This window comes from Vulpes lagopus, chromosome 3, assembly GCF_018345385.1.
Source record: "Vulpes lagopus strain Blue_001 chromosome 3, ASM1834538v1, whole genome shotgun sequence".
NCBI classification, from domain to species: domain Eukaryota; kingdom Metazoa; phylum Chordata; class Mammalia; order Carnivora; family Canidae; genus Vulpes; species Vulpes lagopus.
Genome location: NC_054826.1, coordinates 132,312,986 through 132,385,074, shown reverse-complemented (window position 1 = coordinate 132,385,074; position 72,089 = coordinate 132,312,986). Strand labels below are relative to the sequence as shown.

The following is a 72,089-nucleotide window of genomic DNA, read 5'->3' as shown; positions in this document are numbered from 1 at the left end:
GCCCACTGTCTACTGGATTTCCTCTCTGCTGAAATGCTTGATTCACTTCCTCATATATGTTTAATGAAGTTGTCAGCAAAGCACTTTCTCATCAGACAGCCTGGCTTACATTTTATTTAAGGTCTTATTAGCATGCCTAATTCTACTTCCAGAAAACACAGTTAATTAAACTACCAAATCTGTGAGTGTAGCCTGGCATCACTCTTGGCATTCAGTAGCATTTACACACCAAGGGAAATTGAGGAACCCAACCCCTCTGCTGGGACTTGAGTAGCATGGCAAGAACTAGAAGAAGGAACTGAGGCAGTAGTTGGACCACTCACAAGCTTCGGCTCAGATACCAGCAGCAGCAGTGACAGGAGCCCATCCATTGCAGCCCCTGGCAACAAATACCTGAGGCTCAAGGCTCTGGGTTCAGTACCCACAAAAAGCTACCATTGCACAGTATTTCTCCCTAGGAGTTTAGCACATTTTTAAAAGGAGACTTATGGTACCCTCCATACTTCGCATGGGCTCATGTTCATAAGGGTTTTGGGATGGGATGTTGTCTGATGACCATGGCAGAGTAATCTCAAGCAAGTTTGGGGGATTTCTAGGCCTTTTGGGGATAAACTGGGGGTCTGGGGCAGATGAGGCAAGTTGACACACATACAGATTAGCCCACTCTCAGGCAGCCATGGAGACCTGACTCTATCAGAGGTTCCTCCTCCTACCATTCCTCCCCAAGCTTCCCTCAGGGGTCCAAGGCTACATATATAAATTGAGTTCCTGCAAGGCCCAAAACTCCCCAAAAAAGATATGCAGATTAAACTCTAAATGTGGTTCTGGGCTTTTTAGATATAGAAACATAACAAATTCATAATAGGAAAGTAAACTTCATAGAACTCTAGCCCTCGGGTCTCAGTTGCTTCCTGAGGTGGTTTATGCTGGAATCATGAAGTTGAGGCCCCTTCTTGCCTCCAATAACATGTCTTCCAAATAGCACCAGCAGTTTATGATCCTGGTGATGGAATTCAGGCATCTTTGTCTGGCACCTTTGTCTGGCATGTGTAGTTTTGAGTATGGTCACGCAACCCCTCTTAGATCACACGGATCACATGGCCCTCCTTATAGGCTTGTTGAGAGGTTAAGGTTATGACATATATGAGATGAGTTGCATGGAGTAGATACCCAAAAAGCCGAAGCTACCTGTATTAATATTATCATTATTATTCCATTACCCTCTCACCTTGTCATCTGGCCTTGCAGAGATCATCTCTTCCTTCCTTCCCATATGCGCTCAATGAGACTTAAGCATTGTCTTGACTCTCAAGTCAGAATATTCTGGGTTCCAATTATGCTCTGCTAATTAATAGGACTATGTCCTTAAGCAAGTCACTTACCTTCTTGAAATCTACAGGAATAATACTAGCACCAACCTCCAAAAATCCTCATCAGTTAATTCATGGAATCAGTTTGTTTAGTTCTCTGTAAACAATAATCATTATTATTATCTCCTCAATCCCTCAGCTCAAATTCCTAGTATCCCAATGCAGATAATTTATACTAAGAAACAAATTATGAACAGATTTAGGCCGAAGAGTAGATTATTTGTTAACCAATAAAAAACTCTTGTTAGTGGGAACACCAGAAAGACACTTTTGAACCGGAGGCTCTCCTGGCCTCCTAGGTCCCTCTCTCCATATCCATGTGCTTGAGAGCACAGCCTCGGAACTGCTCCTGATGTCCAAGAGGAGCCTGGTGCCTGCTCTGAATGCTTGGAGAGACCAAAAAAGACTGCTCCTGTTCATATTCTTAGATGAGTACAACAAGGGTTATTAAGCAATTATTTCCTTGATATGATACTCTCTTCACTTTTTTTTTTTTTTTTTTTTTTTGGCATTTGTTCCCTCTTTTCTTACTTTGGCAATTTAACATCTCTAATTAAAGATAATTCTGTAACCCAGAACCACTCTGAGTGTATCTTGCACATCTACCCTGGGGACACATAGGGTATTGCCAAGGCTCACTTTGCACAGTGCCCCTGAGCCTTGTGGGAACGGGATGTTGTGAGGAGTGAAAGGGGGTGTCTTTGACACTGTTTAAGGGCAGGCGGATCTGATTGAGCAGGAACAACAACTCTTACTGCACTTTTCTTTCACAGTAAAATTCCTTAACTTTTGTAATAAACTAATTGAGGGATCATCTGTTTATGGACTACACACACACACACACACACACACACACACACACGATATTGCCTCTATGGATTTAGTCGCCACAACATGTCCAGCACCTAGCACCATACTGCCCTCCAAGTATGTATTTAATAAAAATATATTGAGTAAATGAGCAAATTTAAAGTTTACAATGGAAGGATATTCTTTATGTCCCTCTTTTCTTTGTATAAATTCCATTGTTGGGTTAAGACTTTAGGGGCCAAGAATTCAGAACTATTGAACAGATGGAAAAAAATAATCAGACAGCGTTATTACTTACATAACTGGATTGAGGCATGTGGACTAGATGTGTAACTATGGTGACTTACCAGCACCCACCCCTCATCCCCAGCTGAGCCAACAGAGGCCTTCCTGATTGGCTCAAGGCGACTGGTATATAGCAGAACACTGATCAAAATAAGCCTGTTCGATAGACAAGTGGTTCCCAAAGAGACTGAAAAGTGGAGGGTGGCTGGCCGAGCCACAGATATTGAGTGCCGCCCAAAGGCTATCAGTAAATTGCCTCCTCCCACTCCCCATGCATGGGGAGAAATAATGGAGTGATGGATTAAGAACAAGGCTGGATGCATCATTTCAAACTGGAAAGACCTGCCTCCATCAGATCAGCAAACAGTCAGCATGGGTCCAGGTAGCCCCAGACCGCAGTCATGATGTTCAGCCTCCAAAGGGCCTGCAAACTCAGTGGGACGGGTGACCAAGAGAGGGTCATCCACACCTGGCCTGGGCTGTCCCATCAGGAGACAAGGAGGATGAGGCTTTCATGCTGTGAGCCATCAGTGCCATCAGACATGGGAACACACACATGCACACAAACACACGCACACACAGAGCACTACCACTTTTCCTAGAACTCTGTCTAGCCAGCTTGGGAAGTGTCCTCAGGTTTGCGTGTAAATAGCACTGGAGCAGTTGCGAGAATGGCCACAACCTGAAGGTCAATGACAGCTTAGGCTTGTCTGGAAATGGGACTCTTATCAAAGATCCCTGAAGGGGGGCAGGAAGCAGGGCAGGTCGTACATACTTCCAGAGGCATTACTCAGCCCATTTTTCCTGTACTTCTCTCTCATTTCCTCCCTTCCTCTGGCATGAGGCCTCCCCAACAAAGTTCCCAGTTCTCTCACATTTCCTCTAGCTTCCCAGAGCCCACTCAGATCTGATCTCCCTGAAGTGTCCCCCAAATCACAAAATTAAGTCACACTTTCCCCATCATTATTCTCATCCTAAAAACTCAGTCTCCCTCAGGAAAGCTAAACCAGGTATGGGGATTAAAAACCTCTCATTGAGTTTAATTCACACAAAAAGCCCCCATTTTTTGTCCAAACACAACTGAGTATCAAAGGTGTGTCCCTTCTTTGCCTCTGCACATAGTCACTTCTGAATGTAATTCCTAGAATGCCGTCACAATTTGCAAACCCATGGGAAACTAGCCTTGGGCTGAAGCTGATACGGAAGACAGCAGAACAGAAGACGAAAGGAATCTGGGTCCTGGAGGATACAACTGAGCCAATGACTGTCACATGCCTGGGGCCGGCCCTTTTCTTTCTATAGATTTCTCCTTATGTAATATAGGAATTTCTTATTGTTTAAGGGCCAGGATTAGGAGAAAGTGAGTAAATCAAGCAGATACAATTTTGTCCTGTCCTTATTAAAAATTTTAATATTTTGTTCATCATGGATTTTTTGCATTAATGCTGATATTTTTAAATACTACATTAAAATGGTATAAATCTGCATTACTGTTTTTTGGTGCCCCACCCCTTCCAACTGTGCACCAAGCCAAGTCCTCAGCTGCCTCACTCAAGTCCTGACCCTGCTACCTTCAGCTGCAATTTTTGTTACTTGCAGCCAAAAATCACTTTCAAGGTGGAAAAAAAAAAAATGAAGAGTTTGAGAAAAAGCTTTTAGGGAAATTGGTTATCCATATGGGAGAAATGCTAAAGATGCTAACCTCAGACAGACCCCAGGAAAAGCCCACAAGCTAACACTGCTTTGTAGGAGAGAGGGAGAGCATGGAGGGGAGTTACTCAGCTGGCTACAGCTTTGCAACCAACACAGCTCATTGCTTGCTCTCAGAGTGTCTCCAAAGGCTATCTTGGAACTTCACAGGAGGAGGACAGGCAAGCAAACTAAAGGTTGACTTTCCCCTAACCCTCTTCTCTTTCTTGACAGAAGTCTGCCTGCTAGGGCTTCACCTCTCTTACACTTCCTGGTCATGCTCCCTCTGGACAGCCACTGGAGAAATCTGAGCCTCTATGAGTCCCATCTACCCAAGGAGCAGATATGATAGACTCTCCTTGTCAGTCAGTGCTGCACGAGTGGCTCCTCAGGCTATGGCATGGTGGCCATGGCTTTATGACCATGAGAGTGAAGTGAGTCACTGCCAGCGTCCCTCTGGTCAGGAAGCAGGGCAGGTGGCCAGTATCCTGGCTGAGCCTGACAGAGCTGGGAAGCACAGAAACTGGCTCTGCCTCAGATCCCCACCTCCCCTTTTATGGAAAAATAATTTCCAGGGCATTAAAGACCTAAATACTTTTTTAAAGAACAATAGACTATGAAAGTACTAGAAGAAAATTTAAAAAGAATGCTTTTATTATTTGGGGGTAAGAAAAGTCTTCCTTAAACAAGACACACAAAAAAAGCAAAATCGTGAGAAAAAGCCTTATTGATATACTGTGAATTAAGCTTTGTGTAAACAACAGTTCTTGACTGGGGACAACTTTGCTCCCCAAGGGACATTTGGCAATACCTGGAGACATTTTTGCCTACCAAAACTGGGGAGAGGAGCTTGGACACTACCGGCATCTAACGTACTGAAGCCAGGGTCGCTGCTAAACATCCTGCAGTGCACAGCACAACCCCCACAACAAAGAATTCTCTAGCCCAATATGTCAACAGTACAGAGATTGAGAAAGCCACCCATCAACAAGGTTAACAGACAAGTGGAAGACCAAGAAAAGTTGTCTGGCATTTATACCCCCAATAAAAGATTAGAATCTAATATATAGAGAGAATTAGAAGTCAATACCCAAAAAAATTCAACAGAAAAAAAAAAGAGATAATTTCTCATCCTTGCAACTGGTTAAACATTTTAAAATCCAGTAAATACCAAGTGACAATGAGAATATAGGAAAAGAAGACTCCCATACACTGCTGACAACCATGTAAAGAAGTACAACTGCCCAAGTTATTCAACAGATTTTTTTTGTAATCTGGGATGCTCATATGCCACCAACTGAACATCAGCAAAAGTGAGGGGTGCCTCTTTTAGGTCTATTCCTTACAACACCAGGTGTGAGGTCCTCCATGCGTTTCCTCTTTTCCTGATGATGGAGTTCAGAGCTACCTTTGACCTAGCTTCAATCATGCCTAGAAGGCCAAAACAGAAGGAAGGTCTGTGATGGATTGTGTGGACAAAGCCATCTTTCTACCTGAACTGTTCACTTTGGGACCATTAGGTGAGAGAACATGAATGCCAGTTTTCTTTAATAAACTATATTTGGGGCCCCCTTTGCTGAAACAGCGTGCCTTTAGCAAATACATTGTAGAAGTGCAGTGTGTGTAAAAGCACAGGAAAGATCTAGAAGACTACACACACAACTCAGTAGTTTCCTCTTAGCTCAGGGATGAGTTTGGGCATCAGCAAAGAACTGTTTCTGGGATATTTTTCTTTTAAGTAAGAGAAGATACTCATACACAGTGCATTTTAAAAACCATGCATTTTTAAAAACAGTTGACCAAGATTATGTTGCCAAAGCACATTCAACAAATGGTAACAACTGGTAGTAAGAGGCAGGTGCAGGATAGTAAAACCCTATGTTTGCAGGTCTGCAGCTATGTTCCAATGTCTATTTGCTGCCAGACCTTGGCCAAGCTGCTTTATCTCGAGGCTAAGACTTTTCATGCATAAAGACAGTTATACCTCCCTCATGTGACCGTTGTGAGGAATATAGAGAAGAGTGTACATAAAAGTCTTAGAACAGTGCCTGGTATTTGGAAAACATTTAATAAATGAAATGTTTGTTATTATTATTATTATTAGAATATGTGTGAAAAGCTCTCTATTCTGCTTAAAACATATATGTGAAAACAAAAATTTAAAAGACATATATGTGAAAATAAAAATAAAAGCAAAAGCAGGAAGGAAAGAATGGAACAAAGCTGGCCTTGTTTAACGTGCCTACACTGAGCAGATGTCAGGTGCTGGGGTGTCAGGACGCGGCGGTGCAGCCCGGCAGGAGGCACGTGCAGACACGTGGAACAGGGAGCCGAAGCCGCTCGAGGACCCTAGACATGAGCAGGAGGGGTGAGAAGTGGAGAAGTGTGTGTGGGGGGGTGAGGGGCCAAAAGTGGAGGGGCCTTGAAGGCCGCTGTGGAGGGTGGATGTGGAGGGGGCAGGGCCGGGAGGTGGGAGAAACGGGGGAGGCGAGGGCTGAAGTCCCATCAGCGAGCAAGCAAGAACTAAGGGGGCCTGGCAGAAGGGCTTTGGGTGGCCAAAGCCAAAGCACAGATGACCCCTGGACATGGAGGAGGAGGCTGGGGATGGCTGGCGGCCTTGTAGCCCCAGTGACCGGCTGTGTCTCGGAAAGCCGGAGCTCAGGAGGCGGCCGCCTCCCCGGCTGCAGGAGAGGGCGGCCGGGCTCTGCTCCTAAGGCCAGGCCTGGCCGAGGTGTGGGTGCAGGCCGGGCGGGCGGACGTGCGGGTGGGGGTGGGGCCCTGCTGGCCTCTGGCCTCCACAGGCCCCGGAAACGGCACCCATCTCCTGGCCAGTGACCTAGTGCTGACCCGTGTTCCAGAACGGCCCCCCTCCGTGTCTCAGCTCAGCTCGGTCCTTCTCGGGCATGTCTATCCCCGTTTATACCTTATAAGCTGCAAGGGCTAAAGAAACAAAAGATGGAAATGTGTTATCCTGGAGTACACTCCCCGGTATCTGTGTGCTTAATCTTTCATATTTTCAATTAAATCATGAGGAAATAATTATGCAAGCCAGAATTTCACCATCCACAGGGAGATGATTAGTTTATTATCCTTGAGAGGTTTGTACCAGGGCATCTAAATCTTTAGATAAGGAGCTAATTTAATTTTGGTCCCCCTTCTGCTAAGATTTCATACTCTGGGGTAATATATCCAAAAAAGAGAAAACATGTGAGATCTCTGGGTCAAGAAAATTAACATGATTATTAATAAATAGAAAGTTGGCCATTTTACCTCAAAGGCCCACCAAGTTCTTTCTCACATATATTTACTCTTAAAGAATACACATTTATTCTTAAAGATGATATAAGGCAAAAAAAGTTCCAAAAACAAAACAACCAAGTTATACCTGAGGCCAACTGTTCTAGGAAAAGTCTTGTTTTTATATGTTTATGTTACCAAGCTTACAACACCTTGAATCATAGAGTTTTCGGCCTGAAGGAGACCACTGTACAGAACTCCACTGTTTCAGGGGTGAAATGAAGGCTCCAGGCAGAGCAATAGCTTGGTGAAGCTCACTCAGCTGGCTAGTGGCCCAGCCAGGGCGAGAACCGGATTTTCTGCTCTCGATCCAGCATTTTCTCCTCTACATTATACTGTCTCCCCTACTGACATCTAATCATTTGTTTAAAAATTAAATTTTAATTGAAATTTAGATTGGGGTGCCTGGATGGCTCGGTTGGTTACGCGTCTGCCTTCAGCTCTGGGCTCCCTCCTTAGTAGGAGCCTGCTTCTTCCTCTCCCTCTATGACTTGTGCTCTCTCTCTCTGTCAAGCAAATAAATAAAAGCTTAAAAAAGAAAAAAGAATAATCTAAAAATTAGGTTCTAGGGGCACCTGGGTGGCTCATTGAGTTAAGTGTCTGACTCTACATTGGGCTCCACACTGAACGTGGAGCCTTCTCAAAAAAAAACTTTAGTTTCTAGCATTTCTCCTGTTATATGGAAATGTTTGCATTTTCATGTCTTCCCAACAAAAAGTGCATATCATCTATTTTTTTTTACATACGCCTAGTGCCTCACAAAGGTTCTATCACGTGGTTAGCACACAACAACGAACACTTGCTGAATGGATTACTGTGTTCGGAGTGGTACCATGAACACTTGGTGCTGGTGCTTCCCATCAACATCTAGTATGTTCTGGTACGATTTCTTATGTCTTTACAATTGTCTACATCTCACTACTTCTTTTCATTCTATTTATGTACTTCAAATGGAAAAAGGCAAAACCTGACCTCTTTTCATATCCCTCAGGCTCTTCTTTATTAAGCTGAAACTGAAAATATTAAACCACAGAAAGATTTTTGCTTCACGCCCCTTCTCCTGTAGATAGCAATGAGGACAAATGTTCTTTCACTGGATTTGATTAATTCTTTCATAATGGAACAAAAATTAACTCCACAGCCACAGTACATACAGCCAGAGGTAATTCAATGCCTAATGAATGAAATATTACATAACCAAACAGCTTAAGTGGCTATTCTTGATTCAAAAGGCACAGCCTCCATATTTTACAACATTTAATTTCCTTCCATTCTTTCTAATTTTGTCATTGTGCAGTAATTACTAGTCTTTGAAAACCGTGCCTTCCGCTCCTCCCGCTCCCACCCTAGTGAATGAACCAGGCCCACCCGCACTAGACTTCGCAGCCTTGATCCAGAAAGAGCACGAACCAGCAGGTCCTCGCTCTGTGTCCGGGTCGCTCCTGGGCCCCCTCCTGCTGGCCCATCTCGCCGTTGCTCCCACTGCCTTCCCAGGTTCCCCTGCACCCTGACAAAGGGGGTTTGTGCCATGGCCCCATACCTTCTTAGTAACGTGGACTGATGATTCCGTTTGGACTTGCTGTCCCTCCAGGCTGGAATCCCTCCATCTGGCCACAGCACAAGCTCCAGGGGGAGCCCCCATCTCACTGGGGGAGGCTGGCAGGCATCAACACTGCTCACATTCCTATTTCCACTCATCCTCCTCTCGGGTCTTAAATTCTCCCCCTTGTCAGCCTCCCTAAAACCTTAGCCTGTATAGCTCTGTACCCCGTGCCCCACCTCTCTCATGCCCCCTCTTTCCTTCTAGAGCCTACCTCTCCCGTGAGGACACCCCTGGGCCTCTGCAGGGTAGGGGGTGGGGAGGGGTGCTCCTCACAGATCTCTTCAACTTTGAGACCATTGCCCACACGCACCCTCAATAAAGCTCTGCTCCTCCAAGGTGCTGCCTTCTGACCACTTATTCCTTTGCCACCAACACTTTTTGCCTCCTTCCTGGTTACTTCCTCTCATTCAGTAAAGACTTTCGGTAGTTAGCTCACCGGAAATTGTTCTCACCCCACACCGTCTCTCTGTCAGAGTTACTACTCAAAATCTCAGTGGGGCCCAAGCCCTCTCCTCCCAGGTAATCTGCAATCATTCCCACCACCTCTGTTCTTCAGGCCCTGTAGGACCTCTGGGCCATCGACCCACACCTTTCTCTATACAACAGTCTCCTGCCTTGTGCTACTCTGATTCCGGGGTCCTCGGGGGTTGCCACCGTCCCTTCCTCTCTGTGCTTTCATACCCTTGCCTGTTGAATCCTAGGTGTATCGAGCTATCTGACGTTTAGGACTGCGGGAGAAAATCCGATGTGGCGTGGTAGGCTTTGCTCTTGTGTCACACGCTTGTCTCCCTCTGGCCACCTCCATGGAGTGAAAACCAAGGGTCCTCTCTCAGCCTTCGCCTTACCTAAAGTGGCCTCCAACACACCCCCAAGTTCTGGCTTTCTCCCTACCTCGCCGCTGCTCCCGCCTCACCTCTCTGACCTCTCGCTGGAGGCTGCACTGGGCCTTGGGCCTCAGTGAGCAGCTCCTCCCCCTTATCTACTCTTGCTGCTTAGGTAACCATCAGATCTCCCGGGTTAAATACCATGTCCATGCTGAAGACTCCCAGACGTGTGTGTCTAGCCTGGCTTCCAGAACTGCCTTCTTGAACTTTTGCCTAGGCTACCTCATAGGCATCTTAAATTTCATGTGTCCCAAGCCCAGTTCTCCACGTCCCCACTCGGCCCCACCTCTTTTGGGATTCATGCAGTCTGCCCATCTCAACAAGAGGCAGCTTCATCATTCTCTCTCTCTCTCTCTCTCTCTCTCTTCTCTCCCTCTCTCTCTCTCTCTCATCAAAAACTTGACTCAACAATTTTTGTTAAACCTTGACCTCATCTGTCAGCTAATCCTGTCAGCAATCCCTCCCATCTCCTCTCCGTAGGAGGGCTCTGGAGAGCGTTGCCCTCCTCATGTCCTTTCATCTCAACCGTTCATAACATCATGTATATGCAGTGGTCACGAGGCAACCAGTTTTCAGTGGTTCCCAGCCTTGGCTGCACACTGGGATCACCCGGAGGGGCAAGGCCCTTACAAACTCTGGTATCCATGTCCCACCCCCAGAGATTCTTATTGAAATGGTCTGTGGTAAGGTAAGGCCCTCCTGGGAGAGGGGTGGGTGGTGGGCTAAATGGGGAGGGGCATTAAGAAAGGCACTTGTGATGAGCGGGTAAGAGATGAATCCCTAGATTCTAGGCCTGAAACCGTTACACTATATGTTAACTAACTAGTATTTAAATACAAATTTGAAAGAAAAAAAAAAACATAGAAAACAAATAGTTAAAAAGCCCCTCCTGGCCCCCACCCAGGTGGTTCTAATGTGGGGCTAAGTTTCCTAGCCCCTGTGTTAGGGCTTAAAAAAGAGAGATCTGGGGAAAACCATTAGTATTAAGCAGTGTTTATCAAGTAGATTTCAGAATCAGCATCACACGCTAAAAACAATATCCCCCATTAAAATAGACAATAATAAGAATTAAAACTGGGAAGCTTTATCACTATGCTCTATTCTTGTGAACAAAGACTTATCATCTTTACTTTTATTTTATTCTTTCTTCTTTTTATAAGAATCTTATCCGTTTTAAATAGTGATCATTTGGTGAGAAAAGCTTACCACTGGCTAAAAAACTGACTATGCCTAGATCTCAGCTCTGGATTCTCTGTTTTCTTTTTGAGCACAGCCATTTTTCTGTGACTTTTGAGGGAAATGCGCTGAAAAGCTCATCGCAGTTTTAGGCAGCCTCGATGTAGCTTAACAATTCGACAAGGTCGGTTTCACGACCTTGACTTTCTTTTTCAATTTTTTCTCACTTTTTTGGCAAAGGCATGCAGGCCGTGCTGGACCGGCTTCTCACAGGTGACCTGTCTGCAGTTTTTTAATGCTAAGTTCACGAACAAGAGGGAAGAGATAATTGGGGAGTCTAGAAGGATGCTAAGGGCACAGGAGGAGTGGTGGGCGGAGGAAGGAGAGAGGAAGAGGGAAGGAGGCCAGCACCCGGGCCTCTCCTCAGGTCCCCCCACCGGGGGGCAGGGGCAGGAGACCCTGGGAGAGGCGGCCTCCCCGACCAGTGGAATCTAACAGTTCTCTTCCCTAATTTCTATTTTTCTCTGATCGAAATTTGGAAATGTTTCCACCTGTTTAATGGAATTAATGAATACTCCAGGTTAACCCCAAAATACAGATTGAGTGGTCTGGTTTTCTTATTAAATTCTTCTTCTGACGCTCATTGTTCCAGGGATTCACCAGAGCATGTTTATCTCAATCTCAGTTTGAACCCTAAATTGTATTTCTTTCAAAACATGTCAAGCAGAGTATACCACGTGAATCCATGAAAACAACTTCTTGTAAAAAAAAAAAAAGAAAGAAAGAAAGAGAAAGAAAGAGAAAGAAAGAAGACAGAAAGAAAGAAAGAAAGAAGAAAGAAAGAAAGAAAGAAAGAAAGAAAGAAAGAAGAAAGGAAGGAAGAAAGAAAGAAAGAAGAAAGGAAGGAAGGAAGGAAGGAAGGAAGAAAAGAAAGAAAGAAAGAAAGAAAGAAAGAAAGAAAGAAAGAAAGAAAGAAAGAAAGAAAAAATCCTGAAAGAGTGAAAGAGAATGGAGCAAATTCAAGTCTGTGGTGCATTTTGCTTGTTTGTTTTGTTATTTTTACACTTATTTTACTGCCCTTGCACTTCAAGCTGGAATTATGAGGACACTTCTCAAATTATTTTAAGCAAATGAAAAAAAGATCCATCACACTCTGAAAACAAATATCTCAAAATACCTCTTATGGTTACAATGTTCATATCTGAACACCTGACTATGACCCTGGCTAGGACCCGTGATGTTTGTTTTTCAATCATTTGTAAGTTGATTCGCAAAGCAATTTTTGGAAAATTGTCTAAAACATGAGAATAAGCCTTTGTGTGCAGGGCTCCGTATGAAGGTCCTCCTTTGGTCACCTTCTGTCCCGGGATCGTGACGGGCCGACCCCCTTCCCTCCTCTAACCGAGGCGGAGGCTGCGCCGGAGGGAAACCGAGGGAGAGGCTGGGCCCGCGCGGAGGCGGCGGCTGAAGCCGCGGGGGGCGGCGGCGCCGGGGCCCGCGCGGGGCAAGGCCGCCGCCCGCTGGAGGACGCGCCGGCCGCCAGCCCGCCCGCTCGCATCGCCGCGCGCCAACAATCCGCAGACCCGAGACACAAACACTGCTTCCCACGGATCGGCGCGCGGTGGCGTCCCCCACAGAAGCGCTCCCACGGCGGCGCCCGCCGAGGCTTCTGCAGCAAACGCCGCACCACCAAGCCCCCGCGTGTCTTCCTACACGGTGCAGACCCGGGTGCGCAGCACTTCCCCCCGTTATCATGATTAAAGTCGAACTGTGGCTTTCCTGCGAGAACCACTTCCAGCGGCCCCTCCCCCGGCAATAATTGGTCCCGGCGGAGGAGCGCGGGGCTCGGGTGCCGCGGGCTGGGGAGCCGGCCCGCCCTAGGCCCGCCCTAGGCCGCGGATGCGCTTGCGCGCTCCTCTTCCCACTCCGTTTGCCACGGTGTTCCGGGTGGCTTTAGGCTTTATTTATTTTCCCTTTTTTTTTTTTTTTTTTTTTTTTTTTGCTTTATGTTTTAAATGCTTGTTTTAAGATTTTATTAAAATAGCACATGGGGGATCCCTGGGTGGCGCAGCGGTTTGGCGCCTGCCTTTGGCCCAGGGCGCGATGCTGGAGACCCGGGATCGAATCCCACGTCGGGCTCCTGGTGCATGGAGCCTGCTTCTCCCTCCGCCTGTGTCTCTGCCTCTCTCTCTCTCTCTCTCTCTCTCTCTCTCTCTCTCTGACTATCATAAATAAATAAGAATTAAAAAAAAATTAAAATAGCACATGGGGATGAGCACTGGGTGTTCTATGTTGGCAAATCAGATTTAAATTTTAAAAATAAAGTAGCACATAGACCGGTACCTATTTGAAGGCGTCGGCCCCCTGTTTCCCCTCCGACAGGAGCCCTGTCCCCTAGAAGTAACCACTTGTGGGCGTGTAGGGGCTTCTTGCTATGCAGCATCCCTGATCTCGCAGTACACCGCGTCCGCTGCTGTGCGGCTCTGTGGATGGTGGACTGTTGGGGTTTGGGTTCCCTCCAAAGCAGCCCAGGAGTACGGGGTCCTGGGCAGGAGGGGGACGTAAGATGAAACAGGGAAGGAGGCCAGGAAAGGGCACAGCCCCAACCAGCTGCCACTGCGGGCACCTGGAGCCAGACCCCGTGCAGAAGTGGGAGCCAGCGGAAAAGCGAGCCCGGCCTCGGTAGTTTAGGGCTGCTCTTGTCACCGGGGCAGCCGAGTGAGCTCCAGCAGCAGGAGAAACTGAGGCATAGAAATGCAGAAGCTGCCTAGTTGGACCCAGAGCCACTGTGCAGTCGTGGTCAGGGTCAGGCCCCCCGAAGGCCATCTTACCTAGATGAGCAGGTCCCTAGCACACGGCCACCCCCCCTTCCCGTCTTCCCGATTCATCATTTTTAGTCCTTCCTTGGAAACCTACTTCACTTTAAGGATAAACTAACAGCTTTCTTTTTTGTTCCGTCCACAATAAGCAGTATGTTCATCCTCTAACATGAAGACCTTAGAGCCCCCATACCTCCCTGGGGCCCCTCCTCCTCTCTCCTACCTCTCTTCTGCTTATGTTTGCCTTCTCCTTTACCTCATTCTAGAGCTATTTTTAAGTCCCAGATGCTCAGCCTAGAGTTTGACTCTAAAAGCACACTGATGGGACAGCACAGGATTTTCCACCACAGAGTTAGTGTTCACTATCATTACTTTTCTTTTGTATTTGAGCTTTTTAATGTTTCCTGAGATTTCTAACTACCTTTTAATGCTTTCGAATTTTTGGCCTGTATATTATATTTACATTTCCCCCTAACCTCTTGTGCCAATCAGGGATGGAGTGGTTTTTTGAGCCCCTTGCTCTCCCTAGAGTTTCTGTGCGTGTCCTACAACCTCCTGCTCCTTTCTGGAGTCCTTCTCTGCACCTACTGTCATCCTGAGACCTCCTGGCACTGCTTCCCCAGGCTGGAGCTGCTGTTGCCTGTATCCTGTTCCCTCTTTTTTCTTGTATGTTTACTCTTCATTTTGCTTGAATATATCCTAAGAAGCTGTGCACGAAGTAAATTTCCTTTCACTTTGGACATTTATTTTTCTTATCTTTCACTTAGCAAATTAATGCTTTTACGTCTAAATTGAAAATCACTTTTCTACCTTCTAGGGATATAGTTGCAAAATCTGATGTATTTTCTTACTCCTTTGCAGATGATTTATGTTTCCGCTTGCACCTCAGAGGCTTTTAAGATCTCTTTATCCTTGGTGTTCTGAGTTTTCCAATCATGGGTGTAGACATGTGTGTCTTTTGTTATTTATTGTGCTGGGCAGCAGGGGAAAAAAATATCCTGGCTTCTCCCTTCCTCTGCCCTTCATCTCCTGCTAGTGCCTCCTATTGACCAGCTCCAGCTGCAGGCAGCAGACCAGGAGCTGGAAAATATAGTTTGGAGAGTTGGCCTCAGGATACAGAGCAGGGTATGGGACAGGTAAGGAATGAATCTGGGAGCAGACATGCCCAGGACCAGCACAGTTAAGAGGACAAAATGTCATATAGAATATAATCTAATACTGCTTTTTACAGTTGTAAAGATTATAAAAGTAAAACATATGTAAAAACATATTGCTTTTTATAGTTTTAATGACTATAAAAATAAAAAGATTTAAAAAATAAAACATGTAGAAATATGAACAATATGTAAGTCTGTATTTAAAAGTGTAAGTACTTGGGGCACTGGGGTAGCTCAGTGGTTGAGCATCTGTCTTTGGCTCACGGCATGATCCCGGGGTCCTGGGATCGAGTCCCACATCGGGCTCCCTGCATGGAGCCTGCTTCTCCCTCTGCCTGTGTCTCTGCCTCTCTGTGTGTCTCTTATGAATAAATAAATAAAAATATTTTAAATAAATAAATAAAATACAAGTGAAGGTTCTCATGCACACCTTACCTATGGCTACGTCCTGCCCCAAACAATGATGCTGCTCTGAGTTTTTCACCAGAGATTCTTATCTAGGCATTTACAAACTTTAGAAATACATGGATATGCAATAGCTATACATAATATGTTCTCGTTGTTTCTTTTACATCCTCTTTGCTCAATTTTGTTAGGATGGTTAAATTCCCATGTTTGTGCTCTTTTCTTTGAAAAGATTAGAAATTATACAGCTATTTCCAGCCTTATGGTTTTGATTCTTAAATATTTCAGTGAAATATTCTATATGAAAAAATATACGTATCTTTAAAATCTGACTGGGTCTCCATTACCCAGCCTGAGATATCACAGTATTACTGAATATTCAGAATGCCCCCTAAACTATAATCCCCTCCCACTCAGCAGTACTCAGTAATCTGAATGTTGCTTTTCTTAAAATTGTATTTTCAATTATTTTAAATGCTATATTTGTAACTGATTGTGGTGGGAGTTCTTTACAGTTTTTAAGATTATAAAAGGAAAACATACATAAAAACAGTTTTTAACATACGTTTTTTTACAGTTTAAAGATTATAAAAATAAGGTTAAAAAAGTAAAACATGGGGAAGCCTGGGTGGCTCCATTGGTTAAGCATCTGCTTTCAGCTCAGGTCATAATTTCAGGGTCCTGGGATCGAGCTTCATATTGGGCTCTGCTCAGTGGGTCTGCTTCTTCCTCTCCCTCTGCTCCTCCCCACGCTTGTGCTCTCACATTCTCTCTCAAATAAATATATAAAATCCTTTAAAAAAAAGTAAAACATACAGAAATTGGAACAATATATAAATCAACATTTAAAAGTGGAAGTTCTCATGCACACTCCACCTATGGCTATACCTTGCCCCAGAGAATGACCCTGCTCTGAATGTCATATTATAAGCATTCTTCTGCAACTTGCTTTTTTCACTCAATGTTATGGGCCTTTGTTGGCTTCCTACATATTGCTATCAAACTATCAAACACTACTGGGGGAGAAACATTTTAAATTAATACATGGAAAGGTATGCATTCTTCATGGGTCAAAATGTCATATAGAATATAATCTAATGGGTCAAAAAATGTTATTTCTCTCCAAATTTATCTATAGAGTCAATGTAATCCCCAACCAAAGTTTTCCACAAGCTTTATTGTAAAGACTGAGAAGCTAATTCCAAAATTCATATGAAAATGCAAAGGACCTAAAATAGCTAAGCCAACCTTGAAAAAGAAGAACAAAGTTGGATGATTTACAGTACTTGATTTCAAGACTTACAAAACCACAGTAACAAAGACTGTCAAGCTGACTTAAAATACATAAATAGATCAACAGAACAGAGTAGACTCCAACAATAGAAGCACATTTCTATGGACAAATAATTTTCAACAAGGTACAAAGGTTATTCAATAAAGAAAAAACATCTCTTTCAACAAATGGTATGAGAACAATTGAATGTCCATTTTCAAAAGCATAAACTTTAATCCACACCTTGGACCGTATACAAAAATTAACTCAAAACAGATCAGACTTGGGATCCCTGGGTGGCGCAGCGGTTTGGCGCCTGCCTTTGGCCCAGGGCGCGATCCTGGAGACCCGGGATCGAATCCCACATCGGGCTCCCGGTGCATGGAGCCTGCTTCTCCCTCTGCCTATGTCTCTGCCTCTCTCTCTCTCTGTGACTATCATAAATAAATAAAAATTAAAAAAAAAAAAACAAAAACAGATCAGACTTAAAGGCCTTTAAACTGCAAAGCTTCTAGAGGCAAACAGTAGGAAATTTTTGTGACCTTAGCTTTAGCAAAGCTTTCTTAGATGCAATACTATTATTCATAAAGAACAAATTAATAAGTTGGATTACATCAAAATTTAAAACTGAACAAATTGATAAATTGGACTACATCAAAATTAGAAACTGTTCTTCAAAGACATAGCTATGAAAAGACAAGCACCAGACTGGGAGAAAATACTCGCAAACATGTATATCTGATAAAGGATTTTTATACAGAATAAATAAATAAATAAATAAATAAATAAATAAATAAAATTCTCAACATCGTTAGTCATTAGGGAAATATAAATTAAAACCACAAGAAGATGGCACTACTCCTATTAGAATGATTAAAATTTTAAAAGACTGGCCACAAATCAAGAATGTGAAATAACGAGGACTCTCACTGATGGGAATAGAAAATAGTATGAAAACTTTGGTAAACAGTTTGGCAATTTATTAAGAAGCTAAACATACACTACAAGATGATCCAGCCAGGCCACTCCTAGGTATTCACCCAAGAGAAATAAAAACGTATGTCCACACAAAGCTTGTATGTGAATGTGCATAGCAGCTTTATTCGTAATAGCTAGAAACAACTCTAACATTCTTCAACAGGTCAATAACCCATAAACAAACTGTAGCATAGCCTGGAATGGAATACTACTCAGTGAGAAAAAGGGATGGAGGGATCCCTGGGTGGCGCAGCGGTTTGGCGCCTGCCTTTGGCCCAGGGCGCGATCCTGGAGCCCCGGGATCGAGTCCCACGTCAGGTTCCCGGTGCATGGAGCCTGCTTCTCCCTCTGCCTGTGTCTCTGCCTCTCTCTCTCTCTCTCTCTGTGTGTGACTATCATAAATAAATAAAAAAAAAAAAAAAAAAAAAGGGATGGATTATTATTATTAGTACTTTCAGCGACATGGAGGAAGCAGTACGCAGAGTCAAAGAAGCCAGACATTTATGTGAAATTTATTAAATGCAAGCTAATCTATAGTGATTTCCTAGTGGTTTCCTAGTGGAGTAGGAAACTTTTAAGGCTAATGGTATGCTCATCACCTTGATTGTGTTTATGGGAATACACATGTCAAAACTCATCAAATTATACACTTTAAATATGTGCAGTTTATTTTATCTCAATTATACACCAATAAGGCTGAGAAAAATATTACTTACAAAGACCTACTTAAGAAGTTACAATGTCTAAATGTGATTCTTATAAATATTAATTCATTTTTTTCTTCCAAGCAGTTATATTAAATTTATAACATCCTCATTAATCCACATTCTATAATGTACTATAAAGTATAGTAAGTACTATTACTTCTCCCTTCGCCCCAGGAGATATGTTCCAAGGCCCTCAGTGGATGCCAGGATCATACCGAACCCTATTTATACTGTTTTTTCCTATCTATATGAATGTACATGTGATAAAGTAAGATATTAACAATAATAACTAATAATAAAATTGAAAAATTGTAACAACAGATTATAACAAAAGTTATGTGAACATGGTCTATCAAAATATCCACTGTACTGTACTCACCCTTCTTGCGATGATGTGAGAAGATAAAATGCCTACATGCTGAGATGAGTGAGGGGAATGACGTAGGCGTTGCACGACGTAGAGTTAGACTACTTATTGACCTTCTTATGATTTGTCAGAAAAGGGATCATCTACTTCAGAACTGCCTTTGACCATGCAACTGAAACTACGGAAGGCGAAACCACAGCTAGATAAGGGGAGACTTACTGTGCATATATTCTATGTGTAATCCGCATGATTTACATAATTCTTGGCTCACGTTGGAAGTCCAGGAGGTTCAATAAAAATACCTGTCTGCTCTAAACGGAAGTATGCACTGCAGTGGATGACTCCTGACAGTGGGGGGAGCCTGGACAGTAGTACATCCTAACTAGATTGGCAATTACGTATACCCATTTGATCTCCCCAACCAAAGCAGTCAGTATCCCTGTGAAAGCTGCAGTCAACAAGGATGCAGAGATATCCCCAACCTCCACTCAGAGGCACCATTATATTGTCTGGGAAAAAAAAAAGACACTTTTTGGAAGGAGCATATAGAGTTTGGATTAAAATTTATGTCAGTCAGAAGTATCATCTTTGGACACAACCAGCAGAGGTAAACTTGGCCCTACCTCAAGTTTGCATATCATCATAATCTGGATCAACTAAAATTTAACAATCATATTAGGACTATGTGAAATACAAGATAAACCATGGTGTTGAAAATTAAAAAATTGGGGTTAAACAGTTTATATGTTCTAAATGGTGGTCACTAGACTGCTGTGGGGGAAAAGTCCCATGACCAGCACCTTCAAAGTTTTGCTGTTGTAAGCCAGGTGTCATTATTTTACTGGTCCTGTGCTATTGCCACAATAGGCGAAAACCAGCTTTCCTATTTCATTTTGCATTGGATGATAGGAACCACTTAGAATTTTGTAAGTCCTCTGTAGTCAGTAAAACAAAGGGTAGACCATGGCAAAAAAGCCTTGGAAAATTACTACCTCTGGGCCGAGGCTCTGGGTCATTTGTCATGTGACTATCCATCCATCCAGGAACGAATGAGCTTGATTGTATTAGTGTTCTTCCCAAAGCCTTGCTGTTTATTTCCGAAGGTAATTTATAAAAGCTCAACAAGGGAAGGTGTGAAATGGGCTGCAAAAGTCATAAATCTATTCTGTCTCCCCACCCCCTTCAGAAATTATGCACACTTGATACTTGGAAGGACTGTACTAGAGATCCGTATTTATGGTTCTTGGTGCCCCAAATAGGCAAATCTGTAATTGAATAACATCATGAGCAATTATTAGTTATAAATAAGGATGTCCGTTCACTTCTCACCCTAGGGACCTGCCCACGTAGCTGTACTGAAGCAACATCTTGTGCTCCTTCTGCCCAGTCCGCTGACCAAGAGGAACTCCACTGTGGGGAATTCTGGAAGGGGGAGGGAATACCTCGCCTGCATTACCATCTGATTATTAGCTCATAGTACCATAACAAAAAAGGGAAGAACTTTGTTGAATAACCTTTTTGACCAACGTATCTCTCTCGACGTTCTGAATCTTTTTGTTCATGCCTTACATGAAAAGTAAGTGAATTATTAAGGCTTGGCTGAGAAAGGAAAGTCTCCCCATAATAGCTGATCAAAATTCTCTAAAATAATAGTCATATACTTTTATTAGTCAAACGCACATAAAAAAAGCAAAATTTTCAAACTACAGCAAAATTCTTCAATTGTCTGACTCTTTCCTCTCCTTAACATAGTTCTATTACTTTACAGAAGATGTTCTCTTATCTCTCCAGGATGAACATCTTTAACAAACAGTAGAGTAGGAAGGGAACAAGATCTGAAGAACAAAGATCACAAGTGGATGTTATAAAAATTCTTCCTCACCTTTAGTTTTCTTTCAGGTTCTTCTACTGTAAAAGCTTAAACACCTGACTCATTAATACTACCTATATTTCTACCCTTGTACCTTACCATCTATATATTCCATACATGATCCAAAAGTTTCAGAAACAATTCTAGACTCCAAGTCATTCTTTTCCACATTACAAGTAATTTTTCCCTCTATTTCCTATCTCTTCCCAAGCCCTTGGGGAGTGTTGACTCTCCTTGACATTGTTAACTTTCCCGTTTAGACATTGTTTATTGAACTGTCTATGAAGCTACATTGCCATATATTAATAACGTTTTAGGGATTTAGAGATTCAGTAGGTGGAAAAACATGTTGGTAAGTTTAAGTTTGAGAGTACTTTAGAGTGTTTTTAAAATCCCTGGCCAGATCAGCACATTTTTCAGGAGTAACAAGATACAGATCACTTCTTTGTTACTGTTATCTTGACTTTGTGGAAGTAGATTCAAAGCAGGACAATTAACAACTAACAAAAAATAAGTAAAAGAATTGTTTTCAATATTGTACGACTTGTAAAAACAAATAAACAAATCCTGGGCAAATACAAGGTGGTCAGAGGATATGAAGATAGCTAGAGCCTTGCTAGTTTGCTAAGGCTGAAGATCTCTGTCTAATTCTCAGGAAAATATCTAGAAAGATTTTAAGGTCTCTACTCATTTTTTTAAATTAAAATTCTCAAAAAATATTAAAATTCTTCCTGGAGAGGGAGAGGCATATGGCAGCCAACAGACATGCTACCTAGGGAAGGGGCCAGTATGTTGGGACTGCAGTAGGGAAAACTGTGAGATGGACACGGAGGTTACCAGAAAGGAAAGGTGTTTTCAAATATTTCCAAGAAGAAAGCCCTACTCCCAGAGGAGCCCTACCTCCAGGAATCTTGTCCTGGAGTCCTGGGGACTGAGAAATGGAGAAACGCTCAGCTAATATGTCTCCTGTGGTAACCCTCTGGCTGGCAACGGTTGCTTACACCCTCCCTCTCAGGGTTCCTGAGAAAAGACAGAGAAGGACTGATGATATGTTTATTCCTGGAGTCTTGGTGGCATTTGAGTTGTAGCACAGACATTTCTTTGCAGTCTTAGTTTTATTATTTTTATTTTTTAAAATCAAATTTTGTATTTAAGTATAATCTTCATTGTAAAAAAAATTAATCACTTACCAGTAAACTTATTTAGCTTTGCTTCCCAAGCTTCAAGACAAACTGATACTCTACCAATTTGTGTCAAGAAATCCCATGATTTTGAATTCTCCTTGACATTGTGAACCCCCAGAGGTGTAACTCTAACTAGTAAATGTGAAATTTGGACACCAAGAAAAACATCATCTTATGCCAGTATGTATGAGAGACAACTGTTGTGGCTGTTCAGGAAAAGGCAAAATATTTGGAAAGACTGTAAGACTCAGATATGAAAAGAATTATTCAAACTGCTGCCAGTGATAGAAGCTGTATGATACAGCCTTTTTTTTGCCTATTTTTTTAAATGAGGAAACAAGTCATTTTTAAAACAAGTATATAGCTTTTTTTTTTTTAATATAAATGGAAAGTACATATATAGTAATACTGGAAATAAACATCTTCAACTCTGGGCTCTTTTCAAAAGACACAAGATTATTTAAAAGGTACAAGATGCACAGATAAATCACATTCACACCTTATAAAGCTAAATAGCAGACAACTTAAATTCATAATGAACAATGACTGTTTTTCAGTAGCTCGAAATTCTGGTCATTAACTCTATAATCCTTATGAGTAGAAAAAGAAAAAGCTAATCATGTACCTTAATATTGTCATTTCTGTATTACTCAAAAATATAAACAACCATGAAGAAATAGTGGAGTCTCAGGTTTATCACAGGTATAAATACCAAGACATTTATCAGGCATAACTAATGTATGAAACCTGTATTTTAGAATATGTTTCACAAACACAGCTCCAACATTTCTCTTTGGTTCAGAAAATGTAAGAGGTAGGTTCAAATAAAGTGTGCCCATCATGTCACTGGACTTGCACTAAAATGTTGGCAATAATAGAAATCACTAGAAATCAAACATGTGTTTGGGAACTAAATTAAAAAGCTACAGAATAACTTCAACTAATAAACATCTAAGCCCTAATTACACAAATCAAAACAAGATGGTTGACTACAAAAATGTTTCAGTAAAATAAAAATATGCTATCAATATTATAAATTTCCTATATCATAGCATGTTCCCAAAACTTGGAGCAAGGGAGACCATGAACATGTTCATGAGCATATAAGTATATGCTTATAACTTGGGCTTTTCATTTGAACGTAGGTACCTAATATATAATATCAACACATACTACTATTGAAATGCACTAACCTCCTAGGTGTGTGCTGCCCAAATTGAGAACTGCAGGTTCAAACAAATTCAACAGTGGGGGGCAATGAAAATGTCATCCACCCATGATCAACCTACTTCATGTAATTAAGAAATGTCAGATTACCAAGTATGCTCTCTAGGAGCCTTCCTGATTAAAACAGAATCTGATTCAAGGAGGAAACAAAGGACAAAGTAAAGAAGCTCTGAAGAAGCTGATAGAAGTAGAAGGGTTTTGTTTCCTGGTGCTTTTCAAAGCAAAGACAGAATAAGTAGGATCTTTCAAATAGGTTGCCTTCCATTGATAGTTTGACAATCAATGTGTCATTCCAGGAACCAAAAACAGGGCAAGGAAAATGGTGAAGGGTAGACTGAAATAAATATCATCTCATCACTCCTCCTTAAAAATATAAATGGACTAGAGTATTTGCATGGCTGGAATTTTGGCACTTAAGTTCATTCTCATTCAGCTTTAAGGAAGATAAGGATACAAGCCCTCTACTTATTTGGTTGCTGTAAGATAGGAAATCTATAAAGACACTCAAAAAATATGTAAAACAACTCAAGTTTCAAGTTTTTCTGATCATTTTTTTAGAAAAAGACATTGAAGTATTAAGGAACTGGCATACACTTGAACCACCCAAAATAAAGATTAATGATTTATAATTACCACACAAAACAAATTTAATTTGAGCAATACATTTTTCAGATTTAGGACTCAGGGCAGATTTGTAGAAAGGTACTATCAAGAAAAGATAAAATACAATTTTTATGGCCCTTTCAAAATTGTATGAGCTTATCAAAACTATGATTTTTGACATTTCTGTATATATAAAATTGAGCCCAAATGTTTGAAGTAATCATTGATACGCTCTTCCTTTTTGCGTGTGAGAAGTATATGACTTCTTTTGCCATAGACTTGTAATTCTAAGAGAAAAAGTCATTCCAGAGTTGTTGAAAATTTCAATAATCATGCTAAAGCAAAAAATTCAACATGTCATTTCTGGGTTACTCCTAAAGTTTGCTTCATTTTTTCATAAGCCACATAACTGATGCCCACAGCAGGGAGAACCTTCATGAAGTTTGGAGTGATGCCTCTGTAAAGACCTGGTATTCCTTCTTTGGAAATTATTTGTTGAAAGAGGCCCACCATGTTCATTGGTTTGTTTCCTTCTATCATGGCTAGAAAAAGAAAAAAGAAAAGAAACCAGGCAAATTTAATATTTAGGCATGTTTTGTTATTACTACCATAAATTATTATGATTCAGAATGACATTAGAGAATACAATGAAAGGATAATATTTACTCCAAGCAGCCTAAGAAAGTACCCCTTTGTATAATTCTCCTTGCAGGGCACCTAAGAGCGAGTTCCATAATTATAATAACAATGATAAAACAGTTATTTGTTGAGTGACTACTATGTGTTAGATACTGGGTTAATTACTTTACATACCAATCCTACAAGGCTTATACCCATTTTATAAATGAGGAATTAGGAGTCTTAGAAAGATGGAGAAACTTGGCCGAGTACACTTAGCCAGTAAGTGGGAGAGCTGAGAGCAGGTGGTCTTTCTGATTCCAAAGTTCCACCACCCTGCATGGCCACCACCACCCCTCCTCATCAACCACGTGCTGAAAAGAGAGTAGTTCAATCCTGGGAATTGAGGGGAACACTTTTGTGGAGCTTACAAAAATGTAGAGTCCCTGGGCTGTGAATATGACCTCAAGAGGCAAAAAAGGGAGGAAGGGACAGTCGTGTTGCTGCCACAACAAAGACAAAGGTGGGAATATGCATGTGCCACAGGGGCACTACTGATGTCAAAGTGGTTATTACACAGGGGGTACCCAGCGGCAGGAGGCGGGCAAGGCAGGGCTCTTGGGGAAATGGACAGGAGGCGAAAAAATAAAGTGGGGCCAGATGACGACAGGCTTTGAAATTCCCACTACGATCTTTAGAATTTATTCTGAGGACACTGGAGAGTCACAAAGATTTCTGAACAGGAATAAAACAATCAGACGTTGACTTTAAAAATGACAGATCTGTCGGCCATGAGGGGACGGGGACTGAAATGTAGTTGGCAGACGGCAGGGAGGACTTGCCAGGTGACGCTTTCAATCAGACAGCCTGGGTTTGAAGTCTAGCTCCACTATTTACCAAATGTATAACCTAATGGAAGTCACTTAATCTCCTTCTGCCCCAGTTACTCATCTGTAAAATGCAGATGATGTTAGTGTCAATCCCGAAGATGGCTGTGGTGGTTAAATGAGAGGATACATATGAAATATTTAGTTACTACTTTGCATTTTTCTCTCCAGCCATATGATCTCCCAGCACCTCAAATGGTCCCCGTTTCTCCTGCCTCAGTGCCCTCACATATGCTTTTCCTCAGGCTAGAATGCTCTTTCTTTCCCAACCCGCCCACCATTGCCCAGCTAACTCCCACCTGTCTTCCCAGGCTGAGCTTAACAACAATGTTCTCTGGTTCCCAAGTAAGGCTAGAGCTTCTTGTTCTGTGCTCCCCTAACAAAGGGGAGGTGGCTTACTTGGTGTTGACCGTGTGTCTTTTCCGCTCAACAATGGCAAGGCCCACAACTGACTTGTGGACTGCTCTAACCTTAGCATCTGGCAGTTTCCAGCGCCTGACCACGGCTCTGCAAGTATTTGTTAATTAACGAGTGAAGGCTTGGTTGGGGGGTGGCGAGGGAGGTTGGTACTTCAAAGAGAGACTGGGGACAGAGCTGTGGATACCCAGGGGACACTATTTAAAGAAATGATAGTGGGTGAGACTGGCCAGCAAAAGAGCCAAAAAGAAAAGAAAGGAACAGGCTACATACTTTAAATAGCAATAAAAGCCAGCAAATCTTAAAAGAATAATCAATGAACTGGCAGAGGGCCAGGAAGACTCAGTATAATCAAAGCCAAGAAAGGGGCGCCTGGCACAAGCATCCGTCTGTTAAACATCCGACTCTTGATTTTGGCTCAGGTCATGATCTCAGGGTGGTGAGACCAAGCCCCCCTCAGGCTCAGCACTGGGTGTGGAGCCTAATTGAGACTCTCTCTACCGCCCTCTCTAAAGCAAACACAAAAGCCAAGGGAGAGAACAATGGCACAATGAGGAAGGATCATAGTTCAACAGTTGTAGGGTCCAATAATAATAAATAATTCCAGCCACCATTTACCAAGAATTTGCCAAAGGCCAGGTGCTTTACATATATTGCTGCTAATTCTCACAACACTGCAGTTTTCATTTCCATTTACAGATGAGAAAATGAAAATCCAAAGTGGTTTGGGGCAAGAATCTAAACCCAACCCAACCCATCTAGATACTAAAGCTTACATACTCTTAAAACATGCACTGTCGATATGAGCAAAAAAAAAAGATCTCAGTTTAGGCATAAAGCACAGATATGCAAACAGTACATGCACAGTGTATCTGTGGTATTAAAGTTTCATGAAGGGACACCTGGGCAGCTCAGTCAGTTAAGCAATGGACTCTTGGTTTTGGCTCAGGTCACGGTCTCAGGGTCATGAGATCAAGCCCCATGTCAGGCTCCCTCCTCAGTGCAGCCTGCTTGGGTTTCTCTCTCCTTCTCCCTCTGCTCCTCCTCCCCTTCCCGCATGCTCTGTCTAAAATAAATAAATAAATGAACCTTTAAAAACAAAACACAACTCACCTTGAGCCTGCATGCGTGTTCTCACCAAAGCCAAGGGGTAGCTAGCCAGCTGACCACAGGTGCTGGATAAGGCACCACATCCCAGCAAGACCATGACTCCAGGGTTTACAGAGTCTTTGGCATAATTATCCAGCCAATGGGCCTTCAAGAGCTGCCAGAGAAACAGAAAAGAAGAAAATCAGTGCTTGCACTCAGCACAAACATTTTCACAGTCACTCTTGTCCTTACAAGAGACAGGCCACACTTCTGCAAGATCAAGTGGCACATTCCCAGGAGCAGCAGCCACTGTAGGAGGCAGCAGCTCTGCAGAGACAGGGAAGGGAAGCCACTGGGGATTCAGACCATGTGAGGTTTGCACTGGTTGCTCATTTTCTTCCAAACAAATGTCAAGATCAACAGCACTCCAAATACAGTATCTCAAGAACATTTCCTGTAGTGAGTATTAATAAAAACAATATAATTCTACTAATTGCATCTAATTTTGTACTTTACACATATGTTATTTCATTTAGTCCTTTCTCCAAGGTGGAGTTATTCTTACAATTTTAGAAATGAGAAAAATGAGTCTCAGGGCAATTTTTTTTAACAAGGGTGCAGAATCAAGAGTACTGATCCCCAGGCTATGCCTTTCCCCCTATTATCCTACATCCATGTATTTTCATTAGAAGGCAATTGAAAGTAATTGTATAAAATACATATGCTAATCTACTTTTTAAATATACAATATTTTAAGTATAAGAATCTATGCTAATATGTAAGGGAAATTATTGTTATGGTAGCACAAGCATAGTAATACACTACCTAAAGCTATCTACGGATTCAATGCAATTCAATTCCCTACCTACTCAAATCCCCATGGCATTTTTTGAAGAAAAAGAGAAAACGCCCTAAAATTCATATGGAATTTCAAGGGACCCCAATAAACCAAATAATCTTAGAAAAAAAGAATAAACTTGGAGGCTTCATACTCCCTGATGTTAATTAGACACTACAAAGTAACAGTAATCAGATAATGTGGTACTGCCATAAAGACTGACATACAGACCAATAGAACAAAATAGAGTCCATAAATAAACTCTTAAATACATGGCCAAATGATCGTCAACAAGGATGCCAAGACTACACGCTGGAGAAAGAACAGTCTCTGCAACAAACGATGTGGAGAAAATTGAATATCCACATGCAAAAGAATAAAGTTGAAGCTTTACCTTATACCATGTACAGAAATTAACTCAAAATGGGTTAAAGAAAAAAAAAATGGGTTTAAGACCTAAACATAACACCTAATACTATAAAACTTCCAGAAAAAAACATGGGATAAAAGCCTCAGGGCACTGAATTTGGCAATGATTTCTTAGATAGGACATCAAAAGCAGAGGAAACAAAAGCAAAAATAAATAAATGAACTCCACCCAACTTAAAAACTTCTGTGCAGCAAAGGAAACAATCAGCAGGGTGAAGGGCAATCTATGGAATCAGAGAATATATTTGCAAACCACACATATGATTATGGGTTGTTAACCAAAACATATTTATAGAACTCCAATAACTCAACAATTTTTTAAAAAAACAATTAAAAATGGGCAAAAGCAACAGATATATGAAAAGATGCTCAACATTGCTAATCATCAGGAAAATGCAAATCAAAACCAAAATGAGATATCACCTTACCTATACTGAAATGACTTTTTTATCTAAAAGATAAGAAATAGGGACACCTGGGTGGCTCAGGGGGAAAGTACCTGACACTTGATTTGGCTTAGGTCATGGTCTCAGGATCGTAAGATCAAGCTGTGCATTGGGCTTCATGCTAGGTGGGGAACCTGCTTAAGATTCTTTCTCTCCCTCCCCTTCTCCCCCTCTGCCCACAACCCCCCTAGAGCTCACTCTAAAAAAAAAAAAGGAAGAAAGAAGAAACACTGTTGGCAGGGATGTGGCACAAAAGGAACCTTCATGCGCTGTTGGTAGGAGTATAAATTGATATGGCCACTGTGGAAAATAGTACAGAGGCCTGTCAAAAAATTAAAAGGTAGAACTACCGTACAATCCAGCAATTCCACTATTGGGTATTTACCCAGAGAAAATGAAAACACAAATTAATACCCTTATGTTTACTGTAGCATTATTTACAATAGCTAAGACACGAAAGCAACTTAAGTGTCCATAGACAGATGAATGGATAAAGAAGATATGATGTGTGTTCATGCATGTGCACGTGTGCATGTGCATACACACACAATGGAATATTATTCGGCCATAAAAAAGAATAAGATCTTGCCATTTGCAACAGTGTGAATGGACCTAGAGAGTATTATGAGGGTATTAAGTGAAGTAAGTCAGAGAAAGACACATACAATATGATTTAATTTATATGTGGAATCTAAAAAATGAACAAACAAAACAAAAAAAGTAGAAACAAATTCTTAAATACAGACAGTTGTCAGATGGGGGTGGGGGGCTGGGGAGGCAGAGACAGGCAAAATGGGTGAAGGGGAGTGAAAGGTAGATGCTTAAGTCATAGAATGAGTCAGTCACAGGGGTGAAGGGTACAGCACAGGGAATAGAGTCAATGGCATTGTAATTATGCTGTATGGTGACAGATGGGAGCTATACTTGTGGTGAGCACAGCATAACATATCGTCGAGTTGCCGAATCACTATGTTGTGCACCTAAAACTAATACAACCTGTGTCAGCTATATTTCAACAAAGAAAATTGGCAAAAAAAAAAAAAAAAAAAAAGCAAAAAAAAAAAATTGGCAAAAAATTTTGGTAGACATTTCTCCAAAAAAGATGTATAAATGGACAACAAGCATATGAAAAGATGCTCAACCTCACACATTATCAGAGAAATGCAAATACAAACCATAATGAGACATTGCCTCGCATCTGTTAGGATGGCCACTATTAAAAACAACAACAACAAACTATCAAGTGTTAGCAAGGATGTAATTAGAATTCTTTTTTTTTTTTTTTGTAATTAGAATTCTTTTTTTCTTTAAATTTATTTATTTATGATAGTTACACAGAGAGAGAGAGAGAGGCAGAGACACAGGCAGAGGGAGAAGCAGGCTCCATGCACCGGGAGCCTGATGTGGGATTCGATCCCGGGTCTCCAGGATCGTGCCCTGGGCCAAAGGCAGGCGCCAAACCCCTGCACCACCCAGGGATCCCCTGTAATTAGAATTCTTATGTACTACGCGTAGGAATGAAATCGGGTACAGCTACTACGTAAACCAGTTTGACAGTTCCTCAAAGAGCTCAACACAGATTTACCATAGGATTCAGCAATTCCACACCTCAGTATACACCCAAAGGAACTGAAAGCAGAGACCTGACCAGATACTCGTATCCAGTATTTACTGCAGTATTATCCACAAAAGCCAGAAACTAGAAACAATCGAAGTATCCACCAACAGATGAACAGATAAACAAAATGTGGTATATACATACAATGGGATATTATTCAGCCAACAAAAATGAAGTTCTGACACATGCTACAACATGGATGAACTTTGAAAACTTTATTCTAAATGAAATAAGCCAGACAAAAAAGGAAAATATTGTATGATTCTACTTGCATGAAATAACTAGAATGGATGAATTCACAGAGACAGAAAGAAGATCAGAGGTTACCAGGGGCTGGGGGAAAGGGAGAGTGGAGAATTATTTTAGAACAGTTATAGAGTTTATGTTTGGGATCATGAAAAAAGTACTGGAAATAGTGAACTGTACTCTTAAAAATGGTTAAAATGGCAAATTTTATGTTACATACATGCAGAAGGCAGACACTCAACCACTGAGCCACCCAGGTGTCCCTGAATTGTACACTTTAAATGAATGACACGTATGGTATGTAAATTTTATCCTAGTAAAACTGTTTAGAAAAAAATGGTAAAGTCCCCTAAGAAAACGTGTGACACATTCCATGCCCCACCTTCCCCCGCTCAGCTATAGGCTTACTTCTATCACAGCACAACTACCTACCCAACACTGCTTCAGAGGTTTCTTGTCTCTCCCTGACCAAAACTTCAGTTTTTTAAAGGCAAAAACCGAGACTGTCAGATTCATAAATTATTAAATGGTTTAAATGGCAGAGCTGGTCCAAGATTTGTGGTCTGAGCCATCTTTTCAGTACTGGGGATGAATCTGTGCCAGCCACATCAGTCTCTTGGCTTTATTGATGTCAGATTTTAACAAATCAAAGAAAATGTGCCCTCTTTGCTTATTTCCTCTCCCCTCAAAAAAATCCCTAGGACCATCTTCTAAGATAAACAATTTTATTTTTTTGGTGTGTAGGGAGCCAGATATGTATCAGGGGTCAATGCTGGTGGACGGAAGTTTGAGGAAAGAGTCCGGGAGAGAAGTAAATTGTGATGCAAATTTGACAAAGCATAGGACAGCCTCACAGAATCTCTCGCCCATCAGGGTTTCCCGTGTTGGGCTGGGCCTTCATCTCGCTGCCTGGCTCAGTGTGGGCACAGGGCTCTCCATGCAGGGCCTGTGGCAAGGCAGCTCTCTGCTAAGTGGAACAATTATATGTGAACGTGAGTTTGTGCTCTTCATTAATAAAAGTAATTTGCAGGGAAATCTGATACAAAGGCAACCACAAGCATATGGAGTCCCATGTTCAAGGTACTTGGCAAAAAAAAAAAAAAAAAAAAAAAGATCAAGTAACACACTCCTGAATCCACTTTTAGTCACAAACTATTTCCTGGTATATATGTACTTCTTTACATAAGGTCAAATCCTAACAATAAGAACTATTTAACTACATTTTCAGATTCAAAAGATTGCTACAAACTTACCTCGTAGACAGCAAGATCTATGCCTGCATAAGGTATGATGCCTAGTAAGTTGGGGACATAGCCTTTGTAAAAAGCTCCCATGCCTTCATGTTTCAAAATCTTCTTGGCACAATCAAATATTCCAGAATATTGCCTAGTTTTGCCTATAGCCAGCCTGGTCTTCACAACCTAGTTATAAAAGAACGTAATGAAATATTATCATTTGTATTCATCCTGACATCATGGAATTCAAAGGAAGTAATTTTACAGAGAACAAATACCTAGCACATGTTGTCTCTCAAATGAATGCCCAATTTGTTGATCTGTCATCCCTCACATATTATGTCTATTGAAGGGCTAAGACCAGAGCCAAGAAGACTTATTTATTGTTTTTTTTTAACATTTTTATTTATTTTTTATTTATTTATGATAGTCACAGAGAGAGAGAGAGAGAGAGAGAGGCAGAGACATAGGCAGAGGGAGAAGCAGGCTCCATGCACCGGGAGCCCGACGTGGGACTCGATCCAGGGTCTCCAGGATCACGCCCTGGGCCAAAGGCAGGCACCAAACCGCTGCACCACCCAGGGGTCCCAAGACTTATTTATTGTAAAGAGGATCTGAATGAGGGTAGAGGAAATAGAAAATAATTTACAGATGTCTTATTTTTTTTTTTTTTTTTTTACAGATGTCTTAAAATTGACTGGTGGCCAATGAGATATGGGAGGTGAGGGAAATGGTAGCATACAGGATGGTCCCGGGTGTCTAGCTTGGATCACAGGAGCGGGGAGGGAAGGCAATGCTACTAACCGAGATGGAGGATATAAGAAAATGACATGAATTCAGTTAGAATAGTTCTTGAAGGGTGTGAGGAATAACATGAGCAATCATATTAAGAAGCTGACCAGGAAAGCTATATTAATAGGCATACCACACAGGTGAAAATTAAGGGTATATTTTGCTTAGATCTTTTTAGTTGTTGAAAGCCCTTTGCCGTATCAATAAAGGTAGCCAAATCTACATTATCATTTTTGCTCTAAGGCAAGAGTTGGCCAACTTCTCCTGCAAAGACCAGGAGTCTTTTAGTCTTTGCAAGCCTAAAATCTCAGGTCTGTTGCATATTTTTTTCATTTTCTTAACCAACTTTTAAAATGTATAAAACCATTCTTAGCCCAAGGGCTTTACAAAGTACTTCCCAGGCACGTGGTTTGCCTACCTATGCTGTAATGGTAGGATGTCTAGTTAGGACTGCCATCAACTCATCATATTTATTATTGAATTTGGCACAGTAACTCTTTGAAGAGGAATGGGTGTTAAAATTCCCATCAACACTGTGGCAGCCAGCCTCCAAGTGGGCCCCCAACTATCCCTGCCTCCTGGTGTTCTCACAGTGTGTAGTGCCCTCCCATGCTCTCCCATGGGTGGTCTGTATGACCAACAAAATACAGCAGAAATGACAAAAGATTGCAGCTTCCATCTTGAGTACTGGCTAACACACATTCATTCTCTCTCTCTCTCTCTCTTTCATATCACCGAGTTGGGGAAAACAGCTATTATGGGGGATCCCTGGGTGGCGCAGCGGTTTGGCGCCTGCCTTTGGCCCAGGGCGCGATCCTGGAGACCTGGGATCGAATTCCACATCGGGCTCCCAATGCATGGAGCCTGCTTCTCCCTCTGCCTGTGTCTCTGCCTCTCTCTTTCTTTCTGTGTGTGTGACTATCATAAAATAAATAAAAAAAAAATTAAAAAAAAAACAGCTATTATGTTGTGGGGGTACTCAGAGAGCCTAGGGAGAGGCCCCGGTGGTAAGGACCTGACATCTCCAGCTGTAATAGCCAGCGAGGCCCAGTAACAAACACATGAGTGAACTTGGGACGCAGATTTGTCTCCAGCTGAACACTGCAGTGACTGCAGCCCTGACCTGCACCTTGACTCTAGGCTCAAAGAAACCCTGAGCCAGGAGCACCCCATTAAGCTACTCCCAGATTCCTGACCCACAGAAACCCTGAGATAATAAATGCTGGTGTTAAACTGCTAACCTGGGGATAACTTGCTGCCCAGCAATAGCTAATGACACAAACACCACCAACACAGTCAGACTTCACAATGGTACTTACCTCCATAGGATAAATAATAGTCTGTGCAGTCGCTCCAGCCAGGGAACCAGAAACAAATCTCTTAAAGGTTCCTACTTTTTGTCCTTCCTCAGTAAGCAACTTCTTGTACTGTATAAATACATTTAAAAATGTATATTAATACCTGCTAGAGACTGAATCATGTCTCCTCCTCCCAATCATGTTGAAGCTATAACCCCTCCCCACCAACTGTGGTGATACTTGGAGATGGGGCCTGTAGGAGATTATCAGGGTTAGATGAGGTCCTAAGGGTGGGGCCCTTGAAAGGATTAGTGTCCTTAAAACAGGCACCAGAGAGTTTTTTCTCCCCTCCTTTCCTTTCTCTCTCTCTCTCTCTCTTTTTTTTTAAAGATTTTATTTGTTTATTCATGAGAGACACACAGAGAGAGGCAGAGACATAGGCAGAGGGAGAAGCAGGCTCCCTGTGGAGAGCCCAATGCGGGACTCAATCCTATGACTCTGGGATCATGACCTGAGCCCAAGGCAGACACTCAACCACTGAGCCACCCAGGTGCCCTTCTCTTCCCCTTTCTGTACACTCATGCACTAAAGAAAGACCATATGAGCACACACAGCAAGAGGGTAGCCACGTGCAAGCTAGGAAGAGGGCCCTCATCAGAAACCAAATTGGTCAGGACCTGGGTCTTAGATGTTCCAGCTCCAGGACTATGGGAAATTCAATTCTGTTGTTTATTTAAAGATTTCACATATTTATTTGACAGAGAGAGAGAGCACAGACAGGGGAGTAGCAGAAGGAAAGGGAGAAGCAGCCTCCCTGCTACCGTGGGACTCAATCTCAGGACCCTAGGGCTATGACCTTTATGACCTGAGTCGAAGGTAGACACCTCACTGACTGAGCCACCCACGCACCCCGAAGTTCTGTTGTTTAAATAACCAATATGGTATTTTGTTATTTTGGCAGCCTGAGCTAAGTAAACACCAAAATACAAATCAGCTCTTAGTAACCAATTAATTGATAATATGATGATGTTTTTCCAACTGCATACACTGCATTAGCAATACGTGGCAGAAAAGCAAGGCTCAAATGCTAAAACATTTAGTTCACTGGAAAGCGGTCTTCAAGTTAGATTTCCACAGAACACAGATGTTCCAAAGATGGGACCCAGTTGTTCCTTTGCTAAAACACAATAATAGCATTCTTTCCCAGAAAATACAGGGTTAGGGGATGCCTGGGTGGCTCAGCGGTTTAGTGCCTGCCTTTGGCCTAGGGCATGATCCTGGAGTCCTGGGATCGAGTCCCACATTGGGCTCCCTGCACAGAGCCTGCTTCTCCCTCTGCCTGTGTCTCTGCCTCTCTCTGTCTCATGAATAAATAAATAAAATCTTAAAAAAAAAAAAAGAAAAGAAAAAAGAAAATATAGGGTTGGTAAAGTGTTCACAATTTTGGGATGTTTTCCTTTTTTAAGATGTTTATTTTCCCCAGTATAAATAAAGTAAGTGATAGATATTAACAAAACAACTGAGAAAGACATTTCTGCAGGTGACAGTCACACTACCACGTCAACCCGAGAGCCCACCTGGCCCACCAGTACTAACACAACCAACAGAGCCGATCAGGCCAAAGGTAAAATCTGATCCCAATGCAGTCAAAGTAACCGCAGATCACGATGGAAATAGGACGGGCTGTGGAGTCAGGCAGATCCGGGCCGGAACCCCAGGAACCTGTGGCTCTGAGCAAGTTCGTGAACATGTTCCCTGATCTGTGATAACAGGACCTTTTCTCACATGGTTGCCAAAGGATTAAATAAGCTAATACATATAATACAGCATAGTGCTGAGCCCATGGCAAACGTTCAGGAAAAGTCATTACTATCACCACTCTCTTCTACAACTTGGAAAGAAAGGCCCTGCCCAAACACAGACTGTGGTCATAAACCAGGCAAACCAGATTCCTTGTTTTAGAAAGGTGACAGTGGGTCTACGGAGATAATTAACCACTGACCTCGGAGGGAGAAGTGGACAAACGAAGAAAGAGAAGTGGGAGGCTAACTGAGCTCTCAGAGCCACCCTGAAATCCTCTTGCCTATCCTTTTCTCTTCCATTTGTTGTAACACCTATTTCAGTGTTTCTGTTCTCTTCCAGCTGCCAATACCACTTCCTCCCTCATTCTCAGGAAATGTCCTTTCTTGGGAACACAGGGAAGAACAGAGGCCACCAAGCAAGAATATTCCTGCCCACCTTCCACAGAATTATCTACATCTACGTATATCTTTTTTTCCCAAAATGACATAAGCAGAGTGAGTCCTCTGTGCCATCAAAGCCACTCCTTCCCAGGGAGGAGCACTGGTCATAGCACTCGTGTCTCCCCAGCCCTTCCACCCCCACACATACCTCCTGTGAACACCTGCTGCATTCACCAGCCTCTCCTGTACTTTTAACTTCCATCTATTGTGTTGACATGCTTCCTTCAGCAACGGGCACATTAAAGTAAAACATATCAAAACCTTCCCTGGGCCCACCATCTTTCTTATCTATCACTCTTCCTCATTTCCTTTCCTTCCCTTTATTCAAGTCAAGCTCCGCAAAAATGTGTCTACACTGGACAATTCTGGTCACCGCTGGGTGTACTCTCACTCATTTCAGAATGGTTCCTCATCTCTTCACTTCCCTGGATCCTTACACCAAGATCTCCCATCTGTGGGTTGCTCAATCCTAAAAGATACTTTTCTTAGTGTGTGTACCACTGTGTAGCCTTCCCGTAACCCTTTTGCATCCTCTCACTTCTAGGCCACCAGTCTCGGCACTGCCTCCTGTGTCTCTGGCTGTTCCTTCTCAGTCTCCTCTACAAAGGGCTCCTTCTACTTCTCCCCGGGCATATTCCCAGAATTCTTCTGTTCTGTAAGTCTTCCTCAGTGATCCATTCCAACGACTTCAACTCAAAAACCACTTCTCCATCAGAGATCAAAACTCCTACTGGACCGCTACCTTTCATGTTGCAGAGATGCCCCAAACTCTGCATGGCCAAAATGGAACCAGTCATTTTACCCCAAAATCTATTCCTCTTCTTGTAGTCTCCATGTGTGTAGTTGCCCAAATTAGGACCCAGAGTATCATCCTTGATTCCTCTTTTCTTTCTCACCTCCATGTCCACTCAGTCAGTGAGTCCTGGCAATTCTATTTCCAAAATATTTTTCAGTTCATTTCCTTCTTCTCCAGTTTCTCTAGCCACCACCTTACCCTGGTGCTCATCATTTCTTACCTGGGTGACAGAATTATTTCCTGAATAATTTCCTGCCTCCAGTCTGGCCTTGCTGTCCTCTAATACATTCTCCATTTCTTCCTATATTGATATTGATATCAATATGATATTAAATGTAATAATATGTAAATAAAATGTAAATAGTATGATATTAAATGTAAATATACTCATTTCACTTCCCTACAGAAGATGCTTCAATAGCCCCTTCACCCTCTTCAGGATAAAATCAAGACTCCTATTACACTTGGCTTCTGTCTACCTGTCCAGCCTGCTTTCATCATTTTCTTCCCAGAAACACACTCCACTGCACTGGAACCAAATGAACCACCTTCAACCACCTTTCCTTAATGAATGATGCTCGCCTGTGCCTATATTTCTGGTCACATGCTGCTGCTGCTGCTGCTTCTGCTCAAAATACACACTTTCCTCTTCACCTGAGTGGACCTGAGATTCAGGCAGTCTTAGGCTCAAAGTCCACATCTGGCACTTCTGTGTTTTCACTCATTCAGTGAGGATCCACTGGCACTAGACTAAGTGTTGAGAATGCAGACCTGAAAACAAATGTTGCCTAAGTAAGCTCAATCTTATTAAGGGAGAGATAAGTACTGCGATCATCCAGTGTGACTGTTCAACAGAGGACAACAAAAAGACCTGTAACAATGAAGAAGGTTTCTTGGAGAATGTTTGCCACTATCTGTCATTCGCCAACCTGAGTGAGTCAAGTCTTCGTAGGATGTTCACCCCTATCTGACATTTGCTTCAACAAACACTCACAGAGCACTTATCACAACGCCAGGTTCCAAGTGCTACAGTCCATGGAGAAGTAGCCAAGCCCCTGCCCTCATGGAGCTTTCATTCTAAATTCAGTTCAACTCATTCAAAATGAATAAGCAAAAATCCTGTATTTCTTTTAAGAGTTGCTATGAAAAGAATACAGAAGTCTTTTTAAAATAAATAATTTGAAATTGAGAATTCTAAAATCTGTTTATTAGGAATCTGAATTTATGTAGTCTAATCTCCTGTCAGAGAAATTTCTCCTGGAGTATAAGTGGAAAATTATTATATAGTAAAACAAGAACCCCAAAAGAACTATGTGTTCATTGCTACTGAATCAGTTTTTTTAAAAAAAGATTTATTTATTCATGAGAGACAGAGAGAGAGAAAGAGAGAGAGGCAGAGACATAGGCAGAATGACTCTCCTGCGGGGAGCTTGATGTAGGACTTCATCCCAGATCCCAGGATCACACCCTGAGCCAAAGGCAGACACTCAACCACTGAGCCACCCAGGTGCCCCACACTGAATCAGTTTATTAACTCCACAAGTGACAATTACCTGTTCATACACCCAGAACTTAATAGCTGTCTCAGGAGCAATTTTAATGACATTTGTACCGTTTCCTCTCCAAAGGGAGCGGATACCTCCTTCTTTCACCATCTGTCGAAAGCCACCATATATGTTCATTTTGCCTGATTTTGAACCATGGACCTAAAAATAAAAGCAAAATGATATGAAACATTGGTGGCATGTTACTGCTACTATTTCTAAAGTAACTGTGCAATCCACCCTCTTTATTTTAATACTATTTATTACTGTAAGAAGATGTATTTAAAAATAGAATATAGAAAGTTCAGATAATGTATAATGATAGGAACAATTATTAGAGGCCATTTTAGAGGCCTGACTCTAAATCTAAAACTAAAAAACAAACAAACAAAAAACCCCAGTATCCTCAGCATGGGAAAGAAGACGGAAAGGACATAATCTAAATTAAAATTATTATGAACAACATTCATAAGATAACATGAACCAAATTATGTATTAGGCTATAGAACACCCCTTGGAATGCAAACAAGTTCACTTTAAGAAAACTTTTCAAAATATACTGCAGGTAATATACTATCTTTCCCCCTTAAGAAGTAATACCAAGATGAAATATAAAGAGGCCTGAAAACAATTTTGTATTATGTATATCAGAGCCGTAGACTCTGGAATGCACATAGCCTGGCAAGAAAAGTAAAAATTATACCTTCTATGGATTACTTCAAAGCCTCCCTAGGCAATAAATTCATGAAGACATGAATGCCTCGCCCCGTCAATACTTGGTTTAGATAACAGAAGTGATCGCTGTTTAAATACACTACACCTTATAACGGCCTCTATATAAAAAATCAGTAAATCTAACAAGCCAAAACAAATAAAGAAATCAGCTCTTCTTATTGTTTTGGCTTACACAAAATAAGTGACTACTGTAAAAAATAGAAAAACAAGATGTAAGAGGCTGATGATTGAAGGTCAGCCATGTGGGCAATATGTGGTTGATCCGCAATAAAGACTTGGGTGAACTTTCTTGGCTGGCTTGCAACACTGTGCATATTGTCACACATCAATGCCAGGAAAGGAGCACATCGTGACTTTACAGGGATTAGACAACAAAAGCTCTGCATTTCGTACTTTATAGGACTTGTCCTTATATGCTTTCTTTGGCTGATTTTAATCTGTATCTTTGCCCTGTAATAAGCCACAACCAAGAGTGTGCTTTAAGAGTCTTACTGAATTATTGAACCTGGAGGTTGTTTTGAAAAACCCCACTCATTCACCACACAGAACTTTCAAGAAATAAAGTCCAGAGATACCCATTTTCTTTTAAGTAAGCTTCACAATAAAATATGATAAAGGAAAAAAGGAATGCTTATTCAAGCTCAAAGTCAACTTACTATCATCCTTAAAGAAAAACACAAGCACTGATTCCTTCTCCTTTTTCTTTAAAGGACTATTTTTACCCCTACATGTATTTTGAGATTTAGGTACATTCTGAATGGTTGTTAGCTTAAAATATTGTCGGAAATCTTTTTATATTATATGTAAACTAAGGATGAGTACTAAAAAAGTATGTACCATAGGTATGACACAACACAACTTTTAAAACTATTTTCTAAGCAACTACTATATTCCAGTAGGGTGTTCCAGTGTATTAGGTATTTGCACATGCTTTATCATTTAATTCTTATAATCAGCCTTGTTAGCTATTCTTAATCCCACTCTAGGACAAAGGAAAATGAGATCTCAGGATTTTCATGCAGTGTGAGAACTACAAGCTCTACAAAGATACAGTATTCCTCATCTAATTTGTTGTAAAGGAAAAGCCAATTACTTATCTGAGCCTCAGGTTCTCCACCAATAATGTGAGGATAAAATACCATTGCTATGAGGACTAAATGGGTTACCATAATGAGGACCAAATGAATAACAATTCCTTTCCTTTCTCTCTCTCCACTCAGATCAGACCACATTGCTAGTAAATAGCAAAGCCAGTCTATAAATCCAGATCTTTTTTGCTCACCTCATCTTTAGAAACACTTTAAAAATTACATCCATGTTTCAAGGGTCAAAACTTTAGAAATATCTCACTTTTGAGAATGTATATAAAACAAAAGGAAAATATTATCATTTCCTACAATAATGGGTAGATTTTTTTCCTCACTAAACATTTGAAAAGTCATGGAATGCCAGAGATTAAAAGTCCATCACACACTTGTACCCACAATTTAAGCTTTGGTGAAATACACATATGGACCAGAATCAGGGCTAAGAGCAATAAAATAGAGATTTCACACCTTTTTTTTTTTTAAAGGTATGAAAGAATATTATGGAGAAATTTTAAAACTTCCTTTTCAAAGCACTACATTTATCATTGTTTTAGAAATATGTAGGAGAAACACAAGATCATAAAGTTCACCTGCATCATGACTTTCAGACGATCCAAAGGGGCAGTGCTTGTTCGAGAGACAGCACCAGCAATACCTCCTGCCAAAAGTTGCCTCCACCACTGTCCAGACTTCTTTTCATCTTCCGTGAATTCATCCGGAATAGTTAAACTATCTCCTATGTCAATACCCTGTTAAGATGGAAAAAAGATCCCCATTCTCCTTCAATTAAAAAAAGATCACTGCAGAAGGTTTGTTTTGGAGAAGAATCGTGTTATTTTACAGTGAAGATCAACTTCATTCCTTCATTCCTCATTCCAATTTGAGCATGTAGATGATTTTAAATAGCTTCATCACACTAAATGAAGTGCAGAATCAGTTCACAATAAATGAAAGTTAACAGTACATTACAAATTTACAAAACCAACAATTACAACAACTTTCTTTCTTAATAGATTAAGTAAGAGTAACTTTTCTCCTCTTGGTCTAAGTCAGAATGAAAGGTCAGCCTTTTTGGCAGATGTGAATCCTTTTTAGCTACAGAAGAAATGAGTTTTGTCAATTCTTCAAAGATACTCCCTTTATCTCAAAATTCTATCCATGTTATTCTTTATACCATGCTATGTGCTTTAGACCTGTAAATAAAAATTAGATTAATGCTTTATATGTGAAAACCTCAAAACTCATTTCCTATGTAGATTGCTTATAAATATTTTTACAGACTTGTCATTTAAACTATGCAACAGATTCTTTATAAATTTTAGCCAACAGGGAGGTACTGTTTAAAAATAATCCTTCCTCCAATCTACTCTATAAACATTACCACAGATTATAAATATAATATAATATATATTATAAATACAATATATATTATAAATATGCAGATAAATGGGAGTTCTAGAATGATAGTATGTTTACAACTTTATTATCTAAATGATTCTGCTGTAAAATATTTTATAAGTAGGAGTATAGGAGTAAGAGGCTATGCTATAGTAGTAACCCTCTCTTTCTTTGTTTCAGTATCAAAAAAATGAATACATGATTATAGCTTCAACTGTCAACAACTATCTCCAAAAGTATAGTAAAAGTCTGATTATGTAAATATAAACTGACATAGATAGAAAATATATCTAGGTAACTGAACTACTAATATAGTATATTATTCTATACTCAGAGAAGAGGCATTAATCACCAGAATTTTATAATATTCTATTTAAGTTTGGCATTGTTACTAGCAGCAATGTGAACCCTAGGCTTCATTTATTATGTGTAAAATTTATTGAAATCCATGAATAAACATAGCAGACAAGCCCACTAGGAAAATTAAAATTCCCTCCAAGAGTTCCATTGGTTTCAGGAGCAGATTGCACAATAAACTGACCTTCATTTATACTAACATATGTTAGCAAAGTATTAATGAAATTTCATTAAAATTTGAAAGTTTTGAGAAATACAAATAGGTGTGAATTGCTAAACAAAAGAGCCAAAATTGTTTTAACCTTCAATAATTGTAAGTACCTTATCCCAGAGACAAATCTAGAGTTGATAAAATAAGCAAAAATTTCAGAAGTCATCTCTAGCCATCATTAATGGCCAAGGAAATAGAATCTCGCAATCATGAGGTGCTGAGATTACTTAAGCAATGTAGTATCTATAAAAAGTAAAAACCTATGACTTTCACACTTCTCTTGGCAAAATACTTAAATGCAATAAAAGCTAGGCAGCTCATCTTCATAAGATTTTTAGAAGTGTATGATGAGTATTGTTGTACTCCTCCAACTATTGAACATGACAAAAATGGGTACCGCATTTGCAATATTTATGTAGCCTCAGGGTTTTAAGGTGTTGTTTTTTTTTTTTAAGGTATTCTGAATATATAAATAAAAAAATTTAAAAAAAAAAAAAAAAAAAAGGGGGATCCCTGGGTGGCGCAGCGGTTTGGCGCCTGCCTTTGGCCCAGGGCGCGATCCTGGAGACCCGGGATCGAATCCCACATCGGGCTCCCGGTGCATGGAGCCCGCTTCTCCCTCTGCCTGTATCTCTGCCTCTCTCTCTCCCTCTGTGACTATCATAAATAAATAAAAAAATTAAAAAAAAATAAAAAAAAAAGGTATTCTGAATATACACCTAACAGAATAAGCAGAACTCTACAAGCTAAGGAGCCCTGGGAATTGGGCACCCTGGCCCAGAAGCCTTAGAGTATTCTCGTGTGATAAATAACTATGGCTTACAACTAAGTGTAATGTAATACATATGGCATACTTACAGTAGAACGTTTCCAGAAACGGATAATTTCCTCAATGTCTGTAGCAGGATTTAGTAAGAAATAGTCCCTCCATTCATTCCAGTCTATTGTCATTGTCCCATCAGTATCAATACTGAAAATTAAAAGAAGCTAATTAAAAAACAAGATAAAACTTATAAAAGTAAAACATTATTGGCCATTTTGCAAAATGACAGTTTCTTTTCCAACTCAACGTTCTTATCAGAAGATCCCAATTCACAATAAGAGGTTGTTAGAAATGGCAGCAAGCTCTTAATGTTGTTAGATAGCTTTAATCATTTACATGAAGAAGAACCCCAAAGTCACAGAGAGCTTTCACTAAAGACTAGTTTTGGGACTGTGTCAAACTCTAATCAATGAGCTATCAAACAGTCAAGCTGGGAGACTGAATACTGAGAGTTAGTAATGAATGGATTTATGATCCATTTTTTTCTTGCATTGGCTCACAAAGCCATTTCTTAACGTTCTAACATTTGGATGTGATTTTGGAATATACTCAAAATATTCTATCAGTTTCCTTCTCCAACTTCTTCAAAGCTAATAAAATTAGCAGTGATTATTTAAAAAAAAAATCTAACCTGGTTACTGGGTCCTTTGAGTCTTAAGAAATCCTAGTACCTCATCTTCAACATTTAACATTAATGTATTATAATAGCCTTAGATATTTTCCATTAACATTTTGCTTGTTTTACAAGTTCTTGGCAGTGTGCTATTTGTCCAGTTTTTTCCCAAGTCCAACTCTGAACTGGGCCAGGACCTTGTTTTGTTCACTCTCCATACCCAGGACCTAAAGTGGCTAGCACAAAGAAGATGCTCATTTATTTGCTGAATTAATGACTGTCTCTGAAAAAAAGTTTAGATGTCTCCTATAAACCTTATATTTATTCAATCATTATTGAATCTTTATGTATCTTTATGTAATCTTTATGTAGATAAAGCTGGCATAAAGATGGCAGTCAAATCAAATGTAATTTTCAGGTATTAATACTATCATGTTCTCTAGTGCCAATTTTAATTTTGGTCTGCATGTGTGAAATTACACAGACTTTAATTTGTCTCAGCACATGGGTGTTAACATTTCCCATGAGGATCCTAGTTACTACTAAGTCTATAACATTATTCTGGGTTGCAATATTTATAGCTCTGTTTTTATCAGTATTTTCTATTCTAATGCACTTATTTATCATCTGACCCTACCCCTCAACCTCCCATACATGCAGTCATGAGTATCCTCCACAAGGCAGGGATTTTTTATGGATTTGTTCACTGAGATGACCCAAGTGTTTAGAACAGTGCCTGGCAGAGACAATGTTTACTGAATGAATAAATGAATTCTAAATTCTGACTAACTTCTTAAATAAAATAGTCTCACTGTGCATTTAAATTGCATTTCTCTTCAAACCACTAATGGGGCTCCACATCCCTTATCATATTCACTTGCTTGTGTAAATGTTTCCCCTTGTGTGAAATGCCTGTTTGTCTCTTTTGCCCATTTTTTTTTAATGGGTTGAGTGTCTTTTTCTTTTATATGTAGAGTTCTTTATATAGTTGATTTTAATACTTCATTATAAATTATCAAACCCTTTGTCTTTTTACTGTGTTCATGGTATCTATGAACAGATGCTTTTAATTTTAATATAGCTGAATTTATCAATCTTTTCATTTATGCTACTGCCTTTTGTGTCTTTTTAAAAAATAAATTCTTCCCTACACTGAGGTAAAGACATTTCCTTTTCTTCCTCCAAAAGTATGATAGTTTAACTTTCATGTCTAGGTTGATCTTTGTGTATGGTGTGAGGTAGGTACCCAGCTTCATTTTTGCCCGCATAGATAACCAGATGCACTGGCACCAAGTACAGCATAGTCTCTTCTTTTCTGCAAAGTGATCTGCAAAGCTACTTCTTTGTGTGACAAGTCCCAAATATGGATGGGTCTGTTTCTGGGATATTATGTTACATTTCTCAACTTGTCTATACCTGTACCACTATCACTATCTTAATACGAACTCTCGATATCTGATGAGGAAGTCCCCTGCTTCTCATGGCTCTTCAAGAATGTCTAGATTATTTTGGGGCCTTTGCTTTTTGATAGTAATTTGAGACTCAGCTTAATAAGTTTCTCAAAAAAAAAATTACTTTTTTTTTCCTGATGGCATTGTATCATTATCAATTTGGAGAAAAGGTACATCTTTTCTGTACTTAGTTATCTAACACAATATTTTAAGTTGCTCTTTTTTTTTTTAAGATTTTATTTATTCATGATAGACATAGAGAGAGAGAGAGGCAGATACACAGGCAGAGGGAGAAGCAGGCTCCATACTGGGAGCCCAACGTGGGACTCGATCCTGGGACTCCAGGATCGCACCCTGGGCCGAAGGCAGGCACTAAACCGCTGAGCCACCCAGGGATCCCCATAAGTTGCTCTTTTGTAAGTACTGATTGTGGTACATTACACTTTCTATATACAGCTAATTTTTTATCTATATAGCTAACAGATCACTATGTTTTTCTCTAAATCACAATATTTTCTCTAAAATATTTATATCTACGGGTACCTAGGTGGCTAAGTCAGTTAGGCATCAGACTCTTAATATGCACTCAGGTCATGATCTCATGGGTCATGAGATGGAGCCCACGATCTGGCTCCACGCTTAGTGGACTATCTCCCTGTCCCTCCCGCAACTCATACACTCTCTTTCTCTAAAATAAGTAAATCTTTTAAAAAATATGTATATAAAGTAAAATATTTACAGATGTGCCATAAATGATGTTGGCCTATAATTTCCTTCTTTCATTAGTTGTCTGCCTTTGCTGTTATGATTATTATGGCCTCAACAGAATGGATCGGATACTGTGCTTCTACAGTCTCCATATATTTATAGACCTGTTTTTTGATAGTTTATAAGGACCATCTGGGCTAAAATTTTTACGGGAAAATTTTTAATTATTGATGTAATGTGCTTGTTTAGATACTGTTGGCTATTTCTTCTTGATTTAGTTTTGGTAAATTATATATGTCTGGAAATTCTTCTATTTCATATGTTTTCAAATTTATTGGCAGAAATCTGTGACATTATCTTTGAAAAACTTCAGATGTGTCTATTTGCAATCAAATATTTATCTATTATTTCCATCTCAATTTTTTCTTCATCAATATCTCCAGAAGTTTGTCTTTTCTTTTTTTTAGAAAAAGATTTTTATTTATTTATTCATGAGAGACACAGAGAAAGAGGCAGAGACATAGATAGAGGGAGAGACAGGCTCCCCACAGGGAGCCCAACTTGATCCCAGGACCCCGGGATCACGACCTGAGCCAAAAGCAGATATTCAAAAAAAAAAAATAATAATAAAAAAAATAAAAAAAATAAAAAAAGCAGATATTCAACTGCTGAGCCACCCAGATGTTTTCCAGTAACCAATGTTTGGCTTTGTTGATCTGATTTCTGTATCTCTGCATCCTATTTCCACTGCTTCCTTAATTATCTCCTTCTTTCTACCTTCTTTGAGATTATTTTGGTTTCTCCCTTTAAATTAGCACGTTAATTTTCAGACTTAATTCTTTTCTTTTGAATTTATTTATTTCTTTCAGGTGTCAAAGTAAAAAAGATGGACAGATGGAGAGAGGGATGCAGCTGGCCCCAGGGTGGGAGTGAGACGTAAGTGGGGGATGTGATGTCCCGTTCACATCACATCCACAAGGAACTCACTGGGTGTCCCATAGCCGTGCAGAAGGACTGTCTGCTGGTGGTCATAGGGGCTCCTGGAGGCTCCATGGCCACAGGTGGTGGCAGCATCATCAGCATGGGGGGACCACTGAAAGAAGGTATGCCATGGGGGGCTGCAGCTCGGGTGCATGTGGTGACTGCACAAGTTGGTCATGGAGTGGTGGCTGACTGCAGTGGCTATGCTAGCTGGGCACCTGCTCCTGCGGCCCCAAAGGCTACTGTGGGTTGTGTCCTACTTGTTGCTGTTGCTGCCCAACTTCAAGTCCCCAGCCTTCAAGTCCTTCTCCTTCCACCTGTCACTGCCCCCACCAAAGCTGTACTCCAGTTCTGGGAAGCCCAGGTGTAGGCTATAGGGGTGCAGGAGCAGCAGGTACTGGTAAAGGAAAGCCTTGGACCAAGGCATGGCCCTGCGTGTGGCACTGGTCAGAAGTGCCACGGAAGCCATTGTGATCATGGAGAGCCACGTTGGTTCTGTTGCCACGGGGGTCGCTAAAGATATAGGAGCACTGCCCAGAGAAGGTGACCTTGTTGACAGTGTGATGGATGAAGCTGCTTTCAGAAGGTTGCTGGCACACCTTCTGGCCTCTCCCTGGTCAGTGAAGCCTTCCACATTGTGGTACAGCAAGTCTACCACATCCAAGCCAATGAAAGTAATGGGATGGTAATCTTGGGCCACATGCGGCCACCGACCCCCAGCCCAGATTCAGAGGCGGCCATGGCTTTGACGATGGAGCCATGTCACTATGGCACTCTGTGTCATGAATGGGGCTGGTGAAAGAAGAGCCAGTGGAGGTGATAGAGCTTAGGGGCTCATTCCACAGGCAGGAGGGTGCTGGGCAAAGCTACAGCATCAGTGACCCAGGCTGCAGGGTCAGTGGGCCCAATGGCCTCACTCCTGAGTAGTATGAAGCAGTCACATGGGCTTGGGTCCCAGCCCCTTGGCTATAGTCAGGGTGATGGCCCCAGTCTGTGCACAGTGCCACAGAACCCATACCATGTTGTCATTACTCATATTCTTAAAGCTCTTCTAGTTTGCCTGTAATAGCGTATCATCAGCAGCCATGGCCTCAGCCTTCATGACTGAGCTGATACAGACACCTCTATTGCCACTCTTGTTGCCTTGGGCCCACAAAGGAGATGCCTAGAAAGTTGTACTCTTCCATGAGAATGACTGTGATGATGCTGAGTGACACGGTGGAGTCTGTGGTGCTGCTGAAGGACCACGACCACTCGGGCCGTGAAGCCTCCTGCTTCTGCTGCCTCGTCTTCCCATGAGGTGGGAGGCACTGCCCTGCTCTATAGAGCTGCTAAACCTGTGAGTGCAGTCATCCTCATCTAATGAGAAGAAGCTGCTGGTCTCTAACTCACTGCTCAGAAAGGTGCATGAGCTGTCACAGACCCCTAGCTCTTGCCACTGCTCCTCACGCTGGGAAGATACGAAGGAATCTGTCTCTGTATCATTGTGTAGGTCTTCCTTGCTGCCCCCACCAGCACAAGGTTGAAGGACGGGGCCGGGAGTCCCCATTGCCTCCTGTGCACTCCATGGGCAGCGGCAGTTCTGATGAGCTGTCAGCACAGAAGGAAACTGGCTCTGGATGCAGCCCTCAAGCAACACCAACCTCAGCTTGGCATTGTCATCCCACATCTCTTCCTTCACCACTCCAAAACCGCGGTCCATTGACTTGAAGAACAACATAAAGCTGGGTCACTACAGGATGCCCCTGAAGTCTGCCAAGGAGAGACACTTGGTGGGCAGGAGCAGCTTCACCAGGTACCATGTCTCCTGCCCATCCAGCTGGTAGATGATCTTGGTCTCACTCATGGCTCTGGCCTGGCAGGCCATGCACCCCTTAATTCTTCTCTACTCTAAGCTTTAAAGCTATAAAATTCCCCCTAAGTACCACTTTAGCTGTATCTTAAAAGTTTTCATATGTGATATGCTTTCAAGTCAAAGTATCCTTGAATGTCTACTATGATTTTCTCTTTGACCCAAAAATTATTGAGAAGTATATATCATATCCAAAACCAATGGTATTTTAGAACTTACTTTTGTTACTAACTTCTAAATTAATACATGTGGTCAAAGAAAATGGACTTTGTGATACCAGTTCTTTGAAATGTGTTGAGCCTGGCTTTATGGCCTACTATAAAATCAATTTTTGTACAAGTTATATGTACATGAGAAAAAAATTTTTTTTCTAATTTTTTGGTACAAGGTTCTATTGTATACCCATTAAATTAAGCTTCTTATTTATTTCCCTTCCACCTTGACTAAATTTTTTCTCGGCTTGATCTAACAGGTCTAGGAAGATGTTTGTTAAAACTTTTCACAACTACAAAGGATTCTATCAACCAGCTTAAAAATTGTATGCCTTTGTGGTGAACCTTAAATGTGATGACACTTTAGTTCCCATTAATGTTTTTTTACCTTATAATGTTATCCAATATTAATTAGCTACCTCGACTTGCTTTTAGTTTGTAGGATTTGGTCTTCCTTTTTTCTTACATCTGGCAATCTCTGTGTTTTAGTAAATACTGTTGATTTTTATTTTGATATACATTAAAAGTCCACCATAAGCAGGGATCACTAAAAAACACACAGAGTTTCATGCTACTGTGAGGTTAATAATATTTTTCGATGAGTACGTTCCGTCACAACACCAGGAAAATACTGAAAGTCTTTGTCCCCACCAGAGTATACACTGAACTGGGAATATCCTGACCAACCAGAGGCAATAACCGTCTAACTTCCCCTTCTCCCACCCCACCTCCCCCGAAAAGATTGCAACTTTACTCAACCTGGCCCAGTTGAGAATGGAAGTAAAAGGAAAACAGGACTTAACATTATTTAGGGCACTTTTTGGTGGGGTTTTATTGTGCTTACACTTATTTTTCCCATATTATTTGCTATTTGTCTCATTTTTTTTCTTTGTTTTTCTCCTTTCTTTACTTGTTGAACTGCCTGAATTTCATGCTTGTTTTTTTTTATTCCATTTTTCCCCCTCACTGGTTTAGAAGTTATATACTCAATTCCTATACTTGTAGTGGTTTACCCTGAAATTTTGCCACGTATGTATAAAAAAACTAAAGTTATTATTTCACCTCCCTTTCCTGAATAAGAATCTTAGAACAGTTTAAAACAAATAATTCTCCCCTATTACTATCTACCATTGCAGCTGTTCTTTTTCTTAAATCCCACAAATCGGTCATTATTATTATTACATTTGTGGCTGTTTCCGATGAGCCAGACAGCTCGTAGACCACCAGCTAAAAGACCACCAGTGCTCTGTTCTGAAAAACACTGTCTGACCCATTCCCCAAAAGTGCTTGGAACCATGCTTCCAAGTCTGCACAGGACTTGCCCTCTACTAGAATGTCCCTCCCCCCATCCGTGTCACTAGGATAAATTCTACTCATTCTTCAACACTCTTCAGTATTTTCTGAGGGCACACTATTACAAGGTACTGAGTGCAGAACACAACAAGACAGAAGTGGTCCCTGCCCTCAAAACTTAGCATAGTAGGAAAAACAGGCACTAAACAATAGCAAATAATAGCTAATATTCATTGAGCATTTGCAAGACATTGTTCTAAGCACGTCACGAGTGAATTCATTTAGTACCTAAAACAACCCTATATACTTTCTACAATCTCCATCTTATACACAGAGAGAGGCTAAGTTTTTGTTCTGGGTCACAGGCTGGTAAGTGGAGTAGAATTAAGTATTTTAACCCAGGCATTCTAATTCAGAAACTCTATTTCTAACCACTAAGCTACAGAAACAAGCCCATGGTTCCAACCTGTACAAATCATGAAGCAGAGAACAAGTTGCACAAATAAAGAAAACCACTGTAGAGTTGGCAGGGGGTGGGGGGGAGAAGGAGGCTAGTTTAGGGAGGGCAGGTGGTTCTGAGGTAAAAACCGAAGGGTAACAAAGGATAGGGGAGGGGAGGGCCTTAGTCCCTTAAGCAGTAACTACTGCAAGCGAAAGTCTCCAATGTTGGAAGACTTAAAAAATTCAAAGAACTGAAAGAAACATGATGAGAGCATAGTCAACAGATTTCACCTGTGCCTCGCTGATCTTGCTATTTGAAGCCACAGAGAATGGACAGTCACTAAGAGAGTGGCAGGCAGGAATAAGGTGGTAACCGTTTGGAATAATCACTGGGGAAATGGAAGACACAGGTGACCAGGAACACAGACACATAAAGCTTCAGCCTGAACGTCTGGTAGAGAATAAAGGCTGTGCTGATTTTAGGGGTATGAATCAGAACAATTTCATTTTTCTCTAGAAATGTTTAATAGCCTAAATGTCGGGGTAGAGAAGGCAAGTGGTAGGATGCTTCAGGGATGGGAGAAAGTGACAGAAGGAAATGTGTCAAGAAATTGAGGAACTGGAGTAAATGAAGGAGCCAGAGGTAAGTCAAAAAGCAAGTACAATGAGAGCAAGACAACACAAAATCTGGAAGAGGGGTCAGAAGGTAGGATACAGGTGTTTGAGACTTCAGAGGAGGGGAAGCTTCAAGTGATGGTGTAATCCTGAGAGAGAGGGAGTGGCTTGCCAAAGCAAAATGCAGATGCAAGTCTTAGCTAGGCAAAAGATCAATCACCAGCTCAAATACTGAAGCTTCCTAGGACTTGGGGTAAGGCAAAAATGACTGATTGGTAGGTACCAAAGTCCTCAATAAATGTCAAGATAAGAAAAAGAGAGGAAAGAGGGATGAGGATGAAAGCCTGATAGGAAAATGGATTTTTACCTGGGAGCAGAAGATGAAGATATATGAAGAACACATATTTGGAAGAGACTGCCATTCCACCCATATTTCTACTGAAAAGTCTACATTTCAGCATACTCTGATGACCTAGCCATAGCTGTCGCAAGTAGCACCTTTCAGATTTCTCTCTCATGAACTTCAGGTTTGGGATACTAAGAGACAGTGACATGGCAGACAAGAAGCTGATATTTGCAGGTATATGAGCCACACCGACAGCTGAGGACTCCAGAGGGTCCATGGCCCCCATTACTGAAACCCTAATTACATGCTACCTTTTAAAACCTATCTACATATACATTAGTCTCTGTCCCCAGTTCCTGACACAGAGCTCCTAAAACCTTTGTAATTTCCCAAGTGATAAGAGCCCTAGGAGCCTCTCTTGTTCAAATATCTGGTCTTTAGCCCACCCCTGACACAGAGCTCTAAAGCCCTTGTAAATTCCTCAGTAATAAGGGGCACCCGGGTGGCTCAATGGTTGAGCTTCTGCCTTTGGCTCAGGTCATGATCCCGGCATCCTGGGATCAAGTCCCTCATCGGGCTCCCCGCATGGAGCCTGCTTCTCCCTCTACCTGGTCTCTACCTCTCTCTGTGTCTCTCATGAATGAATAAATAAATAAATAAATACATACATACATACAATCTTTTTTGGAAAAACTCCTACATGATAAGAGCACTGAGAGCTTTTTTGTTCTAATGAGGTGGCTGTTGGTGGGCTCCTGGACGCAGGCTGGTCATCAGATATACCAAACCACGATCAGAAGCTTAGAATTTTCAGTCCCCTACTCTACATTCTCCAGAGAAGGGAGAAAGGCTTGCAATAGAATTAATAATTGAACATGTCTATGTGAGGCAGCCTCCATTAAATCCAAAGTCTGGGGTTCAGAGAACTTTTAGGTTGGTGAACACATCCCTACCAGGAGGGTAACACACACCCCAATTCCACAGGGACAGAAGCTCCTACACTTGGGACCCTCCCGGACCTCACCTTATGCATCTCTTCATCTGGCTGTTTACCTGTATCCTTCATCACATCCTCTAAAAAACTGGAAAACGTAAGTAAATATTTCCCTGGGTTCTGGAAGCTGCTCGAGCAAATTAATCAAATCAAATGAGGAAGAGGGTCACGGAAATCTCCAACTTATAACCAAGTTGGACAGAAATTGTGGGTAATATGGGGACCCACTACTTGTGATTGGCATCAGAACTGGGGAGGAGTCTTGTGGGATGAGCCCTAAACCTATGGGATCTGACACTTTCTCCAGGTAGACAGTGTTAGAATTAAGTTAAATTGTAGGATACTCAGGCTAATGTCACAGATAACTGCCTGTTGTGGGGTGGGCGTGGGTGTGGGGAACCTACACTTTTGGTGACCAGAGGTGTCAGAAGCAAAGTGTTCAATGTGAAGAGTAAAGAAGACACAAAGGAAAAATGGAGGTTTTCCCAGTATAAACACATTCTGGTATTTTTACTGAAGAAGTACAAATGCTAGTAATAATAATAATAATAATAATAATAATAATAATAATAATAGCACAACAGTGCAAAAGAATATATGATTTATTAGCCATCAGGGAAATACAAATCAATTAACGAGATATCACATAATACCCGCTAAGATGGGGATCCCTGGATGGCTCAGCGGTTTAGCGCCTGCCTTTGGCCCAGGGCGTGATCCTGGAGTCCCGGGATTGATTCCCACATCGGGCTCCCTGCATGGAACCTGCTTCTCCCTCTGCCTGTGTCTCTGCCTCTCTCTCTATCTCATGAGTAAATAAATAAAATTTTTTTTAAAAATACCCGCTAAGATGGTAAAATCCAAAAGACATCAAAGAACAAGTGTTGGGATGGCGTGGAGAAACTAAAACCCTCATACATGGTTGTTGGTATAATAAAATGATGCAGTCACTTTTAAAAACAGGCTAGTGATTTTTCAAAATGTAAACAGAGTTATCATATAACCTAGTCTTTCCACCTCTAGGTGTAATACCCAAGAGAACTGAAAACATATCTTCACACAAAAACTTGTACATGCATTATTCATAACAGTCAAAAAATGGAAACAACCCAGGGGCACCTGGGTGGCTCAGTGGTTGAGCGTGTGCCTGTGGCTCAGGTTGTGATCTCGGGGTCCTGGGACGGAGTCCCACATCAGGCTCCCTGCATGAAGCCTGCTTCTCCCTCTACCAGGTCTCTACCTCTCTCTGTCTCTCATGAATAAATAAAATCTTTAAAAAAAATGGAAACAACCCAAATGCCTATCTACTGATGAATGGATAAACAAAGTATGATATATACTTATAATGGAATGTGACTTGGTCTATGAAAGGAATGAAGGGCTGATACACACTAAAACATGGATGAACTATGAAGACACCATGCTAAGTGAAAAAGCCAGACACAAAGGGCCACATATTGTATGATTCCATTTTTTGGTGAAATGTCCAGAACAGACAAATCCAAAGAGACAAAAAGCAGATCGGTGATTGCTGGGGGCTTGCAGAGGAGGAATAAGGAGTGACTGCTAATAGGTATGGGGTTACTTCTTGTGGTGATGAAAATGCTCCAAAATTAGGTAGTGGTGATAGTTACACAACTCAGTGAATGTATTAAAAAGCCACTGAGCTATACACTTTTTAAAAGAGCAAATTTAATGGTATGTGAACCATATATCAATAAGCTGCTCTAGAATATTTACATATGCAATTATTTAGCCACTTTTATTTATTTTTAATTCTAGTAAAGTGAACATGAAGTTCATGTTCATGAATCACATGAATTATAGTGATTCAACAATTTTATACCTGGTGCTCATCACAACAGTGTACTCTTTAATCCCATCACTTATTTCACCCATTCCCGACCCTCCTATCAGTTTGTTCTCTATAGTTAAGAGTCTATTTCTTGGTTTATCTTTTTTTCCCCTTTATTCGTTTGTTTTGTTTCTTAAATTGCACTTGAGTGAAATCATAAGATATTTGTCTCTCTCTGACTTTTTTCACTTAGGATTATACTCTCTAACTCCATCTATGTTGTTGCAAATGGCAAGATTTTGTTCTTTTTATGGCTCAGTAATATTCTATTGTGTGTGTATATATACATGTGGTATGTGTATACATATAGACACCACAATCTTCTTTATCCATTTATCTGTCGATGGGCATTTGCTTCCATAATTTTATTTAGCCACTTTTAAATATCCATCCTTTTGTATTACCCATTGTCTATTCTAGAACTTGGGCTTCTAATCTGCATTATTCCTAAAACTATCATCAAAAGGAGTAGTGGAATATGATGTCTGGCCTAAGAAGCAGAGAAAAGCCTTCACTTCCCCAGAGGAATGTGACTTCAGCAAGAGAATATTACATGTCTCATATCTCACTGCCAAAATCCAGTTTACCCCTTTTCATTTTTAGTTTCTCATTTCCTCAGGAAAGCCTCCCTCCTCCTGTTAACAACAGCAACATCATGCCCAGCTCTGAGACATGGGTCCTCCTGTACCAGGGGCTTTTATAAGAAATTCTGAACAGTCAGAAAGGAGAAAAATGGTACTGGTACAGATATAAAAGGAAATAAATTCCACAACAAAGCCACTTAGCAGAAACTTTTTAGTTTCTTAAACTTAACTAAACTTAAGTTTAGTTAATCTCAAAGACTGAAAGCATTCACAGGAATATAAGCACCCTTTTCTGCTTTCTGTTATCATAAAAAAAAATAATAAATTAGTCCCTATGTGTGTTTGCAAGAGAAGAGTTTTCAAGGGCACTGAGACTTCAGAGATTATTGCTCTATCCTGTGAAATAAAACATTAAGTCTGTAAAGGTCTGACTCACTAAATAGTTGAACCAATTATCCTGGGCAATAATGTTCAAATCGGCATCTCTGTTTTCTGAGAGTTTAAATCAGTGTTTCTTTGTGAGCCTTTGGAATTTCCCTCTTATCCAGTGACATGGAGGTTAAGTAATATGATGAATCTGCTGAATGGCTTCTCTTGGAACAATGAGTTTCATTATCACCTTAGAAACCAAATGGGAAAAATAACACTAAAATGCTTAGCTCCTTCTCTATGTACGATTTAATGCCTTACTGCCATTCTACCGCCCCAGAGGCCTTGCAAGAGAGAATCCAGTCTGAGCTTCCACTTCCCACTCCTACACTTTAAATGTGTGCGTATGAAACAAAAAGGAAGACAAAGAAAGATACTGAACATAGGTAATTAGTAATGGTAAGCTGCAGAGTTTTAAGCTACACTTAAAATGAAGATCTCTAATACAAGATATGAAAATTAATGTCAAGATAAGATAATAAGATAAAGAGCTTACCTTTGAAGAATCAACTCTGCTTGTTGTTCAGAAATAGTTAGACCTAGTATCTGGAGAGACTGGACAATCTCGGAAGCCTCAATTATTCCTTTAAAAAATTAAAAAGAGCATAAACTCAGACTCAGAACTGATAAGGGTCTTAGAAATCGTGAATTTCAAATCTCTCATTTTGTAAGGGAAAGCCCTGGACTCATTAAGGCAAAATCATGAGTCTAGGTGAGTCACAGACTTGCTTACACATATACTGCAACACCAACTCAAAACAAATACATGAAACAAGTACACAGACGTTAGTTCATTCAGAAACCTTAAAGTCTTATAGGTAAATAATGGTATTCCATCTAAAGAATAAGAGACTGAGAGCTTACATGGCCTCACCAAGTAACAAATTAAGCAGCACCAAGACTGAGATTCAAATCAAGATGCTCTGACTTTAAAGCAAATTCCATCAGGATCTATTAATTTCACAAGTATGTGTTTCTGCATTTTTAATAAATGACTAGGCAATTTTCATATGTATGAAGGTGCGTTGCAAGGAGTTCAAAGGATGTAGAAAATGACTAAAAGAAGCCAAAGAATAGGGATCATTCTTTTGAGAAATCTGGCAATAAAAATAAAGAAAGCAAGAATGGTAGGACGATGGAAGAGAGATGATTATCATTATTAGAGAAATTAGAGCATCTTTGCAGACAGAACGAGAGGACTCAGAAGAGAGGAAGAAAAAGAAAACAGAAGTGATAAATGGGAGTGATAAATGCCGCATTTCCCTCAAGCAGCTCACAGACTTATGATCCCAAGACCAATATGCATGAAATAGGAGGAAAACAAACAAAGCATGAGAGGCTCTGATGCCAAACAGTACTAATGGCAAAGTTCTCCAGGATAAGAGGACAAAAATTACTGTTAGAGGTGAAAGGAAAGACTTCATTTAAGAGAAGAACTTTGAAGAAATTCCAGGATTTGGAAAGAATTTTCCTGGGGAGAGGAAAAGAGAAACAGGAGAATCTGCACAGTGTAAAAACAGAGGGATCTATTTGTTCGCAATGAAATTCCTTAAATGCCACTCTGCAACTTCTCTCTTATAATCTGCACTCTTAAAGAAACACAGTCAATTCTCGTTATTCACAGTAGTCATATTCTACAAGGTCACTAGGAACCCTGAATCATCAAACCATGGCCCTTATGGGGAATACAGGGTTACGTCCCTTGAGCCTCTGGTCACAGCATATTTATCAACCAACCAAAATAAAACCTTGTCATATGTGTGTGTAAGTACCATAGAACCCCATATTACACTGTTGACTCAGTAACTTTGAACTCATGGCCAAAAATGCTACAATTCATGCCTGAATGAAGTACATGTGATAAACACATTTTTCTTCCTCAGGCACACACACTCTTCTTGCATTTAGGAATGAATGCTAGATGGCACTTCAGCACTATGCTTGGGAGCCATTTTAAACAGCAAAATTGCCAACAAAAAGCACAAAAATGCAAGAAACATGGCACTAAATAGACTGAGAAGGACACCTGTCTTAGTATGAGAACTAAAATGAGAAAGCATATTCTTCTGTCTCAGCTAGAAATGTGCTCGCCAAGCAAATGAAGTTAAGTCCATGAAGGAATGGAAAAATGCTGCAAGCACTGATTTTGGAGTTACTTTTGGGGTTAAATTTTAGCAAGTAGGCAAATTCTCAAATACACAAACGACAAATAAAGAAAGACTGTTTATGCTATAAGAAGTTTGATAAATAAAAATATGAACTCGAAATAAGAACTGTTTGAAAATCTACAAACAAGATAAATTAAGTAAAAATTATTTTCGCTGATCAAAAAACTTCACCTTTAACTATTTCCTCTGGTTCATGTAGAATTTTCTGAAATAGAGAACGGATATGGGTACAGCTTACATCCTGGGATGATTCACCTCTGCTTATCTGACATATGACCCCAAGGTAGCTCCATCCCCCAGCTACTGCCTACCTTCACACTATAAAGACAGTCCTACCTAAGTGGTTGCACCTTAGTGGACTCAAGATAGGACGAAAGTTTGCAGAGAAGTAAGGCTGATTGTAAGAACTGCATTTTGCAGGGCCCTGGGTGGCTCAGTTGGTTAAGCGTCTGCCTTCAGCTCAGGTTGTGATCCCAGGGTCCTGGGATCAATCCCCAAGTTGGGCTCCCTGCTCAACAGAGAGTCTGCTTCACCCTATGCCCTTCCCTCTGTTCATTCTCATGCACTTTCTCTCTCAAATAATAAAATCTTTACGAAAAATTGCATTTTGCTGGAAGATTGTACTAAAGCTAGACTTGGGAGCATATACTCTAAGACTTAGAGGAGGTAACAAATGTTCAAATAGCACTACCTTCCACTACAAACGCAGCCTCCTAGATGAGTGTCACAGACTTGAGCCACCATCAAAACCATTCAAAGGGTTTAGTTGTTAGAAGAAATTTGCTTGATACCTAAAGTTAATATTCAATATAAACAAGGGACCAAATAAGGTCTATTGCCTGCTTTTGTAAATAAAGTTTTAAAGGAACACAGCCGTGTTTATTCATATACATATTGTTTATGGCTGTTCGCAGTATGATAGCAGAGATAAGCAGCTGCAACTGAGACCACATGGCCCACAAAGCTAAAATATCTGGCCTTTGACAAAAAAACTTGCCCAACTCAGGTATGAGTCATATTTTTTCCTCAATCTATTTGTTTAACTTGTTTCTTGAATAACAAGTTTGTGAATGGAATGACCCTGACTATTCACATACAGGGAGGGTTTTGAGGATGCATTTTAGGCTTTATTTTATCTTTTTTTTTTTTTTTTTTTTTTTATGATAGTCACAGAGAGAGACAGAGAGGCAGAGACACAGGCGGAGGGAGAAGCAGGCTCCATGCACCGGGAGCCTGATGTGGGATTCGATCCCGGGTCTCCAGGATCGTGCCCTGGGCCAAAGGCAGGCGCCAAACCGCTGCGCCACCCAGGGATCCCTATTTTATCTTTTTAAGTTTTTATGCATTATAATTTTTTAAAAGATTTTATTTATTTATTCATGAGAGACAGAGAGAGAGAGAGAGAGAGAGAGAGACAGAGACACAGGCAGAGGGAGAAGCAGGCTCCATGCAGAGAGCCCGAAGTGGGACTTGATCCCGGGACTCCAGGATCACACCCTGGGCCGAAGGCAGCGCTAACCCACTGAGCCACCTGGGCTGCCCTACATTATAATCTTTAAAAATAAATTACCACTTCCTGTCAAAGGCTACCTCTGGTGATAAGGGTTTCATGGCTCCTCCCTTTCTCCTACTGTGGCACTTGCTTTTTGCTCTATACACTGGAATTCTAACTTTAAACTAGTAATCTAAATAGTGAAACCAAAACCCCAACCAGAAGATACATCTTTAGGGGCTACTCTGGACTCTTGATCTCAGAGTAGTAGTAAGTTTGAGCCCCACATTGGGGGTAGAGTTTACTTAATTAAAAAAAAAGTTACATATTTAAATATTTTTTTCTCCCAATTTTCATGATCAGAGTTGCTTTAAACTCATTCTTTCAAAAAGATTATTAAATGTAAGATAACCTGAAAGGTGTTTTAAATTTTACAATATGTAACATTATGTCTATATATGAACAAAACCAAATATCTCTTGCCCAGAGAACATAATTATTATTTTTAACCTATAACTTTAAGTCAAATCATCATAATATTTATAGTGAACATATACACAGTTTTTAATTTGATAGACAAAGCTATGCCTTTCCCCACTAAAAACATAAATTCTATAGAAAAATCACATTACTATGAAAGACAAGTACTAAAACTACTAGTAATTATTTTCTAAAAGAAGAGACTAAATGCACATTGTGTTATACTCTTGGATATATGAGAAGTGCTTCTTCATAGCTGGTGAGGAATACAAAATGAAGACACACCATCATTATTTTTGTCCAAACTCTTAAATGCCAATTTCATTTTTTTCTCATGGTCTTTAAGGTACTTCATAAATTCTTCAAAATCCAGCTTTCCATCTTTGTTGGTATCACCAGTAGTAAAGATTTTCTATAAAAAAGAAAAAAGATTTTTTTAATAGGCTAAATTACTAAATTATTTGGATATACATATACTTTGAGCAGACTGGCTGTTTTCCTCTAAGACAAGCATTTTATAAACTACAAGATACTTGACCTAGCATGCGATTTAGATGTCCAAAACAGTATTTTTCCTGTGGTGCCTGGGTGGCACAGTCAGTTAAGCCAGGGACTCTTGATTTTGGCTCATCACAGGGCCATAAGATCAAACCCCACATCAGGGGGCAGGGGAGCCTGTTCAAGATTCTCTCTCTGCCTCTCCCTCTGCCCCTCCCAACTCCTCCCCACACACGCTCTCCCCCAAAAACCATAAATAAAAGCAAATACATTTATATTGTTACTGAAAAATAATTACTGCTTATTTACTTTTACAGATTAGTTGAGGATCACGTTCATCTGGAAATTACATCCTGATTACTCAACGTATACCGAGATGTGCGTAATCCAAGAACAAATGGCATAGGATTCTGGGGCCCCACTTACATACTAAAGTTCCATCTAAGAAGTTTATATTTTGGTCAATGGAAATACCAGAAAATGGTATTTTCTGCGTGAAAATGGTATTTCCAAAATATGATTTTGGAAATTACAAGCTAAAGGACATCCCTGACCCTATCTTTGAACAGCTTCATTTATTTTTACCCATATTACTTTGCCCTTTCTTATGGCAAATCAGGACTCCAACTTACAATAATGGGGCAAGACTAGGGGTTCCCTTTTTAATTTTCTTTTGTATTCCTCTACAGAAATAAGTGAAAACCAGTCAAATGAGAAAAGCAAAGGCTATTTGTTCTGAGCTTACTATAGCAAGGGAATCAGCCACGGTCAGTTTTGGCTGAACCCAAAGGCAGGCAGAGGACTAGGCAAGCTTTATTGGGGGGAGAGGGGGGCTTCAGGTGTGTCCTGATTGGTGGCTCTTGGCCTGGGGAAGCTGTAGGCAGGCTAATTAGAGGTTGTGCACCCTGTGTGGTGGTTAGGGGTACATACTTCACTTTCTCTACTTGGTCCTAGATTGGAAGTAGGGATAAAACTTCGGGAAGCTGTCAGGTAGCGATCAACTTCTGATTATTTGGGGCTGATTGTTATAGAAGTTATTATTTTGCTACCCGGATTGTCTCTAGAGATAGCAATGTGCTGTCCTGTAAGTCTGACTTACAGCAGGTTGGTTCCCTGGGTTGTTTACCATAGAAAAGAGGTTCGTGTCCTGAGCAGGTTGGTCTAAGTTGTGGGTCAAAGTTAAATTTTAAATATGAGCAAATCATTGTCCACTTTTGTATTCAGTCTCTCACCCTTCACAGTAAAAAGTCATATAAAAAAATCATTCATAAAAAAAAATCATTCATAAAATCTATTATCAAAATAAAAAACTCTATCTCTTCTTTCTTATCACTATGTAAGTACCATCTCTATTTTTGTAATCGATGAATTCTTAATTTACATAAAAAAATTTTCTACTAGGGAAGCTGGGGACATGTGACAGACAGAACTGGCTAAAGATGTTACTATCACCCGGGGAGGAAAAGCTACATCAGTGCTTCCCTGAAATATAAGGTTCCCTGTGGATCTGGATCGATCTCTCTCTCTCGTGAATAAATAAGATCTTAAAAATAAATAAATAAATAAATAAATAAATAAATAAATAAATGCGGGCGCTCCTCCAGGCCTCCCGGCAGGGCCCCGCTGGGGATGAAGGCTCCGACCTCCCGCGGCGCCCCCCGTGCCCAGAGCCCCCCGCTTCCCTTCACGTCTCCCCCTGACCTCGCCTGCTCCCCCAAAATGGTAAGCGGGGTTTCACGGTGAACATTCCACCTTGGGGGTAACTGCTTCCCTGGACAGGCGCACTGCCCTCGCGGCCGACTGTCGGGTTCCTATGGATCCCGGGCCCGGTCCTGGGTCGCTGCAGGGACATCCCCCCCCCCCCCCCCCCCCCAGCGCCCAGCAGCCGCGCCCGCAGCCGCCCGCAGAGCCGCACCGGCCGCGCACCGGGCACACACACGCCGCGGAGCAGCTCTATCCGCGACCCAGAACCCGGGAACCACCAAGGCGCCTTTCAGTGGGTGAAGGCACGAGTAAACCGGGCACGTTCAGACGCGGAGTTGACTCAAGGCTAAAAAGAAATAAAGCATCAAGGCACGAAGACAGGGGGACCCTGAAGGCCCATTACATACTCCTAAGTGCAAGAAGCTAATCTGGAAAGGCCGCATGCTATGGGACTCCAGCTATAGGACATTCTGGAAAAGGCAAAATTAGGAACACATTAAAAAGCTCAGTGGTTGCCAGGGGTTTGGGGGAGAGGGTGGCGGAATGAATGGGCAGCGCCCTGGGGATTTTCTTAGGGCAGAGAAAATATAGTCCCTATGACACTGTAAACATGGATGCAGGTCACACTACACATCTATCCAAACCCAGAGAATGCCACCAAAAGGGAATCCTGTGGCAAACTACGGACTTTTGGTGATGATGTGTCAATACAGGTTTATCAGTCGTAACACACGTAATAGGCTGGGTAGGGATGTTGACAATGGGGAGGCGATTCATGTGTGGGGGCAGGGAGTATACAGGAAATCTCTAGGACTTCCTCTTAGTTCTTCTGTGAACCTAAAGCTACTCCAAGAAAATAATTAAAAAAAAAAAAAAATCACAAAGCAAATTTAACCGGGCCGTTATCTGTTAGCTCTGGCTCTACTCGTTCATCCTGTCAGGTACTGATAAACATACAGAGAGGGGCCTGCCCCACCTCTGTGAAATACCCACAGGCCTGCCCCAGGAGGAGGCTGCACCCCGTGGCTCCAAGTACCACCACAGGCTTGGCAATGCACACTTCCCCCCAGAGCCACTGGGAAGTGGCAAACATCTAATGCCGTTTCACAAGACGTGCTGTGGCCCAATCAAGAACGAATTCTCCCACACAAGAGAAATGTACAGCCTGCGGGGTCCCTGTGCACTGCAGAGAAGACACAGAGTCCCAGGGAGTCACAGCACACAGACGTCCAGGCGGGGCACAAGGGTCCAGTGGTCCAAGGAGGAAAGACAAGTCATGGCCAGAGTAACAAGGAAAACAGACTGATGGAATTTTACACAACTGATAGGAGGGAGCAAAAGATCCAGTTGGTGATCTTATCTAATTAAAGGGCAACTATTTTTGTTGTAGTCAACAATGCTTTCTACTTTTAAAAATGATCCTAGGGGCACCTGGGTGGCTCAGTCGTTGAGCATCTGCCTTCAGCTCAGGTCATGATCCTGGGTCCTGGGATCGAGTCCCGCATCGGGCTCCCCGCAGGAGCCTGCTTCTCCCTCTGCCTGGGTCTCTGCCTCTCTCTCTGTGGCTCTCATGAATAAATAAATAAAATCTTTAAAAAACTAAAAATTATCCTGTTTCTCATTTGTTTCTAATTACCATACCCACCCATCCAACACAAATAGACCTCCTCTACGGAAAGTTGGGAGGACACAGTTGAGGAACCTGTCTTGTTCACCACTATATCCCCTGGTCATTGAACAGTGTCTGGCACTATTCCAAAATATTAATTGAAGGAATGTAATACTTGTACTACTACCCTGTAGCTCTGCCCATGCCAAGTTTGCATTTGGGGTAGGTTTCTCGGTATTAAAGAGCTCACCCAAAGTCACAAGTGTAGCAAATGGTGAAAACATGTGAACTCTGGTCTGATTCCACAGCTCATAGGAATAACCACTACAGACATTGCACCAGAGAATGAAGTAGATACGATATTCTAGATTTCAGAATGAGGCATCAAACTTTCTCAACAAATCCTCTTGCTGTTTTCATAGATCCTGTCCAATGCAGACTTCTTAGTGGACCCTATGTGACCCTTAAAAAGATAACATCTTTGTAACTCAGAGTGGTCAAAAGGTGTCAAGCAGCATCCTTACAGTGTGTTGCCTTGTGGTAGCTTATTTACTTCTAAACATCTTAACTGGAATGTTTATAAAAGAAAGAATTCTGACTGCACTAGGATAAAATTACAAAATAGGTGAGCTGAAGCCTTGAGCAAACGGGTAGTAATTTACCAGGTGGAAAAGAGGGAGTGAGAGCAACGCCAACCAGAGATAAGAAAATAAAGAGATAAATGACCATGACTGTGGCCCAGTCAGGGAAACAAAACGTTGGGATTTGGGAAGGAGACTAACAGCTAAGTGGAAAGAGTATTTTATGCCTTATGAAAGAATTCTTCCATTTTTTTCATTCTTTCCAAAATAGCCTCAAAGAAGGGATAACATCAGATTTCAGGATATAAGGAGAAAAACACAAAAGGTACGATATAATGTACTTTAGAACACTTGACATAAGTGTATTGGGAATTCAGTTTTTCTTATACCGTAATCTCCCTGCTATGATGCCTTAAAAGGTACCTCGATGACTTCTCTATTGTATTTCCTTTAGAAATTAAGTTTCTCACAACAGAAATGCTAATGAAATAAAGCCCTCTTGTTAATAGAGGAACTATGCCACAGAGTGAAACCCCGAAAAGAAATTCCATTCAAAGCAATACACATTCGCTAAGCTACTGTCCTTGTATGTGACCCTATTCCATCTGTAGTTACAAATATAAAATCAAAATAATCACAGAAAAAAAATAATAATCACAGAATATCAGAGTTGGAAGAGCCCTTATATTAGGTTGCCCAGTCCAGCCACTTGTCGGACACTTTTTAATCATTCAGCACACACTTGATAGCCCTGAGGACAGAGAGTCTAGGAGCCTGTTATCTAGTACCTGTGACATCAGATTCTAAAGGCTTTTTTGCATCAATTTTCATATCCAGTCACATGTGATCTTGATAAAAGCTCTGTCCTGGAGTCATGGAATATATTTGCATTTTATATTTCCATATTAAGAATAAGGAAAGTAAAGCAATGGGTTAAATTACTTCACCAAGCCTGAACAGTCATAGGAAGCATGGAACTCATTGGCCATGCTGCTTCCCTTCTTGCTCTAAGAGTCTTAGGCCCCTGATGGTGACAAATCTTTCTTAAGAAAGTTACAGTAAGAGTTTGTACACATGAAAATATGACAAACAACTCAGGGGTTTCTGTGTGTGTGTGTGTGCTTAAGATTTATTTATTTAGAGAGAGAAAGATTAAGAGCTTGAGCACACATGCCTGAAGAAAGAATGGGAGGGACAAAGGGACAGGGAGAGAAGGCGACTCCTCCTGAGCATGGAGCCCCAGGCATAACTTGATCCCAGGACGCTGAGATCATGACCTGAGCCAAAATCAAGAGTGGGACGCTTAACCGACTGAACCGCACAGGTACCCCAAACAACTTAGTTTTAAAACTGCCTGTAATTAAAATAATAATAATAATAATTAATAATAATAATAATAATAATGAATAAAACTGCCTGTAATTGAGGTGCCTGGGTGGTTCAGTGGTGGAGTGTCTGCCTTCGGCTCAGGTCGTGATCCCGGGTCCTGGGATCAAGTCCCACATTGGGCTCCCTGCAGGGAGCCTGCTTCTCCCTCTGCCTGTATCTCTGCCTCTCTCTCTGTGTCTCTCATGAATAAATAAATAAAATCTTAAAAATAAATAAATAAAAAGAAAACTGCCTGTAATTTACCAGGCCAACTAAACACATCTGTCAAGCCAGCCAGCTCTGAACTTGAACACAGAATACCTTTATACTCTACAAAATATGGCTCCCTTTCTCTTCCACACGCTAATAAAAGAGGAACCACTAAAATGATGCCAAGATTGGAGAAGAAAAAAATACCTGTAAAATCCTATTGGGCAAGATTCCTTTTTCATTTTACTGCCTTAATTCTTACATCTGGGAAATTTTTGGGTTGGGGGGGATGCAATGTTTGTTTTTTTGGCCCTGCCCTGCTCCAAATTCTCCCAAGCCTAAATTCAAACAAAATAAGCATACTTCCAGCTAAAACTGCTGACTCTTCTCCATCAGTTTATTTTCCTCACAAGTTCCATCTGAGTAAATTAAAATTCAGATTTTCCTCTATTCTTTAATGTTCTAAAACTTGTTCCTTAGAGTACCTCAAATGATATCCCAACATTGACACTGTACTTGAGAATATTCTAACATGGTCTTTGATGAAAAACACACAATAAGGAGGAGAAAGTATACAAAATAGAAAATAATCTAAAAAGCATACCTTGCTTTGAAGTCTTTTTCTCCCTGGGTAGTCTTGGAACACTTAGTAATGGTTAGTGAGCTACTGTATTCTGTATGCCTCTTTTCTACACTCTGCTTTTATATTTCATATTTTTTTCCATTGAAGGCCTACAGAAATTTGCTCTCTTCTAAATGTTGAATTCATTACAAAAGCTTGGAAACATGGAGAGGAGATAAAATCAGGTGGAAATTTAGAGGGATTTCACATCCAGCTGAGTATCTGTCTTAGATGCAAACTATTATCTTGAAGTCATCCCTTGAAGAGTCACCTCAGTTCTCATTTCTAGATACTCAAGTAGATAATCTCCCCCATCCTTGACATTATGCAAATCCTTGATTTATGCCGCTGAAATCTCACCCCACCCCCCCCAGACTGACCATGTAATCCTAATTCCAAGTATTTGGTTGGCTACTGTTTCCCAGGCCTGCCGCAACACCCTCTCTTCCTCCATCTATTTCCACACAGCCACCAGAGTGATCTTCCTAAAACATAAGTCTGCCTTTGTCCCTCTTACTTAAAACTTCCTAAGGCTCCCATTATTCATATAAAATCCAAACCACTGTAGGCAGGCCCCAAATGTCTTTCATGACCTGGCCTCTGTCAGCCACCGACATGACACTATTCTTTAAGATCAACTAGTCATTAGGTGGAAATTCAGTTACATTGAGGCCTCCTGTTCTGAAAGGAGTACTGGCTCAAGCCTACAGGAACAGATTCCTCTTCAGGTAAGGGTTTCCCTCTCCTGCCCACAGACGCTTAGATAGCACCACTACCTGGAGGCTTATGGAATGCCTGGTCCACAGGCATGAAATCGCCACATAATACACTCATGGTCTTAAACCCCCTCTCCCCCGACTTATTTTCTCCTTTCTCTTACCCATCACAAGTATTTCTCCCAATGAACCTTTTGCACACCCAATCCCGTCTTGGTTTCTCCTCCTCAGAAGACTAGAACTGACAATACCAAGAGTAGTCCAACACCAGAGGTGGTAACATGGGATTTGGAAACTGGCTCACTCACCACCCAACTGGCAGAGACCTGAGTAGAGTATGAGGCAAGAATAATGTCTTACACAAGGTGGGAGCCCAGTGCTGGCAATTTCCCAGTGGTGACCTGGGAAATAACTGAGGGCAACACTCTGGTAGTAATTCAGGAATTTGAAAACTAAGCTATAAGGATAGGCAAAAAAAGTATATTGTTAAAAGGATTGTTTCACCAGGAGGATACTCAAATGCTACATTTGAATACATCAGTAGTAGAGTCCACTATATAGTCTCTTTTTAAAATATAAAAGGGGAGGGCAGCCCAGGTGGCTCAGCTGTTTAGTGCCGCCTTCAGCCCAGGGCGTGATCCTGGAGACCCAGGGTTGAGTCCCACGTGGGGCTCCAGGCATGGAGCCTGCTTCTCTCTCTGCCTCTCTCTGTACCTCTCATGAATAAATAAATAAAATATATTTTTAAAAATATATATATATATAAAAGGGGAAATTGACACAATTATAAACAAAAGTTGGCAAATCCACAATCATAGAGGGAGTCTTTGCCCTCTTTCGGTAGTGATGTAATTAACAGTAATTAACGGTTAATTGATTGCTTATTAGGTACCAGGCATTTTTCTAAGTACTTTACATATTTTAATTCATTTATTCTTCACAATAACCCTCTAAGATAGGTACTAGTGTTGCCTCTGCCACAGTTGAGGAAATTGGACCTAGAGAGAGATGAAGAAAACTCAGAGAAAACCCAGAGAAGGGTGGGGATACTGGCAAAATGGATGAAGGGGAGTGGGAGGTAGAGGCTTCCAGTTGTGGAGTAAGTCATGGGGATGAAAGGCACAGCACAGGGAAGAGAGCTGATAGCATTGTAGGAGCGCTGTATGAGGACAGGTCATAATCTATACTTGTGGTGAGCACAGCAGAACCCATAGAGCTGTCGAATCACTATGTTTACACCTGAAATTAATGTAAGACCGTGTGTCAACCATACTTCAATTAAAAAAAGAAAAAGAAAATTGTCCAGAGTTAACTAGTAAGTATCAGAACTAAGATTTAAACCCAGACAGTTTGATTGGCTTTTTCTTATTTTCTTATGCAGGTAAAAAGATGTTTACCTGGCAAAACTATGGAGCCAATAAAAAAATCAGCAGTTGAGGGGCAAGGGTCAATAGGCAGAGCACAGGATTTTTAGGGCAGTGAAAATCTTCTATATGATGGATACGTGTCATTACACATCTGTCCAAACCTAGAGAATGTACAACATCAAGAGTGAACCCTCAGGTAAGCTATGGGCTTTGGGTGATAATGATGTGTCAATGTAGGTTCACCCTTGGTTTAAAAAAAAAAAAAAAGCACCATTCTGTTGAGTGAGGCTGACAATGGGGGAGACTGTACATGTGATACGCAAGGGCAGATGATATATGGGAAATCTCTGTAACATCCTCTCAATTAAACTTACTGCTCTTAAAAAATAGTCTTCATTTTAAAAAACTGTTTATCTTATTTTATACAGCATTTATTGATATCTTCCAATAGGAAGATTTTTTGGTCATCTTTTCCTATACATGATAAAAATAGAAGCACTAAAAACTACTTTACAATTAAATTTTTATCTTTTTTTTTCTGTAATTTTCCTCACACAAGCCACTTCCTTATTTAGGCTGTTTGAAATCACAGTCCTAAGTCTGCTTGCATTACTCTGCCTAGATGACTAAGATGTGACCCTCAACTTTGAGATGCTTGGTCTCAGTGGAGGGTACAGTGGATAACTAAAAATAATACCTTTTAAAAATTATAACAGTAGTGACATGTGAGACCAAGGACCTACAGGTAGTAGGGTGTGATCAACTCTTAGAGAGGGCGGTCTGGAAAGGCTCATCTCAGAGGAGGTGATGTTTATAAAAACAAAACAAAAATAAAAGCCTCTTTTTACCCCCTAACAATAACAACATATAATTATTTTTAAAAGTTGAAATAATACAAAAATTGTGAAGAAAAAGGTAAAAATTTAACTCCCACTATCCATAAGTAGCCTTTACTAACCTTTTATTGAAGAAGGTACCAGTCAAAAGAATCCTGGGATTAGTTAATAAGATCTAATATAAGCACAAGGAGTGATATTATATATGAGTACATATGCTTATGCATAAAATATATATGATTGTGGGCAGCCCTGGTGGCTCAGCGGTTTAGTGCCACCTTCAGCCTGGGGCGTGATCCTGGAGTGGATCCCTCGATCTGGGATCGAGTCCCGCGTCAGGCTCCCTGCATGGAGTCTGCTTCTCCCTCTGCCTGTGTCTCTGCTTCTCTCTCTCTCTCTCTCTCTCTCTCTCTCTGTGTCCGTCATGAATAAATAAATAAAATATTTTAAAGAAAAATAAATAAAATATATAATTGTGATAAATACATGCTATCCTATTCTATGCATACACATGATTTTATAGAACTTTATAATTTGTTCACATATAAATTCTGGAGAACCAAACACATTTTTTATTCCTGTTTTTGAGTTCATATTTTATTAATCAAACTTGCCAGAGGCTTATCTATCTTATTCATATTTTCAGAGAACTGAAAAAAGTATGTCTTTGGAAACTGAAAAACACACATTTAAATAAATCATGGATCAAAGATGAAATCACATTGGAAATTAGAAAATACTTGGAAGTAAATAAAATACAAACTTGTGGGATGTGGCTAAAGAAGTAAGTAAAGGGATACTGGAGCTCAAAACTAAGGAATCAGGCATTCAACTAAAAAATTAGAGAGCAAATGAGTAAACCCAAAGAAAGTAGAAGGAAATACACAAACATAATGAGAAAAAAATTTAAAAAGAGACCATCAACAAAAAGTACCAAAAGTAAGGGAGGCCTGGGTGGCTCAGTGGTTGAGCATCTGCCTTTGGCTCAGGTCGTGACCCCGGGATCGAGTCTGCACATCGGGCTCCCCTCCCCATGGGGAAGACTGCTTCTCCCTCTGCCTGTGTCTGCCTCTCTCTGTGTGTCTCTCATGAATACACAAAATCTTTTTTTAAAAAAGGACCAAAAGTTGGTTCTTTCAAAGTATAAATAAAATAGACAAATCTTTGGCAAGATTGAAAGGGAGAAGGGTGGAGCTCGATATCAGAAATGAAATAGAGTATATCACTACACATATAGTCGAACTTTTTAAAAATCATAAGTGAATATCACGAACCTTGGATAAACAAGCAGTTTTCTAAAAATTGTAACTTACTAAATCTGATTCAATAAGAAACAGTAAATACACTAAAGGAACCTGGAACTACTAAAGACATCGAACGAGTAGCTTAAAATAGAACCGTGAAACAGTTGCTGGCTCTTGGAGTTTAATCCCCTTCCCTCTTGGACTAGGGAATGTCCTCTGACGTTTCAGAAGGGTTGGAGAGGTTCCAAGTATCTCCACCCTGCTAGAGGCGCTGAACTTCAGGGACAATTAAAATGACTCAGAGAAGTTGAAACTGCAGCTCAGCGACAGGCCAACCCTTCGGATCAATTGCTCAGGACACTAAGAAGGTCTTAAGCCATGGGCTGTTGCCTCTCTTGCCAGGCCGCGGAGGAGACAGGCGACTGGGTCTCCAAAGTTCTGCAGCAGCAGACCGGGCGGCCTCTAAGGGATGCAAAGTGCGAGCCTCCTACAGGACCCGGGGCCCGCGGAAGTCCGACAGCAACGAGGCCAGAACCAAACAGAAGTATGATTAAGTATTGGCAAAAGCTGAGAGTTAAAAAAAAAAAATTCTTTGTGATCACATTTTGCAACAAGGGCCCCGGATGCATTCAGACCAAAAGTTCTGTGGTCTCAGCGGGCCACGGCGCTCGCGCACGAATTCCCCCCGGAAAGACCGCGGCAGGCGGGGCTGCGGCGCCGGGGTCGGCCGGGGAGCGGCGCGGGGCCCCACCTCGGGGCCCGCGGGGTGGCGCCCGCGGTCCCCGCCCCCCCGCCTCCCCGCCGCCCCCCCGCCCCCCGCCGCGCCCCGCGCCCGCGCCCCACCTCCTCGGCCTCGCGGCCCAGGGGGATGCCCAGGCTCCGCAGCCCCTCCTGCAGCTCGCCCACGTCCACCACGCCGTCCCGGTTGTGGTCCAGCTGCTGGAACAGGGCCTCGTAGCGCGTCCGCCGCTCCGCGTCCTGGCAGGCCGCCGTGGGCGCCACGGAGCCCCGCAAGCGGCCGAGCATGGTCGGGGGCGCGGGGGCCCGGCCCGGGGGGGGCGCGGCGGGGAGAGGGGGAGGCGGGAGGGGGAGGTCCGCGGGGGAGGCGAGGGGGCACCCGCGCGGGGAGGAGGCGAGGACCGGAGCGGCCCGCGGGGGGAGGCGAGGACCCGCGCGCCCGGGGGAGGGAGACGAGGCCCCGCGCGTCGTCGGCGGGCGGCGAGGGCGCAGGAGCCGAGCCCCCGGCCCCGCCCGGCCGGCGCAGGGAGTGGCCGCGCCCGTCTCGGGAGGAGCCTGCGCGGCGCCCGCCCCCGGGGAGGCGGGAGGGGAGCGGGCCCGGGGGAAGGAGCGGGAGGCGGGGGCGCTGCGAAGCCCGGGTCCCGGCCGCGAGCCCCTCCCCCCCCCCCCCCCCCCCCGAGCGCCCGGGGGCGTCCCCCGCGCAGGCCCCGGCACGGCACCGCCTCCCGTGGCTCCAGGGGCACCGCATCTCTGGGCCTGGTTTCCACTGACAAAAATGAGGAAGTTGGGTGTTTGCACCTGGGGTGGGAATTCTGCTGGAAGAAGCAGAGGAGTTAAATCTGAAAGCAATTAAAAAAAAAAAAAAAGGAACACCTAAAACCACTAGGCATTATACTTCACTTATACCTCAGTAGAGCTGGGGGCAAAAGACAGAAACTCAAGGCTCTTTGGATCAAGGTTCATCCAGGCAGGGGGTGGTAAAACCAGGGATCTCCTTTGCTCTACAGCTTAGTATGATCCGAACCCTGATAAATCTCAGGGAGCATTTGCCAAAAGCGCTCGGCAGGGAAACCTCGGGCCCCTCTCAGGAAGAGCAGCTGCGAGGCCTGGGGCTCACTTCCTACCACGGAACTTGGGAAGTAGGAGGTGCCCGGGTTCTGATCCGTAGCGTAACGAGAGCAGGTTTTTCAAATCTGAAGATAGGCACACATGTATTGCCTGGACAGACAAAATGCCCAAACCTAGAGCCAAATTTCTAGCACTAGGCTTC

The 72,089-nt window shown here is 41.5% G+C and overlaps 1 protein-coding gene and 1 pseudogene across 1 annotated transcript; both read right to left on the bottom strand.

Annotated features, from left to right (window-relative positions):
• Positions 1 to 22,218: 22,218 nt before the first annotated feature.
• Positions 22,219 to 71,411, bottom strand: LOC121487895 (calcium-binding mitochondrial carrier protein SCaMC-1). The gene is made up of 10 exons (XM_041749995.1): positions 70,925 to 71,411; positions 59,612 to 59,738; positions 55,683 to 55,770; positions 42,848 to 42,959; positions 40,614 to 40,772; positions 38,210 to 38,362; positions 33,639 to 33,746; positions 31,546 to 31,713; positions 26,740 to 26,890; positions 22,219 to 24,246 (listed from the first exon to the last, which is right to left on the bottom strand). The coding sequence occupies exons 1-10, from the start codon at positions 71,105 to 71,107 to the stop codon at positions 24,062 to 24,064; spliced, it is 1,434 nt and encodes a 477-aa protein (XP_041605929.1). The 5' UTR covers positions 71,108 to 71,411; the 3' UTR covers positions 22,219 to 24,061.
• LOC121487894 lies at positions 46,546 to 48,580 on the bottom strand (annotated as a pseudogene).
• Positions 71,412 to 72,089: the final 678 nt, after the last annotated feature.

Coding starts and splice junctions, on each gene's coding strand:
- LOC121487895 (XM_041749995.1), bottom strand. CDS start 71,107: ATGCTCGGCCGCTTGCGGGGCTCCGTGGCGCCCACGGCGGCCTGCCAG. Junction 55,771..59,611: donor TTTGGACAAAAATAATGATG/GTGTGTCTTCAT, acceptor AATTTTTTAAAG/GAATAATTGAGGCTTCCGAG. Junction 24,247..26,739: donor AACACGCATGCAGGCTCAAG/GTGAGTTGTGTT, acceptor TTCTTTTTCTAG/CCATGATAGAAGGAAACAAA.